Source organism: Hyperoodon ampullatus (genome assembly GCF_949752795.1).
Source record: "Hyperoodon ampullatus genome assembly, chromosome: 13".
In the NCBI taxonomy this organism is placed as follows: Eukaryota; Metazoa; Chordata; class Mammalia; order Artiodactyla; family Ziphiidae; genus Hyperoodon; species Hyperoodon ampullatus.
Window position 1 is genome coordinate 19212469 of NC_136926.1, and position 71654 is coordinate 19284122.

The 71654-nt window shown below is 49.7% G+C and overlaps 1 protein-coding gene across 1 annotated transcript; it reads left to right on the top strand.

Annotated features, from left to right (window-relative positions):
- Positions 1-16482: 16482 nt before the first annotated feature.
- On the top strand, positions 16483-54183 carry CMKLR1 (chemerin chemokine-like receptor 1; the record flags this gene model as incomplete). Its single annotated transcript, XM_079718079.1, has 2 exons — positions 16483-16628; positions 53083-54183. Exon 2 carries the CDS (start codon positions 53086-53088, stop codon positions 54181-54183), a length of 1098 nt encoding a protein of 365 aa, XP_079574205.1. The 5' UTR covers positions 16483-16628; positions 53083-53085.
- Positions 54184-71654: the final 17471 nt, after the last annotated feature.

Sequence of the window (71654 nt, forward strand, 5' to 3'; positions counted from 1 at the left end):
TCTTCTTCAATTAGGTGGATTGAAAAGTGTCACTCAATTTAGAGATTGCCTTTGGGGGCGGAATGGCCCTCGAGATTCCTGGGGCAGGGGCTGTACTGGGCTGTCAGTAGGAAGAGCTTCCAGTTGTTTGTTACATGGATGGTAGAAGGAGAGATGGCAGATGTGAGACCACAGAATCACAAACCATCAGAACTAGGACCCAGTGGCCTCATTTTAAAGAGGGGGAAACTGAGGCCTGGAGAGAGATGGTGACTTGCTTGACTAAGGTCATCCAGCCTGTTGGAGGCAGAGCAGGAGCTCGAACTCACATCTGTCTCCTGGTGTCCACCCAGTTCAGAGCTCTGTCCCTGACATCTGGTCCAGTCCTTATTTACTTCCTCCAGCTGTTGTCACATAACGATGATCTTGCTTGTCTTTATTCCCAGAACTTTGCAAAGCTTCTGGTCTCATCTCTCCTCTGGAAAGAAGTCCACATTCTCCGCCAGCACCTGCAGAAAGCAAGGGATGCTGGGAGGCTCCATGACGGCATGTGTTATTCCACTCGGCCCAGCTCTGATCCCAGGGGTGTGAGTGTGCTCCCACCAGAGGGAGGGCCAGGCCAAGCATCCCCAGAAAAACATTGCCTGATGTCTTCCCTCCCGGGTGTCATCTGTTGGACTAAAAAAAAAAATGTTTATTCTTTAATATTATGCAACATCCACTGTGAATATGGAAAAGGAAAAAAGGTGTCAGGAAGCTTTAAAAGATTGCAATTCCACAACCTGGAGATAACCACTGCTAATACATTGGCATATTTTCTTCTAGTCTTTTTTCTCTCCAGACCTATGCATTTCTGTTTCCCCCACCCCCTCGTGTACTCTCACCCTGTACACAGAGCTTTATATCTGCTTTTATCATGGATTTGGAGAAAATAATTTTTTATATTAAAATTAACATGGCCATATTTTGAAGTGGAAGGCAAAATGTGTTGGAATTTTGTAACTAAAATATGAAGCTTCTGAGAAAAATGTTCCAGTGGCTTAAGCTCTACCCCAGACCCTCAGAGCTGTGCATTCATTCTTCTTTACCATTTGATACATAGGTCTGAGAAGTTATCAGTCTGCTATTTCAAGAGAGTGTTTTTATATAATATTCACCAAGCATCATTTACTTAATATATATTTACACATTACATATATATACTTAATCTATACTTATATATATTTATATTATCAATATACATTTATATGTGATACACTTAATAAATGATATTCATTGTGTAATAATACAAATAAAATAGCTTTGTTGAGATATAATTCACATACAATTCGCCCAAAGTGCTTATTTCACTGGTTTTTAGTATGTTCACAAAACATACTATTTTGGTGCAACTATCACCAGAGGCAATTCTAGAACATGTTCATTACCTCAAAAAGAAACATTGTATGCATTTGCTGTCATTCTCCGTTTTCCTCCAGCCCCTGACAACCACTCATCTACTTTCTGTCTCTAGATTTGCCTTTTCTTGATATTTCAGATCAATGGAATCCTACACTATGTGGCTCTTTGTATCTGGCTTCTTCCACTCAGCAAAATACCTTCTAAGTTCCTCTTCATTGTAGCAGTTATCAGTACGTCATTTCCTTTTTACGGTTAAACAATAGTCCATTGTATGGACAGACCATATTTTGTTTATTCTACTTTTTGGCTATTATGAATAGTGCTGCTGTGAACATCTGTGTCTAAGTTTTTGTGTGGACATACATTCTCATTTCTCTTGGGTGTATCCCTAGGAGTGGAATTGCTGGGTTCTATGGTAACTCTGTTTCTCCTTTTTAGAACTGCTAGACTATTTTCCCAAAGTAGTTGCATCATTTTATGTTCCCATCAGCAGTGTGTGAAGGCTCCTTTTTCTCCACATCCTCTGCAACACTTGTTATTACAGTCATCCTAGTGGGTGTGAAATGGTATTTCACTGTGGTTTTGATTTGCTTTTCCCTAATGACTAACGATATTGAGCATCTTTTCATGTGCTTATTAGCCATTTGTATATCTTCTTTGGAGACATGTCTATTTAAATCACTTGCCCATCTTTAATTTGGGTTATATATAAATATAAAAGACACTTGAGTTAAAAAAGCTCTTTTAATATTCAAATACAAGTCCCTTATCAGGTATGACTTGCAAATATTTTCTTCCATTCTGTGGGTTGTCTTCACTTTCTTGATGATATCCTTTGAAGAACAAAATTTTTTTAATTTTTATGAAGTTTCAAGAGTATTTTCAAGACATGACTTTACTTGATTTAATGTTTCATATTAGTATGCTACAATTTGTTTAACACCTGCTGCTGAAGACTTGCATTGTTTTCAGTTTCTTTGCTGTTCTTAATCATGTTAAGCTGTACGTCTCCGTGAAGAAATCTTTGTCACAATTCTGATGCTTTTCTTAGGACAAAGTCCTGGAAGGGCAGTTATTCTGCCTAAGATTGTGAATGCTTTGACGCCTCTTACAAGATTGCTTTCCAAAAAAGTAATGGTCCCGTGTACCTTCCTCTGCCCACCACCCATCCCTATAATGCATACGAGTGCCTAGTCAATGCAGCCTCTGGTACTATTATTTACAAAGGAAGACTTCTTTACCAAATTCACTGAATTTTAAGATGTGTATTTTCTAGCTGGTCTGGGGAAAAAATTTGGGGGTTGATCAGAGGCAAGGCTAGGTAGAAGAGATGGCTAATTAGATCCCAGACTGTCTTTTAAGAGATGCAGTTTCATTACTTTTGTGTGCACACAACTGTCTGGGATGAGAAAGCATCTTCTTTGTAAAGCTCCTTGGGGAGCTGCTTCAGTGCTTGGGGCAGGAAATGGCAGCTCTGAGAACACTTGGCTGGCGGCAGTGGGCACCCTTTAATGTCACTCGATGCTCATTCTTCTTTGCATCATTAATGTACCTCTCCCTTCCTGGGACAGAAAAAGAATCCATTCAAGTGATTCCCAAATTCCAGATTGGAAAATTGGAAAAACCTGATTATCAGTTTGGCAACCCGTGGTTTGAAACGGTCATTCAGTGAATGATTCGTTCAGCCAACATGTCTTGAGCACCTATCATGCACTGGCTACAGTACGAGACAGTAGGGACGGAGCTATGCATCAGATTTATGATCTCATATTTACAACCATTTCAGGTTCTGGAACTCTTTTGAAAATCTGATGAAAAAGCTGGACAAGCACCAACCCCCAGAAAAATCTGTGCCCACACACATGTGATTTTATGTGTTTATGTCCACCTGAGAGACCACCAATGGATTTCCTAGGGGGGGCCATGGATCCCAGGTTCAGAGTCACTGTTATATTCCAGTAAGTGAGAAAAAAAAGATGCCGTGTCATATTTGTGTTATTATAATTATGTAACACCCTGAAGCTTGACTCCGGATCAAGGATTTCCTTCCTCATACTGCAGGATTTGTAGACTTTGCCATCTGAACATCGGTTCCTAGGTTCTCTGCTGGGGTTGTTTGAGATGCTCCAGCTTTAGCAGAAAGTTTGACAGACGTGGTCCCGGCCCTCACGGAGCCTGCGATCTTGGGGAGGAGCTTCTGTCCTTACTTGACCTGGGCTACCCTGGGGACATTTGCTGAATCTCAGCAGGGTGTTTGTCCTCTGGCTCTCACTGACAGCGTGTCAGGAAGAAACAAGGGTGACAGAACTGAAGAGGGGACATGCAGGTGGCGGTGGTGTCAGGGTGCACCAGGTATGATGACCTCCAGTCAAGGCAGGGGCTGTGGGCTGCTGAGTCCAGCCTGGTGTTTTAGATGGACATCAGAGCCCAGTTAGGGTTTTGGGAACCAACACGCCTCAAACAGTGGAAACCAAAACCAATGCGTTACATCTGTGGGCATGAAACAAAGCCAAGGGGTGTGGCCACCAAGATCCTCCAGATCTGGGAGGTCCACAAATTACTTTGTGTGCGGTTTTCCACACCACATCACCAAAATCCTGTTCCACCGATGAGGAATGGCAGGTTCTCCCGTCTGCCTCCAAAGGAGTGAATCCAGTCAGACATAGGAAGACATCTTTCTGGGGTGAATAATTCACAGGTTTCCTCTGTCAAATTCCAAATGAGCTCTTGGGCCGCCCTTTCTTTCACCCCAACATCACACAAAAGGAACACGAAGGGTTCTGAACCAGGGGGCAGCCAGTTGCTTCAGAACAGGCAATAAAGCAGCACAGAGAGAAACCTTAGTAATGAAGCCTTGATGTCTTGGTGCCCTGGAGCAGGACTGTCTGAGAACAGGCAAAGCCGGGAAAATAAAGGAGGGCGTTGATTTAGACCCGGGCCAGCTCCTCAATGCTCTTGATCCTGTGATTGTGTCCTTCTCATGGGTCACAGGCTTTGAGTAGCCAATGAAAGCTATGGGACCCTCTCTCCATACGTTACTACTGCGAATAACTTGATGAGGTTTTTGGACCACTGGAACCCAACAATGGGTTGCTATGTGATCCCTGGAAAGCAAATCTTAACATGTATCGTCCACTGAGGGAGACAAAATGTATATGTACTGTAGTTATTGCTGTTAAAGAAGGTATGAATGATACAAATCAGGCAAACTTTCTCTTAAAGGGCAAGATAGTAAATACTGTAGGCTTTGTGAGCCATTCGGTCTCTTGCTGCAACTGCTCAGCCCTGTGGTTATAGCATCAAAGCAGCCAGGGATGATCCATAAATGAATGGGTGTAGCTGTGTTCCATTAAATGTTTATTTACAAAAACAGGCAGTGTTTTTGTAAATAAACAAAAACAAAATATGTTTATTTACATATTTGGCTTATGGGTAATAGTTTTCTGACCTCTGATAATAATAACAGCCAGTGTTTAGGAACACTCATCATAAGCCAAGATCTGAGTATGTTTTATTATATTATAATAATATAATATATTATGGGCTATTATTATCCCTATTTTACAGATGAGAAATTAGTGTTGCAAGTTGCCCAAGGTCACTCGGCAGGTAATTGATGGAGATAGATTCTGATTTTATTGCTTTGTTCCTAAGAGATGGTCACAAAAAGTGTTATGAAGGATAGGAGGTAGGAGAGGATGATGATGTTGATGATAATAATAATAAACATTTATTGAGAGTCTGCTATGTGCCAGGTGCTACGCTAAGTACCTTATTTGGGTTAACATAAGTCATCCCCATCACAACTCACTGTCACTATTATGATCCGTGAGAGGGAACTGAGGCACAGAGAGGTTAAGCCACTTGCCTTAGGTCACACAGCTCATCAGTGGTAGGGCAGGATTCAAACTCACATTGTGCTCTCAACCTCCTTCAGTTGCTGTCTCAAAGTCCTTAGGCTACAGGGTTATCTGCTGTCTCATCTGAGAGGATGTGGGCTCTGACCAATTAGAAGGCAGCTCTGAGTCAAGATTCTGGGCCCACCGCTTGCCTGTTGTTACCCCTTTAGTTCTTGGATCAGAGGGCAGTCCTAGGAGAGGACCCTGTGTAGCTGGGGTTTCCCAACTGGCCAGGAAGTATTTTGATATTTACAGAACCAGCTCAAGTCGTCCAGCTGTGCTCCTACAAGGTGGGCTGTTCTGAAGATGCATTCCTAGGTGGGAGCATGTGGATGAACACAGCGGGGGAAGCCCGGGGGCTGGCCAGGAATGTCAGGGGCATCTGGGTGCCTGGAGGACATGCCAGTTGAAGGGGACCTGAGGCTGGGGCTCCTGCGCGTCAGCAGGACCCCCAGCCCTCCCTCAGAGGCAGCAGACTGAGTTCTGGGCTTGCCTCTGAGTCAGAGGCCCCAGCAGGAAAATAAACTTTCTGTACTAAGAGGAGGAGGGAAGAGCTCACTTTTTAAAAATAGGAGAGGCAGCCCTGTTGCTATGACGAATTTCTCGTGTTGCTCCATGTTTTTAAATTAAAAAAAATTTTTTTATGACCCACATAAAAAGGTACATACAGCCTCTTTGTAAAAATACATGGAAAAATCTTCATCTTATGCCCAATTTGAGTAAGACTCAAGGGACTATGGACCAAGAGAGCTTGTTTTAAGGCCCTTGAAGGTTCCGGGACCTCTGACGTTATGGGGACCACACCCCACACCACGGCCAACCTCATAATGTCGCTACGGATCCCATTACACGTATGCACTTTTGCTAAAAGTATCTGAAAAGGTATTAAAGTAATTCACATATATGGGGTTTATGAAGAATAAATTATTTTTCGTGTCCTTGTGATTTGAGCTTTTCTATTTCTAAACACAAGTACCGTTGGATAGCAGTTGACTCACTAACATGTTGTAGACATTTAATCAGACATTTGTTAATTTTGAGTTTGCAGTTGCCTTTTGGTGTTCTGGGGTCGATTTGCTTGTGAGTTCAGGTTTCAAATATCTCTGTAGGCCCTTGATAGGTTTGTAGATCTCAAGGTTCTGGGTGTCTAATGTGGGACCATGGAGGTAGGGGCCAGAAGCAACTCCTTGGGTCTCAGTTTTCCCATAAGCAAAATGGGAGTGGTTCAGGAAAAGATGTGCACAGAGAGAGAGAGAGAGAGAGAGAGAGAGAGAGAGAGAGAGGGAGAGAAAGATAAAGCAAATGGGGCAAAATATAAATAATTAGAGAATCTGGGTGAAGGTATAAGGGAGTTCCTTGCACTACTGTTGCTACTTTTCTGCAAGTTTAAAAGGATATCAGAATGATGGCACATATCTGAAAAAGACACAAACTCTAGTCTGAAAAGATACATGCGCCCCAATTGTTCACTGCAGCACTATTTACAGTAGCCAAGACATGGAAGCAACCTAAATGTCCATTGATAGATGAATGCATAAAGAAGATGTGGTATACACAATGGAATATTACTCAGCCATAAAAAAGAATGAAATAATGCCATTTGCAGAAACATGGATGGACCTAGAGATTATCATACTAAGTGAAGTAAGTCAGACAAAGATAAATATCATACCATATCACTTATACATGGCATCTAAAAAAATGATACAAATGAACTTATTTATAAAACAGAAATAGACTCATAGACATAGAAAACAAATGTATGGTTACCAAAGGGGAAAGGGCAGGTAGGGATAAATTAGGAGTTTGGGATTAACAGGAACAAACAACTATATATAAAATAGATAAATAACAAGGACCTACTGTATAGCACAGGGAACTATATTCAGTATCTTGTAATAACCTATAATGGAAAAGAATCTGAAAAAGAATAGATACGTATATATGTATAACTGAATCACTTTGCTATATACCTGAAACTAACACATTCTAAATCAACTATACTTCAATTTGAAAAATGAAACGACATTATATCAAGATGAAAAATGAAGAAGTCCCCCCACCCAAGGTGGGAGGGGGCAGGGTCAATGGATTAAATGCAAGTTTGGGGCTGTGCTCAGATGGAGCCTGGGGACAACCAGGGAATTGAAGGGTGTGGCTCCCTGTCCCCTGACCCCTCTAGCCAAGCACGTCCATTTTCATGTGCCTTATATTTTGGGGATCCAGATTCTTCTGGAGGAAGAGGGTTCCCTAAAGAAAAAGCCAGATACCAGTGGCCGTGGAAGTGCTTGAGGACGGAGGCAGGTCTAAGGACATGAAGGATCTTGTCCAGCCATCTCAGAGGCCTTGGGTTTTCCTAACAGTGAAGGGAAAACAGGCCAAGTCACTGGCTGTAGATTGTGGGTGAGGCAGGAGGAGGAGGTGGGCAATGGGAGGAGAAACACATGGAGCAAGAAGTGGCAGAAGACGATGGCGAGTTTGAGTCTTTACCAGCCAGTGCTCAGTACGTGCCAGGTGCTAATCTAGGTCCTTTACAAGCACTAACTCCTTTCATTCTCAGAATACCCTGCCAGGCAGGCACTGTTACCATCCCTATGTAACAGAGGAGGAAACTGAGGCTCAGAGAGGTGAAGTCACTTCCTCAAGATCACACAGCCAGGCAGTGGCAGACCCAGTGTGGCTTTACTTCTTCCCTGTTAAGAAAACAGCAAGAGGGACTTCCCTGGTGACGCAGTGATTAAGAATCCGCCTGCCAATGCAGGGGACACGGGTTAGAGCCCTGGTCTGGAAAGATCCCACATGCCGTGAAGCAACTAAGCCCGTGTGCCACAACTGCTGAGCCTGCATGTCACAACTACTGAGCCCACGTGCCACAACTACTGAAGCCCACACACCTAGAGCCCGTGCTCTGCAACGAGAAGCCGCCACAATGAGAAGCCCACGCACTGCAATGAAGAGTAGCCCCCGCTCGCCGCAACTAGAGAAAGCCCGGGCAGCAACGAAGACCCAACGCAGCACACAAAATAAATAAATAAATAAATCTTCCTTAAAAAAAAAAAAAAAGAACACAGCAAGAACAGGGACTTTGGTGAATGACACAAGGCCAGAGCAAGGAGGGAGGATGGAGGGAAATGGGCTTCCAGAAATAACTCACAGAGTTATGGCAACACTATGTATTAAGCACTTGCTCTGAGCCCCATGCCATATATACAACATGTATCATCTCGGAAAATTCTCCTAACCATGAGGTGGAGATTATGTTCTCCATTTTACAGAAAGGACAAGGGAAGCCCAGAGGGGGCAAGTGCCTTACCCAAGGTCACACAGCAAGAACGTAGCAGAGATGGAATTCAAACCCAGATCTTTCTGACCTCAAAAGGCTGTGTTCCTACAACATTGTACATCAACTATACTTCAATTTAAAAAAATAAATAAAAGGCTGTGTTCCTGAACACTAGGCTGAACTGCCCTAATATGCAGTGGCTTTGGTGTATCTGATCCATTTCTAGTAGCTCATATAACAGCTGGCCTTGGGGAGGGATGGGCAGGCATGGGGGCTACCTCAATGCATCAAACATTTCCAGTAAGGGTCAGGTCTAGTGTCAGGAACTGGAGCGACAGAGTCCAGAGGCTGAGACAGGTGTGCACATGGCAGAATGAAAAAGCAGTGTGATTTGAGAAAGGACGGATGTGTTGGTCAAGTACAGACCCACCTGGCAGAAGGAGTAATCAGCTTTCCCAGGTAGGTGGGGAGAGAAGGGACAATCCTGGAAGGCTGACTGAAGGAAGGGGCAATTGAGCTAGGTTTTGAAAGATGACCAGGTTACCAGGTGGCTGGGCACAGGGCGGTGAGAGAGAGCATTACTGGCAGAAGGGGCAGCTCAGGCAAAGGTGCCAGGATTTGAAACTGCACGATGGGGTCAGAGTAGAAGGAGGGGAAGAGGTGGGCCATGTGACTGGGGAGATGGGCAGGGGCAAGGTAATAGAAAACCCGTGTGTGTGTGTGTGTGTGTGTGTGTGTGTGTGTGTGTGTGTGTGTGTGTGTGTGTGTGTGTGTGTGTGTGTGCGTGTAGCAGAGGTGAGAGGGTTCTCTGGGAACTGGGAAGCTTGCCTGCTCGGGACTTGCTGTGTGGCTCTGAGCAGCTGCTAACCCTCTCTGGGCCTCTGTTCTACCCCCTGGAAAATGGAAGCTTTCCCAGAATCAAGCTACATGCTGTCAGGCACGACCTGAGAGCTGCGGAACTGCAGGCAAGGGGGCTCCAAGCTTCTCCCATCACCATCCTGGAGAAATGGGCCGGAACAACCTTGCCGGCTCTCCCAGCCCTCCCAGGCATCCCGGGTGGTCCCCCACCTCCACTGCCAGAGGCAAACCGTCTCTTCCAGCAGGAGGAGTGGGGCGGGTGGGGTCTCCATGGCTCACGGGGGAGCGGCGGGCCTTATTGACCCCTCACCAGGACAGTCCCCTCCCCTGGTCTCAGAGTTGAGGCTTCCTCATTCCTTATCCCACCCAGGCCCCACTTAGCGCTGTTAACCGTTCCCAGCTTGGATGAAAGCCCAGGGCCTGGATGCTTGCTGAGTGGACAGAAACCTGGGCTGCTAGCATCCTCCCATCTCTTCCTCCTTTTCAGCCCCCCCAATTCAACATCTCACCTCAGACAATCTCCGACAGCTCGAGGGACCCGCCTTCACCCAAGAAGAATTAACTCTTGCTGTTACTTGAACCCAAATCAAGTTTGCAATACAATTTTTGGCTGAGGGTGTGACAAGTGTCTGGTGATGCTTGGCCCAGTGCTCAACTCTCCTGCCTCGATAACCCTGCAGCCCTCTCAGTGGTTAAGAGCCAGAACTTGGCTGTCAGGAAAAACTCTGGGTCCTCAGCCCAGCTGGCCTGGGAGGTTGCTGACTGGTCATCCATCTCTTCATTCATTTAACAAGTCCTTATTGAGAAGGGACTACATGCCTAGCACCAGTCTCTGCCCCCATGGAGTTTACATGTGGAGGGGGAGACGGGTGGTATATTCCCAGCACAAATGATCATCACATTAGACTGAGGTTGGTACTGCTATGGAGGTCAGGATGCTACAAGAATGAACAACAGGGGTGCTGACCTGTCTCAGGGGGTCTGGAGAAAGTGACGTTTCAATTGACATCTGAAGGTTTGTCTCCTCAAACTCTTTTCAGTTTTGCCATCCCTTTGTTTTCTCCTTCCTGGGAGATGAGGCTGGCAGGAGCCCAGTTATGGGGGATTTTGATCAACCAGATTAAAGACATTGTACTGGGGAGCCATGGAATGTTGTTGAGCAGTGGATGGACACTGAATGAAATGGAGCATCAGGAAGGTGGCTCTAGCAGCATCCCAGGGGAGATTAGAGGGCCTGTATTTGGGAATGTAGGCCTCTTAAGGCCCAACAGAAGGGGGGAAATCCAACATTTATTGAGGGCTGTGTGCCAGACTCTGTTCTAAGCATGTGGTGTGTATCAACTGATTTCATTTCCCTACAGTCTGAGGTTGGTTCCTCTTTTTTTTTTTGCGGTACGCGGGCCTCTCTCTGTTGTGGCCTCTCCCGTTGCGGAGCACAGGCTCCGGACGCGCAGGCTAGGCGGCCATGGCTCACGGGCCCAGCCGCTCCGCGGCACGTGGGATCTTCCCGGACCGGGGCATGAACCCGTGTCCCCTGCACCGGCAGGCGGACTCTCAACCACTGCACCACCAGGGAAGCCCGAGGTTGGTTCTTTATTACTCTCATGTGCACAGTAGAAAGCTGAGATTCAGAGAGGTTAGGAATTGCACAAGGCCACACAGCTAGCAAGTGGAGCAGGGACTCAAGCCCAGATCTGCCTGCCACCAAGGGCAGTGTTCTGGTCTTCTCTGGAACAGCCCTTATATTCATTTCCTATTGCCACTTTACAAATTACCACAAATTTAGGGGTTTAAAACAGTACATATTCTCCCACAGTTCTGGAGGTCAGAAGTTCAAAATGAGTATTAAGGGGTTAGAATCAGGATGTTGGCAGGGCTGGCTCCTCCTGGAGGCTCCAGGGTAGAATCCATTCCTTGTCTCTTCCAGCACAGAGGCTGCCTGCATTCCTTGGCTTGTGATCTCAGATCTCTGCTTCCTTCATCACCCTACTGCCTTCTCCTCCCTTTTATCTCCTGCCTTCCTCTTCTGAGGCCCCTTGGATTATACTGGGCCCACCTAGATAATCCAGAATAATCTTCCCATCTCCAGATTCACAACTTAATCACATCCGTAATTTAATCTCACGAGCACTGAAGGAACCAAAGAGGATAAATGACTTGCCCAAGGCCACACAGCCCAAGGCTGAAGTGGAGTTCTCATTCGGTGTGGCTTGTTCATGCCTTAAAGAAAGTCCAAAATAGGCACAGTTTGGTTTTATAGAGAATCCTGCATGTCACAGAAAGCATCTATGAAGGCTCCCTTTGGTTTGAGAGCCTCTCTGGTGAATCTGCTTTAGCAACTGATGATCAGGATAGAGGAATCATTTAGCTTTAACTAGGATATTAGGGATCCATGAACTGTAAAGATCAATCAGAAATACCAAGGAGTGTGGGAATTGAGATACAGATTAGATATACACTAGGATCTGCCAATTCCTGGAACAAATGGGGCAGAGCTGGAACCAGCCCCTGAGCCTTCTAGTCCAATGGGATGGACTTTTGTTGGAGGACAGAATGGGATGAGAAAGCCAATACGGCCCCACCCCACTCCCGGCCAGGGCAGGCATTGCTAATCGATCACTGTGCTCTTCCCAGCCAGGCCTGGATGTGGCCTCAGAGTCCCTTAAACAGAGAGCTCCAGGACTCCAGAACCAACCAACTGGAGTTGGGCATCAAGATGAAGCCTGATCGGGCTTCCCTGGTGGCGCAGTGGTTGAGAGTCCGCCTGCCGATGCAGGGGACACGGGTTCGTGCCCCAGTTCGGGATGATCCCACATGCCGCAGAGAGGCTAGGCCCGTGAGCCATGGCCACTGAGCCTGCGCGTCCGGAGCCTGTGCTCCGCAACAGGAGAGGCCACAACAGTGAGAGGCCCGTGTACTGCAAAAAAAAAAAAAAAAAAAAAAAAAAGATGAAGCCTGATCTGACAAAACTATAATTCAAAAAGATACATGCACCCCTATGTTCATAGCAGCACTATTCACAATAGCCAAGGCATAGAAACAACCTAAATGTCCATTGACAGATGAATGGATAAAGAAGATGTGGTGAATAGTACTCAGCCATAAAAAAGAATGAAATAATGCCATTTGCAGCAACATGGATGGACCTAGAGATTATAGTAAGTGAAGTAAGTCAGAAAGAGAAAGGCAAATACCATATATCACTTATATGTCGAATCTAAAATATGACACAAATGAACTTATCTATGAAACAGAAACAGACTCACAGACATAGAGAACAGACTAGTGGTTGCCAATGGGGAGGGGGTTGGGGGAGGGACGTATTGGGGGGTTGGGGGAAGGACGTATTGGGAGTTTGGGATTAGCAGATGCAAACTAGTATATATAGAATGGATAAACAACAAGGTCCCACTGTATAGCACAGGGAACTATATTCAATATCCTGTGATAAACCGTAATGGAAAAGAATGCATATGTATGTATAACTGAATCACTTGGCTGTACAGCATAAATTAACACTATATTGTAAATCAACTAGACTTCAATAAAATTAAAAATAAAACATAAAAAAAAAGAATGAAGCCTGATCCACCACCTTGGAACAACACAGTTTCTATGGGAATAAACAGAGGCGTCTTTGCAGGCCCTGAAGAGCACCACGTCTCTCTCAGGCCCCAGTATTCCTATATCAGGCCTTAGATTTCAAAATCCTATTTAAAAAAAAAAAAACACCAAAAAGTCAAAAAACTCACCGAAAGGCTTTTCACTCCAAGGAAGAAATAGTCAAACTTTGCCGCCATGTTCAGAATGCTGGCCCAAGACTCTGGCTTCTGATTAGTCGGAGCAGCGCGACTCCGCCTGTTCCTCGCCGGGCCGGGTGGAGCTGTGAGCTCCGACCTCCACCTCTGACCTCCGGCCTCCGAGGCCTGGCTGGCTGGGAGCCCAGCGTCCTCACTCAGCCTGGTGTGGTTCCCAGCTGATAACACCTGAGCCTCATTATTATAGCCTTGGGTTGGCTCGGGAGGCGAGAGGCCTCCGGGGGGCCTGCAGTAGCCGCACCCAAGGAAGGAGGAAAAGGCAATTTCCATAAATCCATCCAGAGGCCAGATTCTTCCAGCTCCTCTTTCAGGATCTCCCCTCCCCCACCCCCAGCGTGCTCCATCTTCCTGGAAGGCTGCTTCCTCCCTCTCCTTCTCCCCTCCATCCTCTACTTCCTCCTCCGCCCCCCCCCCCCCCCCGTCCCCTGCTCATTCATCCAGAACGGATGAGGAAACTGAGGCTCAGCGAGGTGAAACGACTTGCCCACACAGCTTCCAGGGGTGGAGACAGGGATTCAATCAAATCGGGTCTGTCTGATCCCAAGGTCTCTGTTCTTAACTACGATTCTGTGGATTGAGAAGGTGACCTATCCTGGGATCCAGAATGTATTCTTAATGGCTTTTCCATTAAGAATACAGACATTTTCTGTATCAGTGGTTTTTAAACTTGAGCCAGCATCAGAACCCCTTGGTGGCTTGTTAAGAGCCTGCATTTCTAACAAGCTGCCAGGCAAGGCTGCTGCTGCTGGTCCAGAATCCATGCTTTGAGTACCACTGGTCTGTATTAGTGACAAACCTTTAGATGGTGATGTATAGGATCCCCCTTGCATGGTGGAAATGTCCTCTCCTTTGGACCAGGAGACTTGGGGCTGCTGCTCTACTGCTAACTGTTGGGTGACCTTGGGCGAGTCCCTTGCCTTCTCTGGATCCAGTGTTCCCATCTGTACAGTAAGGATTTGCATGGGCTAGCCTGGCAGAGTGGGGAGGAGAGGAGTTTGGAGTCAGGCTGGGTCTGACTTCTGACCCTAGGAAGCTGTGTGACTTTGGGCAAGTGACTTAACCTCTCTGTGCTTCCAGTTATTATCTCTGAAATGAAAGCATTAAACCAGATAGTTTCTAAGTGTAAACCTCACTGAATTAAGGGTTGAGGATGGTGGGGAGAGAAGATGAGGTTCTCGGGCTGGTCATATGGTGAAGGACATGTTTCCCCACTTGCCAAAGTTCTGGAGGCCCAAGAAGAGCAGATGTCCCTCCTTCCCCCTCCCTCCCTCCCTTCCTTCCTTTTTTCCTTTCCTTCTTTCCTATGCCCCCTCCTTCCCTTTTTCTCTGTTACCTTTTCTCATCCCCTCCCCCACCCCTCCCCTTCTCTTTTCCTTTTTTCACAGGTTATTTTCAGCAGCCCCAGCTTTGGAATCAGACAGACCTGGGTTCAGTCATGCCTCTGTTGGCATGATCTGGGCACCCTTGGCAAGATGACTTTCCCTCCGTGGCCCCAGAATCCTCATCTGTAAAATGGGCAAGTGTCACCTCCTGCAGCGTTGTTGGTTCACTACTTACTCCACGGAAAGCACCTGGCACAGGGCAATGCACACAGTGGGCCCTTCTGTTAGTTCTTTAGTTTGGAGGCTAAAGGTGGGGCTCTGGAGCCAGGTGGCCTGGTTGGAATCCCAGCTGTGCCCCCTACTAGCTGTGTGGCCTTGGGCAAGCGACTTAACCTTTCTGTGTCCCAATTTTCTCATCGCAAAATGGGGGCAGAAATAGTGCCTGCTTCCTTCCTTCATAAGGATTAAGTATCGAGTTTCTAGCACACTGCCTGGCTGTCAGCTATTTAGCTTATTCACTGATGATGGTGATGTTGCCAGGCACCGTGCTTAGTGCTGGGGATAGAGCAGGGGACAAAACACAGACCCTTCCCCAAGGAGTTCCTAGTGCAAGGGAAAGAGACACCCTAACAAGCTGGGACAACATTGCATCAGTGCTGTGATGGGGGGGAGCCCAGAGCAGTCCCCCAAGGGGCAGGGAAGTCTTACCTGGGAGGTGGCTCCAAGCTGAGACATGAAGAGAGAGTGGGCGACTCTTTGAATAATAAACATGTTCATAGGAAATTTGTATAATAAAGTAATTGGACAAGTGTGCAATGGTGTGCTCACTATAATCGAAAAGTTGAAAGTAACCTAATCATCCACCCTCAAAGTATTGTATTGATTTAATAAACTACGGTACACTGAGTAAATGAAATAATTAGCAACGTTTAAAATATGGTAAGGTATATATACATATACACATATATTTTATATATATAATCATTGAATGCAAAAGCAGGTTACAATATGGTACACAGAGCATGACTGAGCCATTTTACATTTATATATAAAATATATATGTGCATGTGTTCATACCAACATGTTAATGATATTTATCTCTGGGGAGCTGGGTTTAGGATGAAAACAGAATTTATATTTAAACAACACAAGGTCTGAACATAGTTAAAGGTCTGATGTAGTTTGTTAGCTTTCTAGAAGTGGTACATGAATGTATGTATATTCCAATGATGGATAAGATTTTGCTTCCCTGTAACATTGACTAAAATCAAATATTACAGAACATTTTAATCTTTGTTCATTTGATACTTAAAAAAAAAGACCACATCGCTATTTTAATTTAACACCCACCCCCCGACCGAAAACAAAAGGAAGCAGGAGGTCATCAGGCCACGAATAGGGGCAGGAAGCAGGAAGGGCATCCAGGTGGAAGGACGTACAGACGCCTGGGGTGAGGAGGTGACCCAAGGTGGTGGGATATCCGGCAGCTAGTCTCCCTTGTACGTAGTCTGTCTGGAGCTCCGGAGGCCCTTGCTGGGAGCAGACGTGCTTCCCACAGCTGCTCGGGGCCCACATGTGCTCCTGGTTTGTGCTCAGACGGTGAGCACAGCTCCCAGCTCCCAGAGGGGCGGGTCGTCCCCAGCAGGCCTCGCCATCAGCCACCACCCACGACAGGCAGGCTCCCCTGACAGCCCCGCTCCCCGCAGCTGGCCGCCCCCGCCCTCGGGTCAGCCCGGTTTCCTGCTCCTCCTTCTCTCCTCCCTCCAGCTGTTTCTCTGGCAGAGGCCTGTCCCATTCAGGACAGCAGCCCTGGTGAGCAAAGAGCGCAGGACAGACTGGGGTCTCCCTGGGAGCCTCCGGGGGATGAGAATGTTCTAGTGGGGCTGAACTCTGGGCTATTTGAGGGGCCCTTGAATGAATGGATGAACTGCTTTCTGGGCAAACGGCCACAGCCAAAGGACGGTGCGATTTCAAGAAAGAAGTCGGGGAACACGGGTCTCCTGCACAACCTCGAGTGGCCTGAAGTCACGGAACCCTTGGGAACACCTGGGCGGAGACCAGCCACAAGGTATCACGCTCCGCTCTGACATCACCCAGAGGCGCCAGGAAAGGGGAAATGGTAATAGAGAGAGAAGTTCTTTGGTTCTTGGTAAAATGTAATTTTTGTCAAAATGGAAATAGCTTTATTATGGTTTTCAGATTTCCAAAGTAATGCATGCTAATTGTAAAAAACCAGCGAGGTCACCATAGTTATAAAAGCAGTGAGCTCAGTGTTTCCCTTCGGTTAATGCTCACAAAAAACCCTACAAAGGAGATGCTTTCATTGTCCACATCTTATAGGTGAAGAAACTGAGAGTCAGATTGGGGGTTGCGGGGCTGGGTGCTGAGATCCAAATGACATGAGGGTCTGCATAGCCCACCTTCTTAGCTGCTGGACTGTCCTACCGCTCAGCTATGGAGAGGAAAGAAGGGGTTCCTAACCCAGAGGTGAACCTTCGGGTGCCTCTCACTCACCCTCTCACTACTTGACCTATGATGTTTGTTGAGTGCCTACAACGTACCAGACACTTAGGAGTATCTAAATGTGGACACACACATGCTTTTCCAACATCTCGTTTCATACCTTACCTTGTCCTTAACCACGGATCATGAACCTGCATCTGTATTTTCTATGTTCCTCCAATATACATTTTAATGGCTGCACAGAGAGGGTGACTTGGGATTTATTAATCATTCCTCCATGTGGTTGCTTCCTTCTTCTTCCTCTTTTTTTATTTTTTTCATTATTATAAACAGCACTGCAAAGGCTGCTCCTAGTACATCATCTTTGCGTGTTTGGGCCTATGGATACCTTTCCTAAGGTGAAATTGCTGGCTCAAATGTTCACGTGTTTTTAAGTCTTTTGAGGCTGTTGCCCTGGAAGGTTGTGCCGGCTTGCACTCCCCTGGCACAGTATTGGGGTGTGATATTCTCACAGCCTCACCCACACTGGTTGCTACCCATCTCCTAAAACTTCCCTGATGGGAAAGGTGAGAATAACATCTGGCTGCTTGACTTTGCATTCCTTCATTCATGCTGAATAACCTTTATAATCTTATTGTTCATTTTATGATTATCCTGCTCAAGTCTATTGCCATTTGTTCCTTGCTGGCATGTTTCTCTCCTTTCTTATTGATATTTAAGAGTTCTTTGTATATGAAGGATACACACCCTTTGCCAGTGGTATCTGTTGAAAATATTCCACTACCCTCTCTGCTTTCAAATTAGCACATTTTAAATGGGTGAGCCATTTGGACCAGTGTTTGGCAAAGTTATGAGCAAACAGCACATTATTATACTCAAGTAACTGTTACTTGATGTCTGTCTGATCATTCAGACCTATGTGGTTCAGAGAGGCCAGCGAGCAAGTGGCTGAGCCTTGGGTCTACCTTCTCTCTCTATGCAAGGGCCCAGCCCCCAGCTTCCTTTTTGTCATCCCTGACCTCCTTTTCAAGACCAATCTTCCCTGTAGTTCTTGCTGTCGAATTAGACTCAGGACTTCTCAAAGGGCAATCCTGGGACCACGAGCATCAGTTTTTTGAGTCAGAATCTCTGAGGATGGGGTATAGGAGTCTGCATTTTGAATCAGCACCCACAGTGATTTTGACACACCCTAAAATTTGAGAACCACTGAGCTAAGTGTCTTTTCTTTTTGCCCTTTGTCCAAGTTTCTGGGTTCTTTGTTGCACGCTGAGGCTTCTTTTTTTCCTTTCTAAGCAAATATCTATGCCCTTCTGCGAGTCTACACGCCCTGTGTCAGCAGCTGAGGCCAGGAGACAATGGTGGAGAAGAAGCAAAACTTGGTCTTGTACCACAGAAAGTCAGACCACATCACCCAGCATTCGGGCTTTGACGTTAGTTTAAGCCACAGAGCCCTTTCTTCTGATGAAAATATATGGAGAAGTGCAATTTGAAGACAGATAAAAGTGCTGTTTTTCTAGTAGAAACAGAAGTGGAGGACTGCAGACGGCAGCTCACTGAACTTAAGTCTCACTGCTGAAGGGCCTCTCGGAATCCTCATGGCTCTCGGGGGCAGGTTGAAAACTGCAAAATCTACTCCAAATTGTTAAGACACCAAAGTTCTTAACCATTGCTGAATTTGCTGTGTGACCTTAGGCAAGGTACTCTCATTCTCTGGCCCTAATCATCTCATTTGTAAATAAGGAGGTTGAATGTTGTATTAGGGTAGCAGGTGCAGTAACAAATAGACCCAAGCATGTATCATGGCTCAAACAAAACAGATGTTTGTTATAAGGCAGGTATTTGTGAGTGGAGGGTTGTCCTCTTCCACACAGTGATTCAGGGAGCCATCTCACCTTCCGACTATCCCTTGGATATCATCACCAAGGAAAGAAAGCATGGAGGGGGCATGTTTGCTTCTTAACTGTTTTCTGCCACACATGAGAACTAGTCATGGGACCAATCTAGTTGCAAAGGAGGCTGTGAAATATAGCGCTTGGCAAGGGTGGCTCTTTCTCATCTATGGCTGTGTACTGTGGAAGGGAGAACGAATTTTTGTGGACAGCTAGCTGTCTCTGCCACAAATACGGTGACCTCTTGAGTCTCTTCCAGTCTCTGATTCTAAATTCTAAATTTTCATTAGTTAATCTTAAAGTTAACATGGTGATGTTGGACCCACAAATACTTTCCTATCCTCAAAATAATCCCCATCAAATAGACTGAGTAAATTCCCACATTCCAGGCCCCCTAAACATGGATTTCCTTGAAACCGAGGCAACTGCCATTCTCTTTCCCTCCTGGAAAAAGGAAACAAAAATAACAATGTTGTTGAGCAAATCACATTTACGAACCAAAGGTTTTTGTATCCACTATCTCATTGAATCTCCCTACAACACTACATGGAAAGGCTTCATGATTAGCATTCCCATTTTATAAAGGAAGAAAATGAGGCTCAGAGAGGTAAAGGGACTTGCCCAAAGTCACACAGCTCATAAGCAAAAGAGCTGGGATTTGAACTCAGAAAATCCAACTTCTGTCCTAGGGTCCTACTGCACATTGGAGTGCGTGTGTGCAAGCGTGCGTGTGTGTGTGCCAGTGCATGTGTGGGGTTAGGGTAGGGGTTTTCCTTGGGCTGTATTTCCCCAGGATGGGGTATAAGGAAGTGGAAGTGAAGGAATCATTGTCCAAGTCCCCAGAATGGGCCAAGCTTGCTGTTTAGAAGGCAGCTGGGTCGTTGTCTTGGGCCGAGGAAGCCCACTGTGACTAAGTATTATAGTCACTGGCCAGAAAAAAGAGAAGGGGGTGGCGTGTGAGGACACAGCTGAGGCTGTGTGTGGGTCCTGGATGCCACCGAGGCCTTGACTGGGCCAGGCACGTAGTAGGTGCTTGTGGATGATTTCCTGTGTGAATAAACCCACGGAGGAGTGAAAGCTGTACCTGTGCGAGAACCTAAGATGGGTCAGCCCAGTCCCTGTTTTTAAGGCCTTTGGGGGAGGGGAGGCAAACTTGTCACATAGACTTTTATTCAGTCACTCAACAAACATTTATTACCACCTGCTCTGTGTCTGGCATTCCACAAGGCAGGGTGATGAAAAAGACAGGATTCCTGCCCTCGTGGGACTGTGGAGGGGCTGTGAGGGTAGTTACATTGGCCCCCGTATTAGATCTGAGGAAAGTGAGGCCCTGATTGGTTGAGCGACATTCCCAAGGTCACCTGGTAGGATTAAGACCCGGGGCTCTGGTTCCCAGCTCAGGACTCCTTATGTGCCCCTGGCTGAGGGCGAGGCCCTAGCCTTGGGCCTGGGATGCAGGGTTGGCTTCTGGCTCCCAGGACGTGCTGTTTTCAGGCAAAATTAGGACACCAGTTAATTTACAATACTTCCCTTTTGGAACCTCTATTATTTTTGCAGCGTTGGGCACAAGCATGATAGAGGAAGAGTAGAATTTCTTGCCCTGCTGGATGGAAGCCAGAGGCCATGTTAATTCTACACGGTACTGTCAGAGAAAGAAACAATGTCAGGCTGGCATCGGCTGACAGCATGACATGGCATGAACACCACAGCCACCTGCTCTAGGGTTCAGACCCCGTCTCTGCCCTTTAACCTCCTTCCCCCTCCGAGTCCTCATCTCTAAGGGGGGGATACTCTCAGGGTCTACTACTTCACAGGGTTATTGGGTGTTAAATGAGTTAATATACGTAAAAATATACATGAGCACAGCACATGGCCAGCTCAACGAAGGCGCTTCTATTTTTATTCCCGGGGAAGTGGGCACTGATATTCACGTTTGTACGCAGAGGGTGATGTGGGCATCTTGTGCCCTGTGACCTCGGGTTCCCAGCACAGGAAAGGTCATTTCAGGCAGTCTCCTGGCTTCATGCCTTGCCCCATGGGGGAGTCCTGGTCTCTGTGGGCAGTGGGGGGCGTCCCACCCACCATAGACACACTATGGCAACCTTGGAAGTATCAGCAGCTGACTCAGCAGAGGGTCAGCTGCTATCCAGGCAGAATTCAGAATCGGTTCTGCTTTCTTGGGGTATGTGACTTGGGTCCTCTGATCTTGGCCCTGGGATCCCACTGAGAGCAGCTCTTGTGCAAGAAGGCGGGTTAGGTGGGGGGTGGGGGGCGACTGGTGCAAGAAGCAGTGGCTAGCATGCTCAGTTTTTCCTCCTGGAGCTCAGGGGTCAGAGACACAGGAGGCCTGGTGGGGTGTAGCCAGGCAGACCTGGGTTCTGGTCTCTGAGCCTCAGTTTCCTCTTGTTTCAGAGTTGTTGAGTTCTGCAGTGTTCAATCAGTGATCTGGGGGTGGTGATTAGGGCCAGGGGACATTTAAAATATGCCCATCCCTTGTTATCAGAATTTGTTTGAACAGTTTTCAGAATCTATGAATTCCGGGGCGTGGGATGAACGAATTGCTCAGATAGTCAGTGTATGAGCCTGTTGCTGCTATAACAACCACTGCAAACTTTGTGGCTTAAAACAATACACATTTATGATCCTACCTTTCTGGAGGTCAGAAGTCTCAAATGAGTTTCACCTGGGCCTTTTTGACCGAGGCCTTTTCGATTGTTGAAGACACTCCCATCAGTGCCTGCCTGGTGCATTCAGCACCCAAACTACCATGGGAGCAAAGAGGGGGTAGCTTTGATCAGGGAAGTCAGGAAATAGTGTCTGGAGAAGGGAGCATGCACCTGAGCTGGTTCCAAGGATGATTGGCCTTGAGCGCCTAGAGGAAAACTTGGCCAGAAATAAAAGATATTTCTGGCTGGGAGAGCAACGTGAGCAGAGATTTGGAGGCTTGACGAGTGAGGAATATCTGATGTGGCGAATGGAAGCAGGGAACAGCCGGAGGGAGCCTGGATGTTCTGCAGGGTCTTGAAGGTCCCATGCAACTTGCTGGGTGGTCCAGTACGCCCCATTTCACTGGAACAGCATCTTGTTGCCCCCAGACCTTGCCCTCTCCAAACTTGGTGCTTAAACTCGAACATTTGGACGAGTGAAGATTCCAGACAATCTCAAGTTAATTGAGTTTGAAATTCCAACTTGGCAGAAGGGCATGTTGGTTAGTGGCTTCATCTCCTGGGTTGTCTGGTCCAGAAACCAGCTCGGAGGAGAGAATATTTCTTTGCATTGGTGGCTTTCTTGGCTGAATGTTGGGTCTCCTCTCCTAGCACATCCAGGACTTGCTGACAGCTGTAGGCGCGGAACTTGGGAGAAACGAGGTGTTTCCTTCAGGGTTAAAGAGAGTTGGCTTAGGGTGGCACCTGTGGCCGGCCTGGGATACGTTTACTGCGGGGAGAGGGACTTGGCCACTGCCCGCTGGAGCCAGATGAACCGGGCTGGGCATCGAAGGGTCCGCTGGCCCCCGCCATCGCCAGGGTGTAGAGCTGACTGACGTCAAGAGCAGGTCTTCGGGGAGTTCAGGCAATTTTCAGTCTCTTTTATGACAGATGCGACTCACAGGGGGCCTTCTTCAATGGTCAGGGATTTGGGTCAGGAAGAAAAACGACATCCCTTGAGTGAGAAAGAAATGGCCCCCACAGGGTAGAAGCGGGACTCTGCCAGCTCACGGACCTGTTTTGAAACCCACCTCTGCCCTCGCTGGCTGTGAGACCTCGGAGAGGACACTTAACTTCTCTGAGCCTCAGTTTCCTCCACTGTAAATTGGGGGTGATTAAAGGGTTTTCCTCACGGGGTGGAGGGTGTTGGCTGGCTTACGTGAGATGCAGAGTGGCACAGAGTCGGGGCTGAAGACCAACTGTGGCCTGAGCATGAGGGGCTGGCTCAGGTGATGGGCTGAGCAGCGGGGGCCAAAAGTCCTGAGCTGTGAGAGGCTAGAAATGCCAGGTGTGGATGGTGCCAGGGTCGGAGCTTCACCCCAAGCTTCCCCTCCACTTCCCGGCTTGGCCTGAAAACACGGCAGGGTCTGGGTAGAGACCCCAGATCACAGGTCTCTCTTTTCCTGGGACCAGTGGGGCCTGACTGGCTTAAATGAGCCTTTCTTTTTCTGTGTTTCCCTGCCCTCCTGTGAAAAGCCTCAGACACGAGGGAGATCAGAGCCAGGACCCTGGGGAAGGGTAGGGCAGCTCCCCTGAGCCTGGCTGGGCGACGCTGCTCATCTGCCCCGTCCCACTGGGCTGGCCCTGGCTCCACGCATCCTGTCTGCTCCATATTCTCGGCCCTCTCCCAGCTCTGGCAGCTCACGCTTTCCAGGGGCTGGGAAGCCAGCAGCGCCCCCAAATTCCTCCTTCCAAGAGCTTTGTGTATTGTTTCCACTGTCTGAAGGGACAGGGAGCTTTCATTCGCCGAGACCATGCCGGACTTCTGCCCAATCCTGCTTCCCACCGCCAAGATCCTCTTCGGGGGCCAGTCATTCCTCTCCTGGTGTCACACAGACCCATCAGAAATGTGGGAGATGGGGCAAACTGTCCCATTTTACAGCTGAGGAAACTGAGGCCTGGAGAAAACATGTGTGCTCATCCCTCCTCCATTCCCTAATTCACAGCCTCCCTCTCTGCCCTGGGAACACGTCCCATCTCCAGTGCCCCTGGCTTTTTGGGCTTTGTTGGGGCCCTCAGAGTAATGATTCAGTTTGGAGTAAGGCAGACCTGGGTTCGAATCCTGAGTCGCTTGATGACCAGCTGGGTGATCTCGGGTCGGTTCCTCTCTCTCAGCCTCGGTTTCCCCACTTGTAAATGAGAGTGTTGGCAGGTTCTGCCCTGAGTTGTGTGGTGAGAATTAAAGGAGATAATCCATGTAAAGGGCTTAGCACTGGGCCCCGCACTTAGTGGGTCCCTGCAAAGACTTCTGCGCCCTGAAAATGGGGTACGTGGCAGGTCCTTGGTAAACACTACCTGAAATGAGATTGAATTCTTTAATCACCCACTTCTGCTCCAACCCCCAGACTGTTGGCAGTTATTTTTTTCCTGTGAAGGATGAGGCTCAGAGATTGAGGATCAGAGAGGTTAATTGGCTCCCTAAGGCCACACAGCTCACAACGAAAGGAGTCAGGCTCCTGAGCCTTGCCCTTCGTTTACCTGGACACCACAAGGGCTGTTCCTATTCTCCTGGTCCCTTCTCCAGAGGGGAGATCCAAAGGGTTGATCCAAAGGGATCAACTCCTTCACCCTGAGGTGTTTGCAGCTGATGACAGCTCGCAGGAGAGGGGTTTGTGAGCCTGGTGCCTTAAGCCAGCACAGCTTGTCCACAGTGGTGGACCCTCAGGCTTTTGGACACAGGTGAGGGGAGCCTTTGGCCCGGGACCTTCCTGGAGGTTAGTAAGCAGCAGCCTCCCCTGCTTCAAGGACCTGAGGACAGGCAGTGACTGAGTCAGTTCCATAGACATCTGTGTTACCACTTCCTCATACCTCCACTGGGACCTCTCTGTTCCTCCCTTTTCTTGTAGAATTGCGTTGACTTTTTTTTTTTTTTTTTTTAATGTGACAAAGCTGCACATCAGCAGAGCTCAGAGAAACCGAACAGCCTTCTGGGAGGCCATGAGGGTAAGTGTTGCAATCTTGGCACACTCATGTCTACACTGCCTGCCTGCCTGCCTGCCTGTGGCTTTCTGCCAGAGCCCACGGGCCACGGTGATTGAGGGTGGTTAAGGCTGTGTCCTGTGACCTGGATGAAGAGACTGGGGTCCCTGTCACCTTCTGCTGAACTGGTAAAACTGTTCCCTCACTCAGGCATCCTTCCTTCCCTGTGTGGGCATTGGAACCAGTGCCGGGAGACCAGGGAGAGAAGCACGGCTCGTCGAGGTGTGTTTGGAGAGGCAGGATGGCACGGTGGTCGGAGTTTCTGGAATCCGACTGCTTGGCTTCAAATTCCTTGCCTTCCTAGTTCTGCAGCCTTGGTTTCCTCATCTGTGAAATGGGAACGACACTGCCTCACAGGGCCTTTGGTGGGGGGACATGGATCTAGGGGAGGGCACATTTTATTTTATTTTATTTTATTTATTTATTTATTATTTTTTTGCGGTACGCAGGCCTCTCACTGTTGTGGCCTCTCCCGTTGCGGAGCACAGGCTCCGGACACGCAGGCTCAGTGGCCATGGCTCACGGGCCCAGCCGTTCCACGGCATGTGGGATCTTCCCAGACTGGGGCATGAACCTGCGTCCCCTGCATCGGCAGGACTCTCAACCACTGTGCCGCCAGGGAAGCCCTATTTTATTTTTTATCTTTGTTATTTTGGTATTTGCCGTGCCATTTGTTTAAAGGAAAGAAACTGGGGTTGGGGCACTTGGAATTGGGCGTTCATGTGGGGGACGCACTTAGCTGTGGGCCCAGAGCTCGGTAAGCGTGTGGCGTTCACGACTTTGTCTCTAGGTGTCCGTGTCCCCGGCGATGGGGCAGATTTAGTGAGAAGCTCTGCCCCTTTCTGCTTTCTCGCTGTGGCGCTTTGGCAAGTTGGTGTGCCTCGCAGAGAGCCGTGTTCTTGAAAACTGGGGCTGCGTCAGCTCCGTCTCTGGTGGTTGTAAGGATGCAGGGCTGACGTCAAAGGCGGCCCTGGCCCTGGAGCAGCCATCAGTTCTGGAAGCACCTGAAAGGCCTCTTTGGGCGTCATCTGGCTTCCCCGGGGTGGGGGCGGGGGGCGGGGGCTGGCTGGTTTCTCCCCTAGGGTGTCATATGGAAATGCTGGGGGCACCCCAGACACTCAAGTTCCTTAGGGGGCTCTGAAGCTCATGGGATGTGGATCAGGGCCACCGTGGGGAGCTGAGTAGAAGGCTGGCTGCCTGGCCCCTGCCTTCTCAATGCACCTCCTGCCCCCGGGACCCCTCCATCCCTTCTGGCTCTCCCTCCACTCCTCTCCCCTTCCCCCTCCTTTCTTCGACAGCCAGTGCTCTGAGCCAACCGACATCTTCCAGAGCTGGAGTGGATGGAGCATCTTTGGGCAAAACCAAGCACTTACCTGCACCCTGAATCGTGGGCCCTCATTAACCCTTAGCGAGGGAATGAACACATGAGCCCCAACAGCAGAGGGCCACCCCCTGATATTTTGGGGGACAGGATCTGGGGCATCACTTGAAGCACCCTCTTTCCCTTACAGAAAACCAACCCTCACTAAAGTTATTTTGAGGTCGTGTGCCTTATTTTTTTTTTTTTTTTTGCGGTACGCGGGCCTCTCACTGTCGTGGCCTCTCCCGTTGCGGAGCACAGGCTCCGGATGCGCAGGCTCAGCGGCCATGGCTCACGGGCCCAGCCGCTCCGCGGCATATGGGATCCTCCCAGACCGGGGCACGAACCCGTATCCCCTGCATCAGCAGGCGGACTCTCAACCACTGCGCCACCAGGGAGGCCCCGTGTGCCTTATTTTTAAAACACACATAATTCTTTTGAGGGCATACGCTTTGTAAAAAAAAAAAAAAAAGCATGGGACTTTTGTGTTCAACACCGTAATATTCCCATCCATTTAAAGACCAAAATTGTGTCCCTTGGAAATCTTTGGCTCAGCTCCAGGGAGAGGCCCCTCACCTGATTCCTATCTCTGTGGTTCATTTGGAGAAATTTGGGGTAGAGAATGAATGGATCGTCAGGTCTGACGGGGGACACTCACAGACAATTGAGTCCTCTTCCCTTGCTTCTCCGCTGTGTAGGTGAGGAAACAGAGGCACAGAGAGGTTAAGTGACTTGCCCAAGGTCACACAGCTGGTAAAGGCAGAGCCAGAGTTTGAACCCAGACAGCATTAACCACAACACTTGCATTCCCAGAAGAGGAAACTGAGGCCCAAACGTGATGTCAGAGAAAGAAGCCTGGGTGTCCAGACCATTTCTTCAGCTGTGCTGGCTCCTGAGCTCGGGCAGGGTCTGAGCCCCATGTCCTCAATGCTGGACCAGAGGGCATCTTCAGGGTCATCTGAAATATCTACAGGTTCGAGGCTCAGAGAGGGGAAGAGATTTGTGCAGATTCTTTGAAAATTAGGAGCAGAGTTGGGCCTGGAACCCAGGCCTCCTACCTCAGCGTGGTTTCCCTCTGGGGAAGATTCAAGGACGTGGGTTTGGACGGGAAAGACAGAGCTGCTCTGTGGGTCTCAGTTTCCCCTGATGTCAAAAGGGGGGTTGAGAACCCCGGCCCACTGGAACCTGTCTGGCCAAGTTTTTACCAGCCTGCAGAGAAACAAAAAGAGAGAACACAGACAATCGAGTGATTTTTTCATAAAGTGAAGTATTTTCAGCTGAGAAGGATGAGTCCATGTCCCATCGATATTTGTCAGTATTAACATACTGTTTGTTTTCTGAAATGATGAAGATGGTCAAAGACAGTTTTAATTCTGCCGTGCCCTTACTTGGCAAACCTAGAAAAGTCGTAAGTCTAGGACAGTCTCAGAAGCGTTTGGGAAATGTAACTGGTTCAGGAGTTCGCTTGAGCTCAGAGCGTCTCTTGGGCTCCTTTGAGGTGAGGGAGGGCACGGGTGCAGCTGAGGTGGGGCGCCCAGAAAGAACTGAGAAATTGGGTGTGGAGATGAAGGCTGTCGCTGCCAGCGCCAGGGCTGGACTTCAGAGAGGAGGACGTACCTGGCACACCATGGGTTCCCCACGGGGGCAACAGGATGCAATGGTTGCCACGTGAGGCCTCCGTCATGACTCAGAGTCCAGGCAGTGGGTGGGGAGGGAGAGGACTGGGGGAGAGAGAATGAAAGGGGGAGATGCTGATCGTGGCTCAGAAGGACACAGGAGGGGCTGGGAAGGGGCGCAGGGAGCCTGCTCTGGCTGGGACAGAGGGCGAGATTTTGGTGGGAAGGGGGTTGAGTGGGGAGGAGTTGAGAGGGGGTCGTAGGGCCTCTGTCAAGGTGGTAGATACACAGGAAAGGAATGAGCAAAAGACAGTCCCAAGAGGCTTGTTGTGGCTTCTGAGCTGGATATCTGTCTTAGGCAGGGGCTCCCCAGAAGCAGAGCCTGAGGTGAGGATTTGGTGAATGGGAGGTGGTGAGGGTGTGTCTCAGGCAGGGCTGGGATTTGGTGAGGGAAGGCAGGCAGGGTCATGCCGTTTCAGGGTTGGATCTCATCTTTATTGAACATTTTGATATTTTGCTCATCGTGCCTTTTGTATATTAGCTTTGATTTTTCAATACTGCATGCAAGTATTATTTATCCTGATTAGTGGGTTTGGGGGGGGCACACCCTTAAATTTGCATTCAAGGATCGGGCACAGGGAGGAGGTCAGCAAGAATATGGTCTCAGGTGGAGACTAGCCTCAGCCTGATCCCGGGGGGTGGGTGCACTCTGGAGCCTGAATTGTACCCCACGGCAGTCGGGGAGAAGCAGCTCCTGCTTGGCTGAGGGCAGTTCTCAGGAGAAGGAGGCAGCGGTGAGCTGTGATATCTAGCGTTCTCTGCAGCTGTGGGATGGGTGCCCCCTCTGGTAAAGGGGATCTGGGCCACCAACACCTACTACAATAGTCTTTGTGGTTCTTTGAGAGATGGCAGTAAAATCTGAATTATTTATAAGTGCTTAAGGCTGCTGGACTGTTTCTTTGACTGTGCTAGAGCTTCCAGGGCGCAGCTTCTATTCCTGTTATAGAATGGATGAATGAATGAATGCTTGCAGCAGGGAGGGTGTCCGGGCTTGGGGGGAGGGGAGCAGGATGGTGGGCGGAGCTAGTGTGGCTGTGGACCTCACCTGAGGGGTGGACTCATTTCAAGTTGCTCGTTCATTTCCTTAGAAGGTGGGAGCTGGGGAGAGGAAGGCCAAAGTGGAGTAAGTATCTATGATTCTGGCCATGGAAAGAGGAGCAGAGGAAGGAGGAACCTGGCTTTGGGTTTCTTAGGACTTGGAATTATATCTTTGTATTTCTAGCTGCTTGCCTGCTACCTCGCAGATAATATGGGCTCCGTGAGGTTTCCTGAATGTATGAATGAGAAATATGTAATCTGTGAGCAGATATTTACACCTCAGTGTGAAAGAAGCTCTGAGAGGAGGTTTTGTATACTGACACTCCCTTATGACTGTACCACATTCACGTCTGGGGCAATGTCAGGCAATCGTACGAATCGTAATCATACTTGACAACACTAATAACAGAAACAGCGATAGATTATTTACTGAGAACTTAACGTGGACCAGGCATTGTTCTGGATGCTCTGTATTCCTTCTCGTATTTAATTCTAATACCAACTCTGTGAGGTATGTACTATTACTGTTCAATCTTGCAGATCGGGAAAGTGAGGCACAGAGAATTTAAGTGACAAAGAAGTCTCACAAGTCGTAAGTGGCAGAACTGGGATTTGAACCTGGATGGCCCAGCCCCAGAGCCTGCCCTCTTCACTATCACACATTAAGCATGGCTTTGGGTTCAAGTCCTGATTCCTCCATTTTTTAACTGTGTGACCTTGGGCAAGTTGCTTGACCCCCTCTGAGCTTTAGTTTCCTCAGTTGTGAAGTGAGGGTAGTATCAGGGCTCTTGGGAGGCTGGAGCAAAGTGAGGGATGGGAAGGATCCTGAGGGCTCACGGTGATGGTTCCCACGGCTCAGCATCACGGCAGTTTCAAGGGTCCCCACTTGTGGCTACAAACTGCGGGGGCCCTTGGAAACCTACACCAGTGAGACGCTGCCAGGATTCTTGGCAGGAGGGTGAGGAAGAGGGATGAGGGAGACAAAGGCTCTTCTGTCAGCCACTTGGGGCCCGTCCCAAGTTGGGAAGATGTGAGTCCTACAAGGGAGAGATGAGGAGTGCCTGGGTGTGGGGTGGGCACTCTGTTGCCCGCCAAGATTTGTTCTTCATGAGAAATGGGTGGAAAATTATTTTGGATCCTTTCCTGAGGGGCAGGGATGGCCAGGGCCCATTCATGGAGGGGAGAGGTTTCTCCACACCCCAGGAATGCGATCACGGCCTTATTTTAAAACAGAATGAAAGCAGAAAACAGCTTCAAGTCGGCAGCTGCTGTGGGCTGCTCAAGGCAGCCAAGCCAGCTCCAGAAAATGGCTTCCCATGGGCTCAGGCTCCAGGCTCTGAACTCGGGGTCGACCCCAGAAATCTGCTGACTGGTCCGTCACTACCCTGTCCTGTGCCTCCTCCAGCCTGAGTGCCTTCTTCTCTGGGAACCTACAGGCTCCAGATCTACCCTTTGGGGTTGTTGAGGGCGCCTCGGGCCTAAATCTGTCTCCCACACTCTGCAGATAGTTTCATACACCACAGAATTCATTTCTGATCCCAGGCTACATGGCTCTGAAGCTTTTTTTATTTTCTTTTTTTTTGATGGATTAAATCACAGAACAGCCAGTGCAAAGGAAGGGCTTAAGACTTGTTTGCTCATCATAAAAGAAAGGGTTTGAGAACCCCAGACACTATTAAGAATAAGTGGGGAATCACACACACACACACACACACACACACACACACAATGATTTCATGTAATACTGTAACACATACATGATGATGAACTCTAACAGTAAGAGACTGGAAACAAGCCAAGTGCCCGTGACCAGGACACTGGTTAAGTAAATGAAGGCAAATCCAATAATGGAATACTATGCAGCCATCAAAAAGGATGGGTGCTTTTTACACACTGATATGAAATCATCTCCAAGGTATATTGTTAGGTAAGAAAGACAAGTTACAAAATAGTGTGTGTAATAGACCAACTTTCATGCAAAACAGGGAAGAACTTGGATATATATTTGTATTTGTTTAAAGACACTCTGGAAGGAGACATAAGAAACAAAAGGATTTGGGTGCAGTGGGGACTGGGTGTATGGTGGCAGGATAGAATGAGGATTTGCATTCTAACCTTTTTATAATTTTAGATAGTTTTGAACATCACCAATTCGATGGAGTTGTGTAGCCTAGTCAAAAATTTAAATTAAAAAAGCCAACTTAGAATTGTGAATGGATGCCCATTAGGCTAAAGCAAGTGCCACTGTGAAGAGATATTATAAACGCTAATGTCCGTGGCTTTCATCACTGTTATCTCTTTGACCACCACAGGAACATATTTGGGATTTTAAGCCTACTCTACCTGACTCCAGCTTCCTTGATGTCACAAGGAGAAAGTTCCTTCTGGTCTCCTTGAACCTGGCCTGAGAGGGTCCTGTTTGAGCTTTATGTAGGACCCACTCTTTCCTCCAGCATCCATGTCATCCTGGTGGATGACATGTGCTCCCAGTGGCCCCCTGTGGCCACGGCCGGTCCAGCCGATCTCTCACAGTGGATTTGCCATCTCATTCCAAGAGAATCCTTGAATGCTTGACCCCTCGATGAAGTGTTTGTAGGGAAGAAATATGTCCTCATGGGCTAATATTCAGTGGACACAGAGATCCTCTGGAGAAGGTAATGACTGAAAACGCATGCTTGCAGGAGTCGTGAGTGTCCTTGTCAGCATCGTTTTACCATAGAACAGGGTAACAGACAAGCAAGCCCAGGGCAGTGAGCGTCGTGACACCCCAGGCCCGTCTCTGGCTGGTGGAGGGCATGGCTGGGTTCTAGCATTTGTCACAGAGAATAATGTCCTGCTCTCTGCTGCTTATAGTATCAAGACTTCAGTTCAGAGAAATGGCATCAGGGAGAATGCCCTGAGGGCCACACACTTCAGGCCCTTTCCCAGACATTCTAGAAATTTCTTCCCATTAAGCCAGCAATGCATAACCCTGGATGTCTAGACCAAAGCAAATAGTCACTCCTTCCCTGGCACGTCTGGGGAAAGCAGCTCCTGCTGAATGGCCTTTTGGGGCAGAGCTGCCAGCTTATAGAAGGGGGTGTTGTATTCAGGCAGCCAGTGTTTGGAAGCCTCTCCAGAAACATCTGGAACCTCAAGCCTGCATCTCCCGTCAGCACATCACTGAGGATGCTGGCCTGAACATCATGCTGGGTCCTCTCTATGCGGAACTCTGGACAAGGTCCTTCTGCTCCTGGTCCCCGAAGGTTTCACCTTCCCCGAAGTGGGTTTGTTTTGAGCCAAGGGGCACGTGACTCCTGTAACTGGTTTTTCTTTTCCAGACTAGGAGTCTGTGAGTCCACTGTGTGGCCCACCCAGGCTAAGTATTTAGGACATTACTTATTGTCTGCATTTTCCCCCTCAGCCCTGGCTCTGTTTTCTGACTCCACCCATGTTTCCCTTCCTCCTTTCACTCTCACTTTTAATTTACGTTCCCTTGGATACGTGAGCCTCTTTGGAGCTTTATCCCACCCTTGGGACCAAGCCGGTACATAAGCAAACAAAAAATTTGACAAAACCTGCAAGCAAAAGCAGCCTGTGAACACCCCTCCCCCTGCCCGGTGAAGAGCGGTCCCAGCTGTAGGGACCAGCAGGTAAGGGGTTAAGAATGATGCAGAGGAAGTGCTGGCCAAGGTTAAAGTGAGGAAGTGGCCGCTGCCAGGGGATGGAGGTGGCCGGCTTATCCTGTGTGACACCAGGGGGCTGACCCAGGCTGAGGGGAATGTGACAGGTTGCTGGAGTTCAGTTTAGTAAAAAAAGGAAGAGCTTTCTAATGACTTGATGGGTTTTTCTAGAAGTTCTGCTGTGGGGATGGGGGAAGAGAGAGAAGGGCAACCTTCTCTGGAAAATAGCAGAACCCAGGGAGAGGTTTTTTTCTGATGATTTTATTTCTGAGTGATGACTCGAGGGCCCAGGGGATGCCCGAGAGGAGGTTCTAAGTGGATGGTCCCCCATTTTGAGGTGAAACCAAGCCTCAGAAACCAAGCAACTTACCAGGAGGGCTCCTCTTCCTGCTGCCTGTGTGATGATGTCTTGTGTCTTTCTAAGCTCTACCAGGCACCGGTTTTTGCCCACTCTGCTCTCCACAGCATCCCCACGCCTAGCACAGAGATTTGTCGAATTTAACTGAATGAAAAAATAAAAGTTTTTTTTTTTTTAATGATGACAGAGCTAGAATAACAAACTCACTGTTGTCTGACTCCAGAAGTAGCTTCCTTTAAACATCCCAGCCACGGGGTGTGTTTGTTGGAGCTGGGATTTTCATATAGGCAGGGCCACCTACCTGTCCTGATTTGCCTGGAATGTTCTGGTTTTAGCACCAAAAGTCCTATTTCTCAGGACACCCCCAAACTGGGATGACTGGTCAACCTATATACCCTGCATTTGTGATCTCATGTAAGCTTTACACTGGCCCGCTTTGCAGATGAAGAGACTGAGTCATGACCTGAGATCTCAGGGGTCAGGCTGGCCTTGGCACCTGGCTTTGCTGCAGCTGCGTGAGCCTTAAGCCCTCCGCTGCCCTGAGCCAGTTTCCTTTTTCTGCAACATGGGGGTGGCAGACCCCTCGATCCTATAGCCTCTCCAGCAGTGGCTTTTAAGGATTCTGACATTTCCTCTGGGCTTCAACTGTCTGTTTTTTCCACTGAGGGTGGGGGGCAGTTTTCCCAGTGAGACCCTTTCTGGGGCAGGGCTGAGTTTTTCCTTGGGAAAAGGTGACAGCACAGTTACAGGGTCAAGGGGGAGGGCAGCCTGTCCCTCCTCCCTCCAAGCCTGGGAACAGGGTGGGATCTCCTACGTACTCCACCAATGCCAGCCCTTCCGTCAGCTGCCTGGGCTGGAGCCAGGCAATTCCAGGGGGCCAGAGCCTGCCTGAGTGCCCCAGGGGCCCTGTGCCTGGTGCTGGCAGCCTGGGCGGGGCGCGGCTGGGGTGGCTCAGGCCTGCAGGATCTCCCAGGGGTCTTCCCGGCTGGATGTGCCTCTGCAGCCCCCTGTCTGCCCTGGAGCCTGGTGTGTGGCGACTGTACTGGCCAGAGGTGGGTAAGTCGGGTCACTGAGGGCTCTTTGAGGTGGGGTTGTGGTTATGTGAGACACGGCTCCCCTGCCTGCCCTGTGCACGGGGGAGTCAGCGGGTGCAAGAACAGAGGGCCTTGCACACAGTGGAGTCCCCAGCCAGCAAGTCACAGAACATCAAGGGCAGTCACGGTGACTGAAGATGTGGGCCCCCGTGTCAGAAGAGCCCAGGTTCAAATCTTACCTCTGCCTCTTCCTAGGTGTGGGATCTTGGGCTAGTGGCTTTGCTTTTCTGTGCCTCAGTTTCCACATCTGCAAAATGGGAATGAAAATACCCACCTTAAAGGTTTGCTCTGAGTAGAAGCACTGGATACACAGTCGGCGCCTGACAAGTAAGGGCCACTGTTAGCACCACCTCCCACCCCCAGCCTCTCAGTGGTTTAGATTCCTCCCCTACCAGGGCTGCACCTGGGAACCCGGGGAAGAAGGAGGGAGAGGAAGGGATGTGGCCTGAAGGCTTGTCACGGCCTAGCAGTGAAAGAGGCCAGCAGCCCACCCAGGACGCTTAGAAGCGCTGTGATAAGGACAGGAGAACATTTTAAACAGCTGTGTGGATTGCAGCTGGGGTGCACTGGAGCACGGGCTCTAGAGACCACAGATCCAAGTTCAAGTCCTGGCTCCACCAGGGCTGTCTGGTGATCCTGACCAGGTTCCTTTCAGAGCCTCAGTTTCAACACCTGTTAAGTAGGGATAATAACCATCCCCGTCTTGGGTGGGGAGTTGGTCAGGCTATAGGGAGATAAGGAAGGCAAGCATCCAGCCAGACGTCTGGCACATGCCAGCAGGATCATTCTCTGTCTTCTTACTACTTGCTCTCCGTTCTGCCTGTCTTTTTGTCCAGTGTGTAGCGAGGCTGGGGGGAGCAGGAGGACAGGAAAAGGTTCCTCTGACCCCCAGCACAGCAACCTGTAAGAGCAAATGCCCAGAGGCCTTGACCGCCACGCGTTCAAGGGGCACTGGGCTCCTGGGGGCACAAGGGAGTGGGTCGTCTTGGAAGGACTTGGGGTCCAAGGTTCCCCCTGTGGCCCCTCCCTGAACCCAGCCGGCGGCTTCCCATGAACCCTGCCGCCCTGTCCTGGGTGGGTGCGTGCATGTCGCTGACCTCCCTCGGGCTGGCTAAGGGGAACAGAGCTCAGTGCTCACAGCCAGAGGCCCTCCCTTCCTCTTTTTTGCAGCTTATCTCCACCCAGCCTCCTGATCTGGGCTGCCTTTTCCCCTTAACATCCCTTCCCTGGAACTTAGTAACGTCAGGATCAGGCACACGTGCGCACATGCCCCCACGTAGATGCTTTTAGCCTTGTTTCATCAAAAGTGAGATAACAAGAACCAGGATCTATGCTATGCACTCTACGTATGTCAAGTTATTTAATCCCAGAATAGTTCAGTGCAAGAGGTATTACTATTTTCCCCACTTTGCAAATAGGGAAACTGAGGCAGAGGGCAGGTAAATGATCCTTCCCTAGTCCCACTGCTGAGATTAACCCCAGGTAGCCTGGCTCCCCACCTGGGCACTCAGCCCCTCCACCATCTGGCCTCAGTGAGAGCCTGAGCTTGATGGGCTGGATGTCTAAACTTTCCCCCAAATCCTATTTCAAGGAATAGCTAATGATTACATAATAGCAACATTTCTGCCTTTTGTCTTTCATAGCTCTGCAACCCCCATAATTCCTCCACACTGCACCCCAACTTTCTTTGCTTTCCTACTCTCTCTTTCCTCCACTCCAAAGTCTTCCTCTCTCAGTCCAACCTGTCCATTTTAGAGATGTGGAAACTGAGGCCTGATCAGAGAGGGAAAGTGCTTACCTAAAGTCACACAGCAAACCAGGGACACAGTGGGAGTTTCTGTCAGTTTGTTTTCTAAGCTCAGCCCTCCATGCACTCCTCAGCTTTGCTGGAGTGGAAGACAGGGATGGGGGGATCAGGTGGCATCCTTGAGATGTCCCGCCACCCCCATCATTTAGCATAAACTATTCTCTCCCTCGCTTCTCTCCACACCCACAACCGTTCCAGTCTTGCCCCCAACCAGCCTGAGCCAGTGAATGGTGGTGGTGGTGGGGGGTGTTGGCCCCCAGGCCATTATTACTTTTACTGCAGTTAATTGTGGGGGAGTTAAAAGTACAACTCTAGTGGTGGAATTCAAGGCCTAGCAACAGGGTTTACCAGGCATCAATTTTTGGGTAGGGGATGCCTTTCTGAATCCAAAAATCAGACCCCAGAGCCTGCTCTTTCATCTGCACCTGTGTTCTTCACTTACCTGCCTCTCACACCCATCCTAGGATTAGCATACCTTGTAAGCTACTGGTCTGGCTGCCCCTTGGCATTTCCTCCCTCCTGTCTCTCCCCATCCCCAGTGATACCCAAGGATGGGGAATCAGTGTTGCCATGGTGACTAGATTTCATCTGTGGCATCAGGGATTCTGAGGCTGCGGCTGGGTCTCAGCCCCTGGGACTGGCCAGTGTGACCTGGTTTCTTCCATGAAGACGCATTTTGGTGTATCCTGTCCCTACTCCCCTGCTCATCCAAGGTTTTTCTTGGAGCATTGGCAGTTGCCATGGAAACGGCTCTTGAGGCAAATGTGCCCATGCCGGCTGAGGAAGAATTCCCTCAAGAAAATGGGGAGATTGCCAGACTCCCCAGCTCTGTGATGGGGCCCTTGATTTCTGAAGCCTCCAAAAACTGCCAGTTCTGAGTGGATCTGGAGCTGGTGGGGGATTCTCACTCAGCTCATCAGGTCTCTTGCTAGCCTCTTGCCTCCAGTCTCCCCTCTTCCAATGCAGTTTCCGTATGAGCCACCTGGGTTAGAGCTGGGGTTGTTTAGAAAAATGGACACCCCTCTGCTTAAAAACCACCCATGGCTCCCTATTGCCCACAGGATAAATTTGGTACCTTGCAGGAGGTCTCATAATCTGAACCCCTCTTCTTTTCTCAGCCACGTCTCCTGCCATTCCCCCAAAATCCCCGCCACACACACACAGACACACACACACAGACACCCACACACAATCTAACCTCACGTTACCCAGCCTCTGTACCTCTGCACACAGTTTCCTCTGTGGAGATGCCTTCTCCCTCCACTGCTCCATTAAGCAAAGGCTTCATACCCCTCAAGCCTCAGCTCAAATGTCACTTCCTCCCAGAAGCCTCCCCTGATTTCCCTGGCTACCTTTGTTTTGTACAGAGCCAGGGCCACAAACTCAGCCAGCAACAAGGTCAGGCAGGAGACACCGACTGACTAACATCAGAACATTCTCCACTTCCACAAAGAAATCCACACTCTCCCATTAAAGCTGAAAGTGAGAATGACTTTGTTCATCTTTCTCTTATCTTGCTCTTGTTTTGAAAACAGTAGAGAGCCAGGGCAGGCTCCATGGTGAATCACAGCAGACTCATTGCCCCAGAGTCAAGGGGTTTGATAGGGAGGCTGCCAAGAACCTCATCCTGTCTGTGATGCAGGCCCAATAGGGCTGGTTTGCTGGAAGTCTGGATTTTAGGTGACATCTCAGAGCACTGACTATGCCATGTTCCTGCACCCACCTCCCCTACTTGGGGGCATAGACTCCCACAGTCTCCAACAAGGAGTGTGACACTTAGAAGGTATTCACTAGTTGCTTATTGAATGGATGTTTGAATGAATGGATCCATGCTGTTTCTTGAACCTGCTAAACCTGCTCCTGCCTCAGGGCCTTTGCACTTACCCTTCCCACTGCCTGAAGTGCTCTTCCATCAGATAGTGATATGTCTCCCTCTCCCTGTATTCAAGTCTGCTCAAAGGTCTCCGTATCAGAGAGGCCTTCTCGGAACACTCTGCCTAAAATAGCACCCCGCCCCCATCTCTGTGCCCCACTCCTCTTTATATTTTAGTTCATAGCATATATCACCATCTGTTATATTCGTTTCATTTTTCCAGCACTTACATAGTGCTTCCAGTGAACCAGGCATGCTTCTAAACATTACCACCGTAAACTCATTTAATCCTCCTAACAACCCTATGAGGAAAGAGCTATCACCCCCATTTTTCAGATGAGGAAACTGAGGCACAGAGAGGTGTGGTGACTTGCCCACAGTAACACAGCTGGTGAGTGGCAGGGCAGGGGTTCAAACCCAGGCAGTTTGGCTCTAGAGGTGTTTGTCCTCTTTATTACAAATTTGTTTATCTGTTTGTTACCCAGTCCTCACCCTTGAGAATGCCAGCCCCTCCAGGGAAGCAATGTGTCCATTTTGTTCCCCGCTGTAGCCCCTGGATCTGGATCTGGATCTGGGCTTGGCACACAATAGGTGTTTAATAAATATTTCTTGGAAGGATGGAGGAAGGGAGAGAGGAGAATTGGAGAACTGGAGGGAAGAATCCTTGGCCTTCTGAGCTTTCCGTTAGCCCAATGTCAAGGCCATCTTGTCGGAAGTTTCTCAGCCTCCTGGAGGGTTTGAGTCAGCCTGTCTGGAAGGGACCCCACCTCGCCCTCCCTTCCCCTCCCTCACCCTCCAAGAGGGCTTCTGTTTTCTGACCTCTCCCAGGCAAAGGTGCCAAACCGCACTCCTGGAACCCCAGGCCCATGCTGCGCGCACTTCCTCCTGTGACAGGGCCATGGAGGAGGACGTTCCAGGCCAGAGGCAGGAAGTCTCCGAAACAAAGTGGCCTGGAGTGAACAGGGCTGTTGGGCAGACAGTGAGGGGCCTGGGCGGGGCTGCTCTTGTCTAGATGTGCTGGGGCCTCAGGGCTGCTCAGGCGACGAGCAGATGGGACACAGGAGAAGGCTGGAAAGGGTTCTGTGACCTGACGCTGCAGCCTCCTGGTGTCTCCAATTTACCCAATGTTCCCTGACATTCTGGGAATTCCAGAAAAGGCTGTGTCCTGCCAAGTTCTCCTTGGATCCTAAAATAAAGGACCCCACCAAGAGGGTGGAAACATATTTTCCAGTTTCACTGCTGTGAGATAAATCCGCCCCCCTTTCGTGTAATATTACTAATTACTGGTATTAATAGTATTGGTAATGGTGATCATGGCAGGCACAATGCCAAGCACTTTACCAGCCTTGTTTTATTGTATCCTCACAACTCCTAGAGAAAGATGCTATGGATGAGGAGCCTGAGGCTCAGAGAGGTGAAGCAACCTGTACATGGTCACACAGCCTCTAAGTGCTGGAGCTGGCATTGAAATCTAGTTCTAAGTGATATGGAACATGATTCCAGGGAAAACCAGGAAAGGCAAAGCCCAAAGTCCAGCCTAGAGCTCCTGGTCATACCCATTGCTCACTTTCTGGGTAACTGTGGGAAAGACCATGAAACTTGTTTGAATCTCAGTTTTCTTATCTGTTAAATGGGCATAAGGGGAAATTGGCATCATCTGAGGCCCTATGAGCGGCTGGCTGTTTTGCTAGGTGCTTCATATAGATCATTTTCCTTCATCTTCACAGTATGTTGGGCCATCTCTATGTGACAGGTTGGAAACGGAAGGTTGGAGATGTGGAGAATGGGCCCGAGGCCACATAGCCCGGGCACCTCCTTGTTATGTTTTAATGCCCTGTGCAGCCGGAAGTGGGACAATGCTTGTTTTAACCTAGGGACTATAGTCAAGTTGAAAAATGCTTTGCAGAAGCTCTGGCAGAGGATGTGGGGATGCCAGGAAGGGAGAAGGGGCCGAGAGGGGGAGGGAATGGCAGTAGCCACCGTTTCCTCATCCGGCCCCAGGCGGCATCTGGTCTGGAAGGAGGAGGCTGAGAGCAACCGCTGGCTGGCTCCCAGCCCTCCTCTACTTCCAGACACCATCCAGGCTCATCGTTGAGCTCCGTGGGTTTCCTGGTAACACAGCCCTTTGCTTTGGTTCAGAATCTGCAAACTGGATATTCGGCCTGGCTTTCTCCCCTCCCTCCATGAGACAGGGATGCTACCGGATCTCACAGGCACGTCACCATCTGACTTTTCTACACAAACGTTTGCTGAGCGCCTGCTGTGCACCAGATACCACGTTCACCTCATCATTTCATGACATGCTCACGGTAACCCTAGGAGGGAGGTAATAATATCAGCCCCATTTTACCAATGAGCACACTGAGGCTTGGAGAAGAGAGGTAATATGTCCACAGTCACTGAATGAGGAAGGGCCTTTAAACCTGGTCTGGCTGACTTTCAAGTATGGGCCTTTAGCCACTGCGCAGCTGGGAAGGGGGAGGGGGGCGAGTCTGAGACAACACTGTCACAGTCAGTAAGGACTCCAGACTTGGGGTCTTGGTGGTGGGGAGGCTTGTAAATTAACCTTGAACTTCCATCCCAGAGATCTTAGGCCTGCAAGGGGTCCCAAGAGATCTCTTCATCCAGATCCCTGGATTTTCTGAAAGGAAGGTTTTATTATTGCCATTTTATAAGCAACCCTACTATAGCTCAGAGAGGTAAAGCAACTTGTCTGGGGTCACACAGCGTGGAGCTGAGCCATGCTGTCTTTTTATGGGCACAAGGCTGGGAATAGACAGACACTTGGCCCATTCAACTATGACATATTTTAAAGCTGGAAGAGAGCCTCTGACGCCATCAACTCCAACCTCCTTGTTTTACAGTTGGGGAAACCAAGGCCCCCAATGGTCAGGGATTTATCTAAAGACATTTGCCAAGTAGATCCTGTAAGGTATAAAAGAAAGAGCACTGTATTCTTAATCTGGGTTCAAATCCTACCTCTGCCTCTCACTAGCCACGTGACTTTGGGTAAGATTCTTAACCTCTCTGGCCTTGGCTTTCTCAACTCTAAAATGGCCATAATAATCCCCCTGGGTTTGTGTGAGATGATACACATAAGGTGCTTCTCAATGTCCTGGCATATATAGTAGGTGCTCAATAAAATATTGATATTTTGGTGATTATTATAATATTTAACCCTGGCATTCTAGGGTCAAAAGCTCTTTACCAGAATGTCCAGGAGTGACTTTCAGGGGCCTGGTAAGGTTCTCAGAGTAACAGAGAGAGAGGGAGGGGCTGCAAAGAAGGGTTGCAGAAGCAGATGAGGCCGGTCTTCTGCTTCCTTGCCCTTCTCTCCTGCAGCAGGTTGGGGCACTAAAGATGGGGACAGTTCCTTTGCTCCCTTCCACGCGTCTCAAGGTACCCAGAGGAGAAGCCATGCTCTGGGGCGGTATCAGATGCAGCCTGGCCCTCAGGGCTGAAGGTGGGCTGTGCTGGCCTGGATTTAGGGGGACAGGGGCTGGAACTATGACAACTCGCAGGGCACCCAGGAGCCACTCAAGCGTCTGGGCTCCAAGCCCACGCCATGAGCAGAGCACTGAGGGCATTGCCAGCACTGGGGAGACAGCGACCAGCGCTGGCAGCCTCCTCCGACCACATCCTGAGCGGCTCACGTAAAACCCCTGTGACTGCTGCCTTCCAGATACTCTGTGTACACAGCCTGGGGATTATTTGTGTGAGTGGACTCAAGGCTGACTTCAGGGGATTAAGCGAATGGGATGCCGGGCCTCCCAGTCCAGTGGGTTATAAGCACGGGAGAAAATCTGTTTACAGGCCACCTCCAGAGGCTGGGGCACTGTTTATGGGGGAGAGACCCAGGCTATTTCCCTGACCACTTTGGATGTAAGCTGAGTGGCCGGGAGAATTCGTAGTGTTTGTGCATTGGACCCACGGTGGGGGCCAGAGTAGCTTTTTGGCCTGGAAAGAGAGATATACGTCCAAACAAAGAGAGACATACGTCCAAACAACATACGTCCAAACAATCTTGGACGTATGTCCAAAGAGAGACATACATCCAAACAATCTTGGGGGTCTTTTGTGGCTGGAATAGCTGCTGGGTCTGAAGTAAAATAGTGGGGCTGTGTTTGCAAGGAAGAGTCCGCACTCTACCTGGGCCAGGAATCTGCTTCCGAGTCAGGATTCTCTCTGGGGCTGGGGTCCAGCCTCAGCTCAGTCCTAGGGTAGGCAGGGGCCAGACTGCTTTGGGCCTTTGGGACATTGGTAAGGAGTTAGCATTGTTCTAAGAACAAGGAGCTGCCAGGGGCTTTTAAGCAGGGAGGGCTGTGATGCGATTTGCATTTTGAAACGGTCTCTCCAGCTACTAGGTGGAAAATGAAATCATAGTGGAAATGACATGCTGGTTAGGGGTCTCTAGCCCTCACCCAGGCGGGCAGAAATGATGGACAGATTTGTGAGCTGTTTAGGAAACAGACGTGTGGGTGTTGGAGGGGGAGACACGGAGAGTCTGGATTCTGGGTCAGGGTCTCAGCGGGAAACAGATGACCCACTCAAATGGGGACTTGATGAGTGCTTAGGCAAGGGAGGACTTGGAAAGTGTGGACAGCATAAATGATGTATCCTTGTATCTTAGACCCCAGGTCTAAGATACAAGGAGACCTTCCTGCCCTTAGGCCGAGGGGTCAGGGAGGGACTGGTTACTGGGACCCAGGTTGTGTAGCTGTGACCGACTCATGGAGACCCTGCAGGGAGGGCACTGGGACAATAAACACCCGACCTGCTTTCTTCCTGTCCTGCAGCCCCTGCTGGGCCTTTGTGGATTAAGTCAACTGGAGGTCAGAGGGCAGGGAATTAATAATATTATTCCTACAGCTCAGCCTGTAGGGCACAGAGCAGGGAGCAGTGAATTTGAGGACAGCACATTGGGGAGAAGGCATGGATCATTCTAATGGGGGGGATCCAGGCAGCGGAGTGGACATTTGGCGGGGGTGGGGGGTGGGGGCAGTCTCCTGCTTCAGTGCTCCCATCAGGCACTGGAGGTTTCCTGGGGCCTCTGGGCAAGCAGGTTGCCCACATCGAAGGGCATAAGCTCCTTGCTTTTTGCCCACTGCTGCAGAGTCCTAAGCCCAAACGCAGCCCTATCCCAACCCAAAGAAAATGGGGCAGGCTGTTAGGCAGCCAGCACCTTCGATCCCCACTACAGTGACTCAGGCAGAGCTCCCGGGTGTGGGTGTGGGACCAGGGAGGAAATTTTCTCCCGACACAGAGCTAATTCTGTCCCAGCGCTGGCAGCCAGGGCTGTGGCTGGAACAGCTGCTGCTGTGTGGTTTCGAGATTCCTGAGTCTCTCAGGGCTAGGGATCCAGGGATGGTAACCCCTGAGTATCTCTTGGAGCCGGCTGTGGGGCTGGGAGGCCCCCTCTCTCTGCCCTGAAGGATGAGGGACTGGTGGATGGGACCAGCCAGGGGACTGTGGCAGAGGCCAAGGTTTCAGGACCAAAGCTGGCTGGCAGGGCCTGGGGGTGGGGGGGACACCGCCGAGGAGGGACATTTTGACCGGGAGAGTGGTGCCTGGAAGGCCCCATTACGTTTCACCTGCTGGCTGAGGCTGTGATCTTGGACAAGTAGAAATAGCCAAGGTTTGGGGGTCAGAGAGTCCTTGGTTCAAACCCTGGGCTGATGCTTAAAGGCTGTGTGAGCTGGGGTGAGTCACTTCACCTCTCTGAGTGAGGCTACATTTGCAAATCTATGCCACAAGGGGAGGGTGGAGTGGTGAGGCCTAAGGTATGTCAGGCACCAGGCCGGCTTCTAGGCTCTGGGATACATCACGTGCAAGACAGGCTAAGGCCCTCTTCTCTGAGGCTTAGGGAGGGTCAGTCCCTCTCCTGGACCTCCGTTTCCCCGGCTACAAAACAATGCCCTCTGAGGGGCCTCCCAGCTCCTGAGAGCCTGTTGGAGGCTCCGAAAGCTGGAGGAGAGGCATCCGGGGCCGCCCGGCCCAGAGTGTCAGGGTGGGCCATGGGGGAGGTGGGAGACGCGGACAGGAGCCAGGGCAAACATGGGGGGAAGAGTTTCCAGTTTCCCCGATGGGCTCCCACGCCCACGGGCCCTGATAAAGCCCCTGCACTCGGTCTGGGGCCTGCAGCCAGGAGACGGTTAGCCATAGGCTGGAGAGGCAGCAGCCGGAAGGCAGCAGGCTGGGAGACAGGGTGGCAGCCTGCGGTGTAGCCCGCTAGGCACATAGGTGAGTGATGCCGGAAGGTGAGGGGTGGCTTGGCCTCTCAGGGGGGAGGGTGGGGAGAGAGGGAGGGAACAGGGAGACAAAGAGAAGACAGGGAGACTGCACAGAGAAGTGAGAGGCAGGGTGAGACACAGAGACAGGGACACACAGAGAATACAAGACGAGACAAAGGGAGAGAGACCAAGATAGAGGCTGACAACAGAGAAGCAAGCAGGGAGAGACCAGACCCGGACAGAAAGGGAGCGAGTCCTTTGCACACTCTGGCAGAGGGGCGTGGCAACGACACGGAGAGGAAGCTGAAGGCCACATCTGCCGCCCAGATGGCTCTCAGCCCTGCTGTCCCCTGAGTCCAGGGGACATAGGCCAGCAGGTGGCAGCTGGAGGAGGTGGGGCCCTGGATTCCTAAGGACCCATGTTCAAATCCCTGCACTGCCACTAACCAGGTGTGTGACTGCAGGCAGATGACCCTTCTCCCACTGAAGCCTGGCCTCAGACATCCCCTCAGTAAATCAGGACTGATGACAGTGACCCTGCAGGGTTAGGGGGAGGTCCAGGTGGGAAGAGCCGTGCTCACGGCACCCTGGCCTCCTCTCCAGGGCCAGGGGCCAGCGGGCTGCACACATCCTTGAAGAATGGATGAATGAATGAGCCCCCCTCCAAAGGGCTTTTCCTGCAGCACCTGGGATGTGACATGTTCCCCTTAGGGCCATTACCTAAAGGCAGGGGGGCTTGGGGGAAACCCAGGGGAGCCTCGTCTTGCCCCACCTGGAAAATGCACACCCTGACCTCCTGGGGACTCTTGGGAGGTTCCACTGGGGCAATGACTAGAAGATTCTGGAATGTCCCGAGGAGGGAAGGCAGTGGACAAGGAAGGAGAGTGGGTCTGGCAGTTCATCAGGCTCTGAGCTTCCTCCTGTCTGGAATGACAACTTGGCCTATCTTGCTTACCTGAGCTATCTGTGTGACCTTGGGCACTTAACCTCTCTGGCACAATTTCCTCTTCTGTAATCGTGCTTAGAACCATGCCTGGAATTTGGTGAGGGCTCTATACATGTTTGCTTAATAAAAACTAAGCAAAGAACATCTGCCTGAGGTTTCTGCTCTCTGTGGTGGGAGGAACCAGATGTGGCCTTGAGCTCTCCCACCCCTCCCCCAGCAAAGGTCTGTCTGCCCTGGCCAGGTGGGCAGGGCAGGACCATCTGTGCAGTGTCTTCTGCCTGGTCCATCTGGTCTCCGGCAGGAGGAATCGGGCCTTGGCCACCGCACAGTCACCTCTGACTGGGTTGATGCTGTTCCTTTTGTGGGCTCGTCCAAGTTCATTCCCAGCCTGATGGAGGAGGCTGGCAGGGCGGGGCTCTCAAGGCCCCGGGCAGGGACAAGGCTGCTTGTTTGGTCCTTCCCCTGCCCAATGTGGCTTTATGAGGGATTCAGTGACCCAGGCATGGGCTGGTCACTACCCAAGCCTGAACCCCGGGCAGGAATTTGGGGTGTGTGTTTGTTGGCTTTGGGTTTTTCTGGACCTCAGGAGGGGAGGGAAGGCTGACATAATGACACCCCTCCACCCATCCCCATCGGCCTCAGAGGCCTCCGAAGCCCCCGCCCTTGTCTTATTTTCATTAGTCTCTGCATTCATTTCCTTTTTCCCCTTTTCCTTCTCCCTCTCCCTCCCACCCCCGCTCCCAAGGAGCCATCCTAATCTGTTCAGTGTGTATCTCGTTATTTGGCCCTGTTCTTGCAAAACGTGTGTTACTGTGTTGCTGCTTTTGGATGCTTGTTTTCAGTGTACTTATGTGCGATTTGGGTAGGTGGTTTTAAATTGCTGAGTTCTTTTGCTGTGTGTACATTTGCTAATCTGTTGCTTCTAACAGCTGCGTAGCTTTTTGCCTCTCCCACACCGGACGTAAGCAGCTTCCAGCTTCCAGCCGTCAGCAGATGCCCCTGCGCTTCCCGAGACCCCTGGATCTTTGACTGTTTGGGGGCACACAGCCTCCCGGTAGGCTCTCGCTACTGACAGCCCGCACCTGTGGCTCTTTGTCTGAGGACTGCCCTCAGGTGCTGGGAGGGCCTGGGACTGCGCCCCTCCTAGGACGGGATGGAGGGATATAAATAGCCTCCTGGAATTCAACCTCCATTGTTCCCTGGCCCGGCATGAACCAAGCCACCTTCCCGGGGATTTTGCCTGGCATTGCCTCCTTGTCGGACCTCCTCCCTTTCCTAATCCTTAATAATCACCTTTGCAGGAAGGCTCATGTGAGGTTTGCTTCTGGAGAACCAAAGCTAAGGCATGCCCCTCCAAACACCGCACATGGGCTGGGGGGCACACAGGGGTTCACGGCTACCTGCAGCAAGGCATGAAGCCTGTGCCAACCCCAGGGGATCTCCATCCCAGCTTTCTAGAACCTTTCCACAGTTCTCATTCGCATGTCTTTGATGATCAGTTTGTCTAATACCTCAGTTTGGAGGTTTCCCTCCTGTAAATTACCTGTTTATATCATTAGCCCATTTTTCTGCTGGGGTTGCTGTCTTTTCGGATTTGCAGGAAGGCATTCCCTGTACATTACAGATGGCAATCCCAGTACAGAGGGAGCGATCTGGAGGAACAGCAAATAACAATGTTAAGTTCTAACAATAATGACAACTATGTAGGTGTTGTGGGCTGAATTGTATCCCCTCCCCCAAATTTATATGCTGACGTCCTAAATCCCTGTACTTTGGGAATGTGACTGTATTTGGAGACAGGGTTTTTAAGTGGTGATTAGGGAAAAGTGAGGTCATTAGAGTGGGCCCTAACCCAATCTGCCTGATGTCCTTATATGAAGAGGTGATTAGGACACGCACAGCACACAGGGAAGACCATGTGAGGACACAGCAATATCCTGAGGACCCACTTGGTGCCCACATTCTGCTCTGACCTGAGATATGGAGCCTGAATAAGACCCAGTCCTCCCCCTCAGGTAGCTTGCAATCTAGTCAGATGGGTGAAGCCAGTAATAATCATATAAATACTGCATGCCCCGCAGTGGGGAGCAGGGTGCCGGCGGAGCCAGAACGGAGGGTGTATTAGTGTCCTAGGGCTGCTGTAACAAATTACTGCACACCGGGTGGCTTAAAACGGTAGAAATGTATATTCTCTTGTGGTTCTGGAGGCCAGAAGTCTGAAAACAAGCCATCGCAGGCTGTGCTGCTCCCTCTGAAGGCTCTAGGGGAGGACCCTTCCTTGTGTCTTCCAGCTTCTGGGGCTCTGGGTGTTCCTTGGCTCGTGGCTGCATCCCTCCAGGCCCCACCTCCCTCTTCACATGGCCTTCTCTGTTTCTGTGTCAAACCTCCTTCTGTCATTTCCTCTTATAGGGACACTTGTCATTGGATTTAGAGTCCACCTTAATCCAAGATGATCTCATCTTGAGATCCTTATGTTAATTACATCTGCAAAGACCCATTTTTCCAAATAAGGTCACATTTGCAGGTTCTGGTGGACGTATCTTTTTTTTTTTTTTTTGAGGGAGGACATTTAACCCACTGCAGAGGGTGGAGGGAGGGCTGCCAAGGGAAAAACGGCTGGAGAGGAGCCTGGTTTTCAGAGATGAGTTTGAATTTGTAGAGGAAATTTAAAAGGGAATAGAAACTCTTACTCTCTGAAAAAAAGAGTGATTTTGATTTTTGGCAGATGCCACGTAGCAAATGTGTTGCTTCACTTCGGGAAGCTTTGTCTCTCCACAAAGTGGAGCTCTCAGACCTCCCAGGGCCTTGACTCACACTGGGTCTTTCTCCATCATCCTCACCAAGCGTGGGACAAGCTGAAGGGCCTTAATGCGTGCTCCCGGCAGTCCTGAGAAGTAAGCAGGGCAGGGGTTATTAGCATTCCCATTTTGCAGATGGCACAACCGAGGCTCAGAGATGGGGAAGCAACTTGCTCTGGTGTCATAGTGGGTCTCCTGCCTCCCCTACCACCTCCTCCCTGGCATCCCCTTCTGGGGACCTATGGGAACTGTCCCAAAGAAGACTGCCAAGACGGGCTCGGGGAGTCTGTCTCAGGAGACTCAGAGCAGACCAGCTCTATGCCCCGGTTCCAAATGGGTGTAAGTTTGGGATCACAGGAAGAATCTGGGAGCCGAGCCAGGACAGCTCATCTGTCCCCTGGGCTCCCTGGGGAGCCGAGGGCAGAAAGAAGGACAGTCTGGCTACAGGCTCACTTGCCTTCCTGGGCTGTGATGGACAATGTCAGCTTTGGCAAAGGATTCCCATCTGTGCCCCAGACCTCAGCCAGATTGTCCTGAAAACTGGGGAACATGGGTTCCTTGAGGGGCTAAAAAAAGGGAGCAAAGAGGAGGTTTCCCAGGAGGGTGGAGCTGGGGACCCTGGGGCATCAGCAAGGGTATGAACAGACATGGAAAGATGTGCTCCACTTCCTGGAAAGCAAGATGGTTAAGAGCAGGGCGCAGAGTCACAGCAACCTGGGTGTGAACTGGCTGCTAGCTGACTGTGTGCCTTAGCCTTACTTCCTTACCTTTACATTGGGAGTAATAGCAGTACTACTGCTGGGGTTTGTTAGGGATGTGTGAGTGAATGTCATTAAAAAGCTTGGTACAGTGTTTGGGCTAGAGTGTGCCCCGATTTATCTATCACAAGGAACTAACCAACATAAAGTATAGCTAGATGTAGACATCAGAGCCAACCAATGCAGAAATTGCAGACCAGCAGGATGAATGGGCTTGCTGCCTCTGACCTGCAGATGTGACTCTGAGCTTCCTTATGGCCACATCAAAAAGGGAAACGTGATCCTTTGTAGAATTTTGTTTATTAAGGTTGAGGAAGCAGCCTAGTTCCTCAGAGGAAATAATGTTTTCCCTTACCTTGAATTCTCCAGGGCATTTCTCACTGGGCAGGGAACTTCATAAAGGGCATCTTGAGAGAGGCAGTGGGTAGCATCATTGTCCAGGACTAATACAGCATCACAGATGTGATTTCCCTGTGGTAGCTGCTTGTAGGGACCTTGAAGGCAAGGCAAAGGGAAACCGGGGAAGGCAGCTCCATGGGAGGATCAAGAATGTGATGAAGGTCTGGGATCTCAGGGTTCAAAGCTAAGGCTTAGAGAGCTCAGAGAGGTGGGATTGGGACTCCTAATCTCTCAGGGAAGCAGGGGGAACCCAAGAGACTTTTCACTTGGGATCCTTGGAAGTCAGGCTCTGGAGTCAGATTTCCCAGCTGTGTGGCTTCGGGCAAGTTGCTTCACCTCTCTGAACCTCAGTTTTCTTACCTGCAAGCTAATGTATCCTTGTAAGGCTATTGCAGAGCACAATAGCATATAGGGAGTGCTCAAGTAAATGTTAGCCATACACATATTATGTATGCAATGTTAGTATACACATAATGTATACTAACATTATGTATACAATGTTAGTATACACATATTATGTATGTATACTTATACTTATACCCTTTTTAAAAATTTTTTTTGCGGTTCGCGGGCCTCTTACCGTTGTGGCCTCTCCCATTGCGGAACACAGGCTCCGGACGCGCAGGCTCAGCAGCCATAGCTCACGGGCCTAGCTGCTCCGCGGCATGTGGGATCTTCCCGGACCCGGCACGAACCCGTGTACCCTGCATCGGCAGGCGGACTCTCAACCACTGCGCCACCAGGGAAGCCCTACTTATACCCTTTTTTCCTAAGCTTCCTAGTTACAGAGGGTTTAAGGAATCTGAACAATGAGAATCTTACAGCTCTTTACAATTGGCAAAGGAGTCATTGTCATTTCTTATGACCCTGCCAACAGCAATGAGGGAAGGGTTCTTACCCCACTGGAGAGATGAGGAGACTGGAGCTTAGAGAAGCAAATTCTCGCCTGTATCGCCCTTGACCTGCCCTTGAACCCAGAGCTGGGGAGACAAGTGGGCAAGGTGCACAGGTCCTCTGGCCTTCCTGGCCCCTCCCACCATTTTAGAATGGCAAAGGCCATTTTAGAAGGGAGTTAAGAGTAGAAGACTGAGGGGGAAAAATGATGATAATAATAACAACAGTAACAATGACAGTAAAAACACAGTGCTTACCCCATAAGAGACCCTTTTCTCAGTACTTTGCATGTGACATTTAATCCTCTCAACCATTTGAACTATTACGATCATACCCATTTTATAGATAAGACAACTGAGGCACAGAGAAGACACCTGAGTGGCTCAAGGTCACAGGCAGTTCATGAAGGAGGAGGATTTGGACTCTGGTAGCTAGGCTGGGCCCCAGGGTCTGTGTCCTTGACTGCTCTGCTGTACTGCCCAGGCAGTACAGGAGGCAGTACAGGATGGGAGGGATGTACGTCGGGATAGAGCAGAGGTCGAGGCTGAGGGCAAACCTGTGACTGGCGCCCCCCTGCAGGGAGATCCCAGGGGCTCAGGCAGGGGGGAGTGGAGGGGAAGGGCACACAACTATGGGGGACACTGACATTCCTGGGGGGATGAGGGGTGAGGAGTAGTTGGACAGACATGCTGGGGGATGTCAGCACCACCCTGTGCAGGCCCAGCCTGGCCTCCACCCTGCTCAAAGATGAAAAGACCTGTGACCTCTGACCCCGAGCTGCTTCCAGCCCAGCGGGAGAGCCAGACATGACGTCGCATTTCTGCAGCTGCTTCAGTGCCAATTGCTGGGTCCTGAGACCCTGCTACTCTCCGCCCTCCTCTGGGGGCTCAGACACCGCCCCCCGCCCGCTAATGAGGGGGGATGCGGGGGCGGGGGAGACAGCCTGGCATGCTCTCCCTCCTCCCTCCTTCCCGTCTTAACTCACGAGTGTCCTTTAAAACTCAGCCCATAGCCCACCTGCCACAGGAAGCCTCCGATGCCCAGGTTAGGGGATGCCCTTCCGCGGGACTCCCTGGGGGCAGCCTGGCCTTGCTCAGGACACAGCACTACCTCTGTCTTGTCCCTGTGGGAAGGCACCCTGGGAAGCCACGGCCTCGTCCTTGGATCCTGCACAGCCCAGAACAGGGAACGTGGACATGCTCATTCCTTCCTCGAGGACACACTCGGTGGCTGTCATGAGATCATGATTTTGCAGCGTGGAGTGGCGGGCAAGATCCCACATTCTGCAGACCTGGTTCAAATCCAGGCTCTCCCACCCCCTCCCCAAGAAGACCCTTGGGTAAGGGTCTTCATCTCCTTCAGCCTCGCTGTGGCCCCTCCTGGGTCAAAGTGAGACCAGCTGAATCACATGCTCAGCACATACGTTATTATCGTGAACACCTGTCACGTTTCCCCCAGCTGTGGGAGTCAGGGGAGGGGGCAGCTGCTGCCTCCCCATCTTCTCTCCGCATCCCACAGGAAGTCCTTGGGGACCCCTGGTTGGACACCTCTGGAATCTTCTCCCAGGCTGCAGAGTGGGATGACGCCCACTCCTTTGAGCCCAGAGTCCTCAATGGAAATTTCCAAGTGGCTTTTATTTAATAAAAAGCACAAGATGACTTTTATGCAATAAAATACAACCTCAAGCCCATCAAGCAGCAATGATGAATTTATATGGAGAAGGGTTGGACTTATTTATAATGAAGTGTCGATTGCCAGTCTCGCCAGGCTGAAACATCTGGTTTAGAGCCCATTTGTCGGATGGGGAAAACATGGGTGGTGGAAAGTGCATGGGCTCTGGGTTGTCAGCACCCTGGGTTCGAATTCCAGCTCAGAATTCAGCTGTTTACCCTTGGGTTGCAACGTAATCACTAATATTTATCGAGCGTGCCAGCACGGAGCCAAATGCTCCAAATTCCTGATTGCCTGTAATTCTTACATCCTTTCTGTGAAGTAGTGAGTATTCCCATTTTACTGATGAGGAAACTGAGGCTCAGAGAGGAGAAATCATGTGTCCAAAGCCACAGAGCTGGCAGGTGGCCAAGGCTGGGTGTGAACGATGCATGAGACCACCTCCTCCAAGACCTCCCAAGCTTGCGAACTCTCCAATCTTTGTTTCTTCTTCCATAAATTGGGAAAATACCCAACAAGGTTGTTATGGGGATTGTATGAAGTACCAGTTCAGCTGTCTGGCATACAGTAGATGCTCAGGGAATGTATTTGTGTCTGTCTCATTGGACCGTTGTGACACCAGGGCCCAATTCTTGGTACCAGAGGGCCCAGAGGATGCCCAGTGAGAAGGATGCTTCTCTCTAGCCTCAGTTTCCGCAGCTCCAAACCAAGAGTAGTATCACCTACCTGGAAGAACCTCTGGGAGGATTTAATGTGATGAGGGAATTATAGTTCTTGGCACATAGTAGGTGCTCTGGGCAGTTCCCCTTCTTGTCTCCTATGTCCCCAACACTGCCTGAAATGGTGTTTTCTGGGTCCTGCCCTGGCAGTGGATTTGTATCGAGCCATCCATACTCTCTCCCCTGCACCTTCCCCTGCACCCACCCCTGAATCGGGTTCTCATCTCTGGATGTGCTGGGATGGGGGGGTCGGTGGAGATGGGGGTTGGGATGAAGGGTTCAGCTGTTGATCTGGGTTCAGGGGTTCCCAGCTGGGTAACCTTGGGCACATCACTTAGCTTCTCTGAGTCTCTGCTTCCTCCTCTGGAAAGTGGGAGTAACAGCGATACATTCAACCTCTGGCTCTGGGTCCACCCAAACCTCTGGTTCTGAGATCCAGAGCCAACTGCTGTTCCTCATTCTTCCCTGCAGGTGTTTCCAGCTGTGTTTGGGGACTGATTGGCCAAGGACCCACATTGGAGAGCTTTGGGCATCGTAACAGTGAACGGTAAGGGACACGGGATCTGAACTCATCTCTCCAAAGGGCATCAGTGGGGGACGAGGATGAGGTGGGTGCACTGTCAGTGCAGCTGTCCCTGGGTTTTGGAAGTATGGTCGGAACCAAATATGGTCGGAACCAAATATGGTCAGAACAGCACTACGCACCTCTCCTTTATTGCGCTTAGCATTGTTGCGATTTTTCCATGAGTTGAGGAGTTTTTCTGATGAATATTTGTCTCCCACTAGACTGTAAGGGAAAGGGGAGGGTCCCAGAGAGGCAGCAAAACCATGGTGGTCCAGAGGGACCATAGACTCTGAAGCTGGGGCCTGACTCCTGGCTCTGCCTCTTCCCAGCTGTATGACTTTGGGCACGTGACTTAAACTCTCTGTGCCTCAGTTTTCTCATCTGTAAAATGGGGTTTGTAACAACCTCATTGAGTTATTCTGAGGATGAAAAGAGTTTACATACCTCAACCCTTTAGAATAGTACCCGATATATAGGAGGTGCCTGAGAGGTGTTAGTCAAGTAAATAAAGTAGCAAAGCCACCCAGTTGGCCTCGCTCACAGCCCGGGAGGACACTGTCAGTCACGCTGGCAGTGGTCCACCCCTTAAAGCCAGTTCTCATCAAAGTTCCCCTAATGACCCCTGCCTCCACTTGCAGAGAATGGAGGATGAGGATAACAACACCTCCCTCACCTATGAGTATGTGTACTCTGATGATTTCGACCCCATCGTGGTTTTCGAGGAGTTATCTCCCCTGGAAGGCAGGGTGGTCAGGATCTTCCTGGTGGTCGTCTACAGCATCATCTGTTTCCTCGGGATCCTGGGCAATGGCTTGGTGATCATCATTGCCACCTGCAAGATGAAGAAGACGGTGAACACCGTCTGGTTCCTCAATCTGGCCGTTGCAGATTTCCTGTTCAATGTCTTCCTCCCAATCCACATCACTTATGCCGCCATGGACTACCACTGGGTGTTCGGGACAGCCATGTGCAAGGTCAGCAGCTTCCTGCTCATGCACAACATGTACACCAGCGTCTTCCTGCTCACGGTCATCAGCTCCGACCGCTGCATCTCCGTGCTCCTCCCCGTCTGGTCCCAGAACCACCGCAGCGTCCGGCTGGCTTACATGGCCTGCGTGGTCATCTGGGTCCTGGCTTTCTTCTTGAGTTCCCCATCCCTCGTCTTCCGGGACACAGCCCATCTGCACGGGAAAATATCCTGCTTTAACAACTTCAGCCTGTCTGCCACCAGCTCTTCCTCATGGCCCACTCATCCCCAAATGGACCCTGTGGGCTTTGGCCGGCACATGGCGGTGACCGTCACCCGCTTCCTCTGTGGCTTCCTGATCCCGGTGCTCATCATCACCGCCTGCTACTTCACCATTGTCTGCAAGCTGCGGCGCAACCGCCTGGCCAAGACCAAGAAGCCCTTCAAGATCATCGTGACCATCATTATCACCTTCTTCCTCTGCTGGTGCCCCTACCACACGCTGTACCTTCTGGAGCTCCATCACAGCACCATGCCTGGCTCCGTCTTCAGCCTGGGTGTGCCCCTGGCCACTGCCATCGCCATTGCCAACAGCTGCATGAATCCCATTCTGTACGTCTTCGTGGGTCAGGACTTCAAGAAGTTCAAGGTGGCCCTCTTCTCCCGTCTGGTCAATGCTCTGAGTGAGGACACAGGCCACTCCTCCTATCCCAGCCACAGAAGTTTCACCAAGATGTCATCCATGAACGAGAGGGAGACCAGCATGCTCTGAGCCTCGCCTGGAACACACCCCCGTGGATACTCCCAACCTTGGAGGCTCAAAGCTACGCCTTCTCGAGACCACGGCAAGAACACCTTGGGCACCCACAGATGCCCGCTGTATTTTGCATGGGGCTGAACTGTGTTTGGAACTGGGAATCCAGGGCTCAGGACTCCTTTCTTCCAGGGGCACAGAGGACAGAGCATGCTACAGTGCTCAGCCTTGGAGCAGCATCCCATGCATCCTGGGAGACCAGCCTTGACTGATGCAAAGCAAAAAAGGGAGAATTCTCAAAAGCACTGCCATGAACTGGGATGGGCATAAGACAGAGGGGTCAGTTACCTACCTGAGTGTTTCTCAGGAATGACACAAACGCTTTTCAAGGTCCATTCCTGGTGTGAGCAGAGGAGGTCAGAGCAAAGCCAGTGTGATGTAGGTCACACCTCGCTCATATCCCTCTGTCAATAGCTGGCCAGAAATCCTGCCACTCAAGCCATTCCTCTGGGTTAGGGTGTGTGGAAATGCACACACCTTCTCCAGGTTCCCTGGGAAGAGAAGGTGACATATGAGCACAGGAACTCCCGGGACCATGCATTTGACTTTCAGATCAGCTGAAAAGACAGACAACAGGTCCTGAGGAGCCATGGGGCTCTTTGTGAGGGCAAGAGAAGCAGGGTTATGATGAGGACTCGGGGGTTTGGGGGAAGGAATGAAGAAAGAAAAGACCTTTCAAAGGGGGCGTGACATGAATCAACTCACCCTCGAACCTCCCAGGGTGATGGTGCTTTGGGCCGTAGCTATTTTGGGGGTGGGGGTGATGCCAGCCCCTTGCCCCAAGCCCTGTTCTCACTTTGCATTTGTTACCCTGGGCTGGTTCGAGGTGGGCAGCTTCACCAGCAGCCTCCACCCCACCACAGGGACTCCTCCCTCTTCCCTGATCCACTGGTTCTGGTTGGAGATACTCAGAAGAAAACACTCCAGGGCAGGAGGCAGATGGGAGGATGGTGGGGGACATATACTCCTTCCCAACTTCCTCAAAGCCTGGCTGGAGGCTAGTTCAAAATCAGCTGCAGGAAGCAACCTGGGAGCACCTCACGGGCTGAAGCTGAGTCCGAGGGCTCAGTCCCCGAGCTCGAAGCAGAATCTGGAGCCTGGCTCGCTGGACTGTGCTCCTGAGATGCAGGGCCGAGGGGGGCCCACAGCCTAGAGCCCCTCCTATGTGCAGTCACATTGTCTTTTCTGGGGCCCACACCTCCCTGTGCTGCAGTGTCATTGTCCCATTTACAAACGACACAGCTGAGGCTCAGAGAAGGGAAGTTACACACCCAACGTCACACAGCTAGCCAGGGGCACAGTTACCCGTCTGAACCCAGCTCCGTCTAGTCCCAGAAACTCTGTTCTTTTACGGAGAATGTACCTATTGAGAATATTCTAGACTATCTTGGTAACCTACATTTATTTAGCACTTCTATGTTAAGCACTTTACATGTGTATCTCATGTATCCCTCACAGCAGCCCTGAGTTAAGTACAATTATCACTTCCCTTTTATGGATGAGGCATCTGGGGCTCAGAGTTTAAGTAACTTGCCCAAGGGCACCCAGCAGGTCTCTGTTAGAGTCTGGCTAGGTTTGAACCTAGGTCTGTCTGGCTCAGATGGGTCCGCAGAGGCTTGGGGTTTTGACCATAAATATATATGCATCGCTCAGCAGATTAATGTAAACATCGTAAGGGCTCTAAAGGCAGCTTTGCAAATAGTTTTCAAAAACGATCCAATGTGGCAAAGAAAATGTACTTGGCTCCCAGCTCCCTTGGCATCCATTCACAGCCACCCACCCTGGCTCCCACCTCCTGTGTCCCCACCAGCTCTCCGGGGGAGGGCAGTGGGGAGAGAGGCCTGGCGGGAGGGCCCTTTGGCCTCCAAGTGTCCATATTCTGCTCTCTTCCAAGTTTCTTTGTTGCGAAGCCACTTCAACAAGATACAGCGAACAGATGTAACATCAACACAGCGCAACACAGCGCTGGCGGCAAGTTCCCGAGGCCGTGGGCTGTTTGGAATCACACCTCATTAAGAGACAAACTGTTCCTTCCCTTGTTGGGTCATTGTGTTTGTGAGGCAGCTCTGAATTGACCCCACTGGGGCCTCCGATTGTTTTGAGCAATCTGAACTTTGCTTGAGCTAAGGGAGCTTTAAATATTGCCCAGCGCCCCCTGTCACCCCCCTTTCCAACTTCACAGGGGAAGCATCCAGGGCGCAAGATGGAGTGGGACACGTTCCAGGCCCCAGAGACAGTCACCAGCCACTCGGGGAGGACCGTGCTGTTTCTTGGGGCTCAGTTTCTTGTTCCTTCCAGGCTGCCTGCAGGTCAGGCCAGGCTGGGGAAGCCAGGAAATCATTTTGTCATTGGAAAAGCTGATGAACAGGAGCAAAATGAAAACCAGCTGTTTTCCTCCTCGGAGCCAGGGCTCGCTCTTTCTGGCTGCCCCACCAAGTCTTCCTGTTCCGATTGTAGTTCCGCATCAAATGCTTAAATGCAACCATAACACCCTTTTCAACCTTGTCCCTACAGCTTCTGACGACCCCACAGGTCACACATACAAAGGCCCTGCAGTTCACAAAGTGTGTTCACTTGAATTACTCCACAGGCATCCAACACGCTTTGTGCCCGAGAGCCCTCCCTCCAGGTCCAGGACCCGCCAGTGGAGCCTCAGTGCTGCTTCCTGGGTTTGGTGGGTGGGTGGAGGGGGCACGGGGCTGTGGGCAGAGGGACAAGCAGAGAAGATGCTGTCTGAGGGTGGGGGAGAGGGAGGGAGGAGGGAAGCACAAAGGAAACAGAGAACGACAATGAAGAAAAGAGATCTGGCATTTATCAAGCATCTACCGTGTGTCGGGCACAAAATCTCATCAAACCCTCAGAAACGGTCCTGTGAGAAGAGGACCATCAGACCCGCCTTGGGGGGTGCAGAAAGGGAGGGTCAGATTGTGGACCTCACTTGTTCAGGGTCACACAGTAGTAAACGGAACTGGGTCTGCTGCCTGAATCTCCAGGTTCTTCAGCCCTTGGGAGGATGGAGAGGGAGGGGGGAGGGGGAGGGGAAGGGAGCGAAGAAGAAGAAGAAGAAGAAGAAGAAGAAGAAGAAGAAGGAGCAAGACAAGAGGGAGGGGCTCAGAAGGGGGGACCAACCCAGGCGCTGGCTGAGGGAGGAGTTTGCCTTAAGCCCTGAAGCTTGGAGCGCTTAGGGGCCAGGATGGGTGGGAGAAGAGAGAATCCAATCATGAGAGCCACAGGGCCATTCAAACTCAAACCACCCAGGTCTTTCCCATTTTACAGATGAGGGAACTGAGGTCGCAAGAGCTGCCCTTCGAGAAATCTGCAAAATTAGGTGGTGCTGGCTTGGATGGAGTGGTCACTGATTCCCCAACTCCTGCCTCTGGCCTCCCTCTCCCGTTCCTCCCTGACACGCTGTGATGCTCTGGCTTTGGAAAATTGCTACTGGGGCTGGTATCCAAGACCAGGGGAACCAGGAAGCTGCTTGTCAGACCTTGAGGTAGGGGGCTTGCTTGCTTCCCCTCTTTGAGGACAACATTTCTCTTAAATAAAGAAACTGAAGCAAGCGTGGGGCTCCATGCTGGGGGGTCCTGACCCTTGCCTTCCGCGCCCAACTTGTGGAATACCAGCTGAGGCTCAGAGAGGTGAAATGTCCTGTCCAAAGTCACACTGCTATGTTGTGAGACAGCAGGAGAAGCCCTGAAATTCCCGAGCTCCCATTCCCCAAATTTTGAACTTCAAGAAATCCACATCTCGAAAAATATTCCCTCCACTCGTGTAATTTTCCTAGAAACCAAGTATATGAGACAGGTAGTGACTTACCCAAGACAAAATAGCAAGCCATGGCAGAGAAGGGACTGAACCCAGGACTCCTTACTCTTAAGTCCAGGCATCGGGCCACCCAAGGACAGATGCTGCCATTTACACATTCATCTAGCCATCCTTTCACACACCCATCCATTTCCATAACCGTCTGTTTATAAATCCACCCATTCATCCACTCCACAAGCATCTATTTTATACGTCCTCTCCGCCAGGCCCTGTGGGCACTGGGAATGCGGGGATGATCAGTACATACACCATCTCTGTCCTCCTGAGCACATTCATTGGTCAGTGGTGACAGCCAATTAAAAAAAAGCATACCCCAAATGGAAAACAACCATAGTAAATGCTACCCACATATTATAGAGAGATGTGACCCTGTCCAAAGGCCAAGGAAATTTCCTGGGGGAAGAGACACCTGAGATGTGAAGGATGGGTAGGCACTGGTTCAGTGGGTAGGTGCTGGAGAGGGTGTTTCAGGTGGAGGAAACAGCATGGGCAATGGCATTGATGCGGGAGGGAGCAGAATGGCTCTGAGCCACTGAAAGGGGGTGGAGGCTGCAGCAGGGCGAGTAGAATGAATAGGGACCAGACAGGATGGAGAGGAGACAGGGCCAGACGGTGGGATGGGGGTGAAGGGGAAGCCACGTTTAAGGGAGTCATGTGCTCAGACCTGCCTATTAAAAGGATGCCCGATGCCCAGGGCTGCTCTGGGAGACAAGCTAGAGAGGGGTGAGAGGGGAAGCGGGAGGCTGCTGCGGCATCCAGGTGAATGCCCTGGTGCCTGGACTTTGGGAGCCAAGGTGGAGCTTGAGAGAAGTGGGCTATTCCAAAGATAGTTAAAAGCTACCCAAGCTTTCTCCAGGGACCGGTTAGTGGGAAACCAACCCAGGGCTCGTTTCAGCTGCACAGAGACCTCGGTGCATTGCTTTATTGACGGAAATTAATTGTAAATATTATTCAGATGTACCTCCCAATGCACACTTATATTTCTCAGGGGAGCCCTCTGAGCAGTTAATAAAGCCCTATAAATAATACATATATTAACCTAAGAGGAATAGAAGCATATTAATGCAGCAGTTGTGGGTGGTGGCTAAGGGGAATTTAAGCAGACGACACTCCAAGTGCTTGAACTTGGGGTTTAACCTTGGAGGTCACCGAGTTCTGCCCTGGGGGATCCTCCAGACACCCTCCAGGCACTTTCCTGTCATTAACTCATTGAATCCTTACAGCGATCTTTGTGGTAAGGACCATTACTATCTGCATGTACAGATGAGGAAACTGAGGTCCAGAGAGGTGAAGTGACTTGCCCAGTGTCACACAGCTAGTAAGTGGTAGAGCTAGAATTCAAACCCCAGTCTCTTTGGACCCTAAAGCAACTTGCAAACATAAACTGTCCTCTGAAGAGACTCCTCCCTGGACAACGATGGCAAGCATGTGCTCTCTCTCCAGTGTCAGCTTTTGAGGCGGTGAGAGTGGGGGAATCTGAGAGACTGGTTTTTCGTTTGGAGGGAGGAAGCGGTGTCTGGGTGGCCTTGTCACTTCCTCCCGAGCCTGAGAATCTTAGGGTTGTTGAGTTTGGAAGGAACTCTGTTTCATCAAGTTCATCCCTTCCCCTCCTCCCATTTTGCAGATGGTGAAACTGAGGCTTTTTTGTAATAATATTGGGACCTCACTGACTGCTGTGAAATGAGATGTGTGTGGAAATGCGCATGTGGATCATTTTTAAATACCATTATTCTACAAACCTGGACATTCACCAAGCTACCCTCTTCACTTCTTAGTTTGTTGACAAGGGCTTTGGTGCTAGTCTGCCCTGAAGGACCACTGCCTAAGATCTGGGAGTCACTGGGAGTTTCCAGCAGAGTCTTCTTTCCAGGGGAAACAGAAGATCTTGGAAAAACCTGGTACAGGGCAGAGACATACTGTGTTTGGGGCATAAACTTTACCCTTCAAAATTGTCCTGGGTATGGACGAGAGATGATCTCTATCTTGATGTAGATGGTGGTTCCATGGCTGTCTTCAAATGTAAAAACCCATTCATCTGTACATATAAGACTAATGCACTTCACAGTAATTAAGTTATGCCTCAATTAAAAGTATTTTTAAAAATAAAATAAAACAATTCATGGCGTCTGCAGGAATGACTTCCCACTTGCATTGGCAGCATAGAAAGACCCAGGTTTGGGGGCTTCCCTCTGATTCAAGGGAGCAACTCAGAGGGGGGTAATCCCTGCAGGGTCTATCCAAAGAGGCAGGACCTTAGGAAAGACTGAGCACACCCTGCCCAGCTCTGTCCCCTGACTCAAAGGGCTTCTGCTGGTTAAGGTCCAGGATCACATGGGCTCAGGAGTCAGACTGGGTTGGAATCTCAGCTCCACCATTTACATCAGTTAGGGTTAGGGCTAAGGTTAAGGCTCTATGACCTTGGGCAAGCTACTCAACATCTCCGAAGCCTCAGTTTTCTCATCTGTACAATGGGTATAATTGGAACTTGCAGCTCACGGGGTTGCTATAGGGATTAAAGGAGATGTGGCATGTAAGCATTTAGCAGGTGTTGGGCTCACACTCACTGCCCTCTTTCATCTAGACATGCATCCACCCCATCACTGGTCTCCCCACTTTCAGCCTTGCCCCCCGACAACCACTCACCACAAAGCAGCCAGAGTTAGCATCCATCCGTCACAGAGTACAATAATCCAAACTTTTACTGTGGCTTACAAGGCCCTAGAGGACTGACATCACCTCCTCCATCTTCATCTCGTGATGCTCCCCAGTCAGGCATTCCTCTCTGCGTTCCCAAAACAAAAGAGGCAGGTTAACAGCGGCGACAACGCTAATGCATCCAAGGCTGTTCCCACTTCTGGCCTTCGTGTCTGCTATCCTGGGACCTCTGTTTGCATGACTGGTTCCTCCACCTCCTCCAGATCTCAGCTCTAGTGTCACCTCCTGAGAGAGGTCCTTCCTGACCCCTTCCCCCACTTAAAGTAGCCTCCATCCCCATTCACTGTCTATCAGATCTCTTGTTTCATTTTCATCATGGTACCTCCTGCCATCCAGAATGATTTGATTTATTTGTTTAGCTGCCTTAAGACTGTCCCCCTACTGGGCAGCGAGCTCCATCAGGGCAAGGACCGTGCCCATCTTGCCCACCTGAGTATCCCCAGTGCCCAGAGTGATGCTTAGCACAGAAAAAGCGCTCACAGTATTTGGTTGAACGGATGAAAAAATCACGTAAGCTGATGTTATTTTTATCATCATCATCATCATCTAATTTCATGACAATCATTATTACAATACATCATTTCCAAAGTATTTTCACATTTTTTCCCATATTGATGGAACTTGGAAAGGGTAGGACTATCCCCCATTTCACAGACATGAAAACTGAGGCCCCAGGTCACCTAGTTTGGAAGTGGAGAAGCCACGGTTCTTTCCCTTGTACCATTAGGAGTGGTCACAAATGAAGGAGGCTTCCATTAAGTGCTTCTACCTCCCTTGGTTTTTTCCCTTCCCTTTTGTCTGATTAATTGCAGCCTGAAACTAAAGGAACCAGATACCTCCCTCCTCCTCTTTCCCCTCCTCCTACTGTTTTGTAGTTCTTTTCCGGACCAGGACTCTGTTAAGGATTTGGCTGGTACAACCATGACCACAAACTTCCACTTAGAAATCATGGATAGAGCAATCAACTGGGCCCCAGGTCTGCGTTGGGCACTGGGTGATACTACAGCAAGAAGCACAGCCAGATAATTATTCCCTGATGCCCAGTGTCCCTGGAGCCCAGATGCCTAGCTTTGGGAGAGGTGGATCTGGATTACCTTCTCCCTGGCTTCCATCATACAGATGCTTGACACCTATAGTGTAAACATCTGGATAATAGAATGAGTTTCTGGTTGGCTCCCAGATGCTGGTGCCACAGAGCAGGGACACACACAGGGAGGTGGGAAAGGGGGCTCTCAGCCTTGGCTTGTGGCTGGTAACAGCCTATGAGCCCCTGGTTCATGGCAGGCAGTTTACGATGCTCAGGGTCCAGTGCTTTGCTGGGAAGGTTTGACTCATGATGGGATTTTAGGCAATTCCACATCCATCATCCCATTTCATCCTCATTAGAAGCCTGAAGCGTAAAAACGTCTTAACTTTGGAGATGAAGAAGTTGAAACTCAAGAGCTCAAGTTTCCTAGAACCACACAGATATCCATTAGGGTACTTATTGCCATCTGGAATAATTTCATTTATTTCTGTGTTTAACTGCCTTAAGGCTGTTCCCCTCCTGGGCGGTGAGCTCCATGAAGGCAGGGATTGGTGTATATCTTGCCCACCTCTGTATCCCCAGCACCCAGAGCTGCGCTTAGTACACAAAAAGTGCTCACAGTATTTTTGTGCAATGAATGAAGAAATAAGCACAAGCTGATGTTATTTTTATCATCATCATCTTCATCGAGTTTATGACAATGGCTATTACAATTCACCATTTCCAAATTGTTTTCACCTCTTTTTCTATATTGATGAAACTTGAGAAGTTTCATTGATTTTTATTGAACACCTACACTGTGCTGGGCTCTGGGGATATGACAGCAATCACTATCCTCACTTTCCTGAATCTTACAACATATTAGTATGGAGAAGAGTTGAGAGTTGAACCCACGCCTGTATTGCTTGGTGGCTCATACTCTTTCACTAGATATGCTGCTTCTTGTGTTCAATAAATGAGGTACGAAGACATTAGTACAGAAGGGAGAGAAAGGCTTTCTGTTATAAAGCCTTGAACCTCCCAGGAGTTAGAGAGAGAAGACTCACATCTTGGCTGCGAGTTGCTGAACTGGGATTGATTTTGGGGGCCAGGATGCATCTGTCAGCAACCACTCCCCCATCTCTCACTACTCAAAATAGGAGAGTGATTTGATCCAATATTCCTTCCCTCCTTTGAAAGAGCATCAGGGAGCTGGCATTGCTTAGCCCAAACGAATGGCATGCTAAAGGTGGAATTGCAGGAACCGAGAAGGTTGAAGGAACAAGAAGTTGGGAATGGAGTGGGGACTTCCCTGCTCCCCTAGCAAGCTCACCATAGGGACAATGGGTTTTCAGCTTGTTGGAATCTCAAATGTCACCCCTTTCTTGTTCCTGGATTTCCCAGGTGTGTCACCTGCTTATAAACCTCATCCTGGTCTCCTGCCCACAGCATCTTCAAGGATGCAGATAGTTCTGTGGAAACGGCTTGCTCAAGCTGAACATGTCAAAGCTGACAAGACCCTTATGGTCAGTCTAGTGGAGCCCCTCCACTGGATCCCTGATGGGACTCCACAGTTCATTGGAGGTGAGCCAGGGCGAGAACCCAGATGTCCCCACAGCCAGCTCCACTGTTCTCTGCTCTTCAGTGTGGTTGTCCATCCCCTTCAACAGCTCCATCTTTTTCTCACATTTTGGTTCAGACACATCAATCTGTGTCAACCACATATTCCTTTATAGAGCATTAATTGCTCAGTTGATTTCCTAGCAAACCTAGTAAAAGAACCACAACTTATTTAGGCAACCCCCTATTGAGGGACATGTAGATTGTTTCCTTTTTAGAAGTGTCATTGTTGGCCGTTGTTGTTTTTGTAACTCCCTGATGGATTCTCCCCAGAGAAGCTAGATATAGCTGAGCTTCTGAAGCCTGACCCTCAAGCCCCGGGAAATCTGCAGATCTGACTAATCTGAGCTTTCCACATACCAGCCCCACCTCAGGTCTGGACCCCACTCTCTCCCTTGGAGGAGAGGGACACGCTCTTTGGAGGCCTTAAGAGGAGGTCAGCCAGCTCAGGAAAGAGAGGCGGGTGCAGTAGGCAGTGATCACACGCATAGTCTCTGGAATGAGGCCAGGTTGATTGGGCAAATAACTTTTCCTCTCTGAGCCTCAGTTTCCCCATCCATATGACTCAGAGTGTGGGGAAAATGTCTTGCAGGGTTGCATGAGGATTCAATTAAATAATCCATGTCAAGAGCTTATCACAGCATCTGGAAAATATTACATGCACCCCAAAGTTGCTAGCTCTCGCTGTTGTAATGTTTTATTCCATTTTTTCCCTTTTACTGGAGCTACAAGACTGCACTTGCTTTTTTATCTCTGGGGGCCTTGCCTAATCCAGACCATTGTTTCAGGAGGCTGCGCAAATCTGCTTAAATTACGTATTGGGGTTGCACCTCGAATGCTTGCTGCAATGTTGGTGTGTGAAGAAAATGTAATTTCTTTGTCTGCAGCTGATCTGGTCTTCCTTATGACATCTGTCCCGACTTCTCCCACCCCCCTGCATTGGCAGAAAACAAAACAAAAAACAAACAGTTAAGCTTTACCCATGTTGTGGGTTGAAGTGTACCCCCCAGGTTCATGTGTTGAACTCCTAACCCCCAGTACCTCAAAATGTGACCTGCTTTGGAGATAGAGTTTTCACAGAGGTAATAAAGTTGAAATCGGTCACTAGGGTGGGTCCTAATCCAATATGACTGGTGTCCTTATGAAAAGGGGAAATTTGAACACAGACACATACAGAGAAAAGACGACATAAAGAGACAGAGGGGGAAACAGCCATGTACAAGCCAAGGAGAGAGATGTGGAGAAGATCTTCCCTTCCAGGCTCTCAGCAGGAACCAACCCTGCTGACACTTTGATCCTGGACTTCCAGCCTCCAGTTGTGAGACAATGTGTTTCTGATGTTTAAACCGCCCGATCTGTGGTAATTTGTTACAGCAGCTCTAGCAAACGAGTCTAACCCCGTTTTGACATTTTAGTCTAGATGATAGTTATACAGGTTCCTGAGGTTAAGTGTCCTCCTGCTTTTCTCCTGGGGTGGTTTTGGGCATGTGGAGGGCAGGGCTTGGTTTGATGGTTCCAGGGGAGTATGGAGGAGTCCAGAGCTCCTGAGGGCTCCCTGACCCAGTGCGTGCGGAGAGATGTCTCCATTCTCCCTGGTCCTGCATGTGTGAGTATAAGACCATGGAAAGAGGATCTTGCCCTGGGCTTGGCTGGTTAGCTTCCCCGTGGCTCCCCTGAATATAAACCCCAGCACCCCTCCTCTGCTCTCCTCCCAGTTTGGACTGAGGTGAGGCATCCCAGCTTGTGTGAAGGTCACCTGGTCCTGCCCCACATCCATACCACGTGAGAACTGAGGGTGCTGAGAAAGCCAGTGAGATGAGGCTGTGATCTAGAGAGCCCTGCTGTCCTCACTGTACCTGGGGCAAAGCTGCAAGAAGAAAGGCCAAGCAACTACCTAGGCAGTCCTCTCTCCTGAATCCTTCTCCCCTTCTCCTTCTACAACTCCTCGTTCTGGAAAAAGCAGCAGCTTTTCTTTTCCTCTCCCTATGTTGTATTCCCCTATCATCTGGCGGTAAGCCTCTGAGTTGTAGCAGGAAGGGGGTCTGCTCTGCATCCTGGCAGAATCCAGGAGCTGGGCTCTCTTTTGTGCGTTAAAAGAAGAGAATAAAGGAAGTTGGAAAATCCTTCCTCAAGACAACAGCCCGCCTTTAGTCCATAGCTTTGCTGCAAATCCCATTGCACATGTCAGAGCAGAATATCCCATCATTCTTCCTCTTATACAACAGGTCCAACTCTCCTCCCACGCACACAGCCTCTTGGGGCCAATTGGACAAAGATCTTGCATTTGGAACACTAATAATAAAAGCTTCCTTTTATTATCATTTCCAGAAGAGCCACCTGTTACCATTACTTCTTGACTTTCTGCTGCTCCCAACAGGGTTTGCGTCTTAAAAAGTGGAATGAAAAAGTCATAATGATCACTATTAAGATCATTGTTAACAACTTGCAACAATTATTGACAATTATTCTACATTTCACATTTGGAGGAGGAATGGAGGCTTGGAGAGGTGAAGCCTCTTGCCCAAGGTGACTGGGTTGGGGAGATAGTATGGCGATGGGAGTTGAACCCACCTTTGTCTGACTTCAAGCTGTTTATCCTTGCAGTAGAAAGAGTGCATCACTGCAGCCCAGGAGGTTTTGGTGTTGCTGTAATCAGGCTCCTGTGCACAGCCACATGTGATTTTCTGCCCATTTAGGTGAGCTGCTTCCCAGATTTCTGAGACCTGGGACTCAGCCAGTGACAGGGTTGGAAAAGCTCCATGGAGAGGATGGTGCTTTATGAGATCCCCTTAGTCTCCTAATGCATCTGTAATAGGATTAATGTTGCCTGGAATCCTGGGCATCCTCTCTTCCTTCCTGAGCTCTCTGCGTCCCCTAGGTCAGAGGGTTACCAGGAATTAGAGACCCATCCTGGATCTTTGGAGACTACAAGAACAGATGCTCAAGCCATTCCCCAAATGTTCCATGTGCAGTGCTGTTTGCAGCCATTCTGGCTTACAAGAGGCTTTCACCTGCCTGACCTCACTGCACCCTAAATGTTCACTGGGACAAGGGGGATGAGCCCCAATTTTAATGAGGAGGAACCAGGTGCTCAGAGAGGTCAAGACATGTGCCCAAGCAACACAGCTAAGGCATAGTGGTGCCAAGACTAGAGTTTAGGACATGGCGGCTGCCAAGTTCTTGGGCTCAGTATTGAACTTGATGACCTGGCCACCAAGTGCCTTCTACACTTTGTGCCTCAATTTCTTTTTTTTTTTTTTTTTTATCTGCAAAATGGAGAAGCGGTGCAGGTTCTGAAATGAGATGCTAAATCAGAAGGCAAGAGACTTGTGTTTGAGTCCTACCTCTGTCACGGGGTCTCTGTAACTTTGAGGTGGTCATGTTCCCTTTCTGGATCTCAGCCTTTCTTTCTGAAAAAATAGGGAAGGGGAAGGAGATGGGTTTTGACAGGAATGCAGTTATCAGAAGTTAGCATATAACAGGTACCTACTCTGTACCAGGTACTTAAGACACACATCACTTCATCGAATCCTCCCCAAACCCGGGGAGGCTAGCATGGCTATACACGTTTTATGGATGTGGAAACTCACGTTTGTGTGTTTCCAGAGGCTTGCTCTTGGCCAGACGACCTCTAAGGACCCTTTAAGCTCTGACATTCCAAGATTCTAGGCAGAGGGTTTAGACAGATCAGGACTCAAGTCCTGCCTTTGCCACTTCCCAGTCATGGGACATTCTGGACTACGAGCTTCACCTCTCTGAGTCTCAGTTCCTTCATCTGCAAAATGGGTCCATCGTGTCCACCTGTTGGAGTTACTGACATAATTAAACGATACACTACATATAAATCCACCATCCAGCATGTGGTAGACGTGGATCTTTTTGCCCTTTTCCTGCCCACACTCACGGAATGTTTGAAAGGAGTAGGAAGAATCTCTCCTCTCCCCAGCAAAATCCTTTCCCTCCCTCCTTCCCTTCTGTTCTGCTCTACCACACTCAAGTTCCAGCAGTTGCACTTAATTGGATTTAACTTAATAGTTTTATTGATGTCTTTTGGTTCAGAGGATGAAGAGGCCTCTGGGTAATTTGCACATTTTTAACAAACCAAATAAAGGGCTGATAAGCATAAACAAGTGCGTTTTAATTGGATTAAGGGAAAGCTTGGCTTGGGGACTGCAAACCACAAAGGAGCTGGAGAAAAAAGGGCTCTTGGATTTCAGACTTTCTGCTTCCTTTGACCTCCAAAGCACTCTGCACAAGGCTCTGGTTTCTTTCTAATAAACTGCGTTCTGGTGTATTTGTGTCCATGTCTTACTTCCTACATGAGATGGCAGCATCTTTCCCCCACCATCCTTCCCCACCTGCTGCTATGCGCCATGTGACAAGTGGTTCAACCCTCTGCCTTTGGTCTCAGACCCACCAAAGTTCAAGTCCTTGTCCTGACTATTCCATGCTTCTCTTGAGCAATTCATTTAATCCTCTAAGCCTCAGTTTGCTGTGAAAGGGGTTAGTGGTGTTCTCTAAACTGTAAGGTTAGTGTGAGCATTACATGCTGGGAAGTTGCCTGCTTCTGAGTAGGTCCAGCAAAATGGCAGCCACTAATAGCAGGGGGAGGGATCAAAGTCCCTGTTCTCATGGGGGCTCACATATCTGTGAGTCAGATATTCTAATACTTATTGTCCAAAACATCCCCAACTGATGGGGCAGGGGATTGTTTTGTCATGTGAATCCCTGCACAAAATTTAACTATGCAAACAACTAAATTCTCATACACTCCTGGAGGGAATACAAAATGGTGCAGCCTCTGGAAAAGTTTGGCAGTTTCTTTTATTAAAGTTAAACATCTATTTACCTTGTGATCTGGCAGCAATTCCATTCCTAGGTATCTACTCAAGAGATCGAAAACATTATGTTCACACAAAGACCCACATGTGAACATTTGTAGTAGCTTTATTGATAATAACCAAAAACTGGAAAGAAGCCAAATTGCTATAAATTGGTGAATGGGTTAAAAAAAAGAGTACTCGGAGTACTACTCAGGAGTGAAAAGGAATGAACTATTTACATATGCAACATTGAGTATAAATCTCAAAAGCCTTATGTTAGCTAAAAGAAGCAAGACTTGTATGACTCCATTTACATGAAATTCTGGAAAATTATAATGATAGAAAGCAGACTAGTGGTTGCTAGAGGCTATGGGGTGGGGGGCGGAGGGAGGGAATCGACTGCAAAGGGCATCAAAGAATTTTTGGGGGGGAAATGGTAATGTTCCATAGCACGATGGTGATGGTGGTGACATGATTGTATATGGTGATGGTTAAAATTCATCAAATTGGGGCCTCCCTGGTGGCGCAGTGGTTGAGAGTCCGCCTGCCGATGCAGGGGATACGGGTTCGTGCCCCGGTCTGGGAGGATCCCATATGCCGCGGAGCGGCTGGGCCCGTGAGCCATGGCCGCTGAGCCTGCGCATCCGGAGCCTGTGCTCCGCAACGGGAGAGGCCACAACAGTGAGAGGCCCGCGTACCGCAAAAAAAAAAAAAAAAAAAAAAAAATTCATCAAATTGTTTGGCTGAAATTGGCAAATTTTGTTGTATGCAAAATATACTTCAATAAAGCTGATCAAAAAACAAAAGAAAACATTGAGCCCACAGTGGAAGACATACTGATATTGACAACAATAATAATTAAATCCCTTCAGTGGGTCAGGCTCTTCACATACACGTCTCACTTTCTAGACCAGAAAACTGATGCTCAAGAACATGAAACAACATTTCTAAGGCCACATACCTGGGAAGTGGCAGAGCTGGGTCTTGAACCTGGGAAGGTGAAGTCACCTCATCTAGGCTCCAAGACCAAAGAGCTGGCCATCCTGTGGCTTGGTAATCAGGTCATTTGCTGGGGAAAGATGCAATCCTAACACCTGAGGGGGTGCTGGTTTCTCCTTGGGGATTAGCTAACAATTACCAAATCCATGCTGCTAATGAGGTGGAAAGCAGCCTCTGATAACAATGATTAGCACTGAAACATTGCTTTTTAACATTAGCTTGCTTTGAAGGTGTGTTTATTAATTAAACACTTTCCACAGCCCTGGGAGGCAAGAGAAGGGTGGATGGCTGGCTTTCCAGGGCAGCAACCAAGAGGAGGAAGAGGGTGTGATTTTCCCCAGGTCGGGCTCCTGCCAGCCTCCCATCAGGACCCAGTGGCCTTAGTCCACTTAGCCCATCAACACACAGAGAAAGGGCACATGGTGGGTAACTGTTCTCCAAACAATAATTTTGACAAAAGGGAACATAGGTGTGAAATACAGTTTGAGCAAACCTCTTTTCCCCTCCAGGCCTTGTTCCCAGTGGGTTGGTTTGTGTGATTCTAAGTTGTACATATGCCCCTAGTTGTCCCATCCCAGGGATGATTGGATCGCTAGGGGATCACCCAGTTCAGTGCCCTGGTTTTACAGAGGGGCAGGAGACTGGGAAGTCCAAGAGCAAGGTATCAGCAGATTTGGTGTCTGTTGAGAACCCAATTCCTGGCCTGCAGATGGCTGCCGTCTTGCTGTGTCCTCTCATGGCACAGAGAAAGAGATCTAGTGCCTCTTCTTCTTTTTACAAGGGCACTAATCCCATCACGAGGGCCCCACCCTCATGACCTAACCTAATCCTAATCACCTCTCAAAGGCCTCACCTCCTGGTACCATCACACTGGAGACTGGGGCTTCAAAATATGAATTTCAGGAGGACACAAACAGATAGTTTATAGCTGTTCTTGATCCCTCAAGTTAGCCAATGGCAGACAATTTTCCAGGTTATTACAAACTGAATTCCTCATTTGCAAAAATCTTCCACATCATGAATAATCATAGTAATGATAATAAAGAGAATACGTTTGCACTTTTTATTCCCTCTGTGTATAGAGTACTGTGCCCAGTACAAGAACTCCAGTCGTTATATTCCATGATAATCTCCATTTTAGAGGTGAGGAAACTAAAGCTAAGAGATCTTTGGCAGCTGGTCCCAAGTCACACAGCTGAGTCCAAATGTAAGTCAGTTTAGTCTGATGCTGGAGGAGCTCCATACCCCACTCCCTGCCCATTTCACTGAATGAGTGAATGAATGAATGAGCAGCTCCCCTTTTATTATATTACACCAGGGTTTGCCAGCATTGGCATTATGGATATTTTGGGACAGATCATTCTTTGTTGTGGTGGCTGTTCTGTGCTTTGTAGGATTTTGAGCTACATCCTTGGCCTCCACCCAAACCAAAAATATCTCCAGATATTGCTAGGTATCCCCAGGTTTAAATCCCCCTTGATTGAGAACCACTGTATTAGAGATTAGGATTTCACATTTGGTTTTGATTGAAGATAGGGTTCCACTACCCTAATGTGGAAACCGCTGGATTACATGATTTTTAATTTCCTACTTTAGGTCCCAAAGAGCCTAAATGCTCCTTGAAACTCTATGCAAAACTCTGCATGCATGGGTATATGTGTATGCTCACATTTTTCTGGGGAGACAGTTCATGGTTTTCATGAGATTTATAAGCTGAGTTGACACCCCCTTCCCAGTCTGATGATTAGACCTGTGAGGTTTTAAGCCCCTCTTTGTTCTTTCTTTGGTCCCCCCACTCAAATTTCTCCTCCATGATCATCATGAAAGGGTCTCAGGCCATTTCTTCTTCTCCAGCACAGTCTGTCCTGGGGAAGATGCCGTCACCCTGCCTCTGTCGGCTGGGAGGAGTGGTAGTGACAAGAGAGTAGGAAGGACTTTCCAGAGAATCACTGAGCTGTGGAGTAAGAGAGTATTGCTTGGCAGTTGCCATGGGAACCTATAAACCAACCTTGCTGCTGAGAACCCAGACTTGTCTGGAGCACCAGCTTCTGGCCTTGTCTCTACCTCCTCTTCACCGGTGGTTCCTCAACCCCAGAAAGGCCAATCCTCTGCACGATTTGTTTTCTTCCCTCATCTCCCATTGCAGCAATCTTCTCTGTGTTGACTTGAGAACCACCCCTTCCTTCTCGGTTCTGCGCTCATTTCTCCTGCTGCGAGGCAGCATTGTGGCTAAACATATGGACTCTGAAGCTAGACTGCCTAAATTCAAAGCCCAGATCTATCATTTCCCAGCTGTGTGACACTGGGCAAAGTACTCAACCTTTCTGAACCTGGATTTCCCTCACTGTAAAGTGGGGAGACTAAATGTCCCTGTCTCCCAGAGTTCTGGCGATGATTCATACCTATGAAGCTCCTAGCACAGTACCCAGCATACAATTAGT